The sequence below is a fragment of the Haematobia irritans genome, chromosome 2, assembly GCF_050003625.1.
Source record: "Haematobia irritans isolate KBUSLIRL chromosome 2, ASM5000362v1, whole genome shotgun sequence".
In the NCBI taxonomy this organism is placed as follows: domain Eukaryota; kingdom Metazoa; phylum Arthropoda; class Insecta; order Diptera; family Muscidae; genus Haematobia; species Haematobia irritans.
The window spans coordinates 126,145,780-126,217,868 of record NC_134398.1 but is presented as its reverse complement, the minus strand read 5'-3'; positions in this window follow the sequence as shown (position 1 = coordinate 126,217,868).

Here is a 72,089-nt window from a genome sequence, read left to right as displayed (position 1 = left end):
TTTTGATTTGTGGGGGGTGGTCACGAATTAACCTTCTTTTCGCTCTAGGACGCATATTTAAGGAGATATGGCCAATTTAAGTTTTTCAAATTAAAAATTTAATTTTTCGAGGATTTTCATCAAAATTCTGACTTTTGGGGGGTGGTCACGAATTAACCTTATTTTCGCTCTAGGACGCATATTTAAGGAGATATGGCCAATTTAAGTTTTTCATGTGAAAAATTTGATTTTTCGAGGATTTTCATCAAAATTTTGATTTTTGGGGGGGTGGTCACGAATTAAAGTCCTTTTCGCTCTAGGACGCATATTTAAGGAGATATGGCCAATATAAGTTTTTCATACGAAAAATTTGATTTCTCGAGGATTTTCATCAAAATTTTGATTTTTGGGGGGTGGTCACGAATTAACCTTCTTTTCCTTCTAGGACGCATATTTAAGGAGATATGGCCAATTTAAGTTTTTCATATGAAAAATTTGATTTTTCGAGGATTTTCATCAAAATTTTGAATTTTGGGGGGTGGTCACGAATTAACCTTCTTTTCGCTCTAGGACGCATATTTAAGGAGATATGGCCAATTTAAGTTTTTCATATAAAAAATTTGATTTTTTGAGGATTTTCATTAAAATTTTGATTTTTTGGAGGCGGTCACGAATTAACCTTCTTTTCGCTCTAGGACGCATATTTAAGGAGATATGGGCAATTTAAGTTTTTCATATGAAAAATTTGATTTTTCGAGGATTTTCATCAAAATTTTGATTTTTTTGGGGGTGGTCAAGAATTAAAGTCCTTTTCGCTCTAGGACGCATATTTAAGGAGATATGGCCAATTTAAGTTTTTCATATGAAAAATTTAATTTTTCGAGGATTTTCATCAAAATTTTGAATTTTGGGGGGTGGTCACGAATTAACCTTCTTTTCGCTCTAGGACGCATATTTAAGGAGATATGGCCAATTTAAGTTTTTCATATGAAAGATCTGATTTTTTGAGGATTTTCATTAAAATTTTGATTTTTGGGGGGTGGTCACGAATTAACCTACTTTTCGCTCTAGGACGCATATTTAAGGAGATATGGCCAATTTAAGTTTTTCATATAAAACATTTGATTTTTTGAGGATTTTCATTAAAATTTTGATTTTTGGGGGGCGGTCACGAATTAGCCTTCTTTTCGCTCTAGGACGCATATTTGGAGATATGGCCAATTTAAGTTTTTCATATGAAAAATTTGATTTTTTGAGGATTTTCATCAAAATTTTGATTTTTTGGGATGGTCACGAATTAAAGTCCTTTTCGCTCTAGGACGCATATTTAAGGAGATATGGCCAATTTAGGTTTTTCTACGAAAATTTTGATTTCTCGAGGATTTTCATCAAAATTTTGATTTTTGGGGGGTGGTCACGAATTAACCTTCTTTTCGCTCTAGGACGCATATTTAAGGAGATATGGCCAATTTAAGTTTTTCATATGAAAAATTTGATTTTTTGAGGATTTTCATCAAAATTTTGATTTTACGAATTAAAGTCCTTTTCGCTCTAGGACGCATATTTAAGGAGATATGGCCAATTTAAGTTTTTCATATAAAAAATTTGATTTTTTGAGGATTTTCATCAAAATTTTGATTTTTTGGGGGTGGTCACGAATTAAAGTCCTTTTCGCTCTAGGACGCATATTTAAGGAGATATGGCCAATTTAGGTTTTTCTACGAAAATTTTGATTTCTCGAGGATTTTCATCAAAATTTTGATTTTTGGGGGGTGGTCACGAATTAACCTTCTTTTCGCTCTAGGACGCATATTTAAGGAGATATGGCCAATTTAAGTTTTTCATATGAAAAATTTAATTTTTCGAGGATTTTCATCAAAATTTTGATTTGTGGGGGGTGGTCACGAATTAACCTTCTTTTCGCTCTAGGACGCATATTTAAGGAGATATGGCCAATTTAAGTTTTTCATATGAAAAATTTGATTTTTTGAGGATTTTCATTAAAATTTTGATTTTTGGGGGGTAGTCACGAATTAACCTTCTTTTCGCTCTAGGACGCATATTTAAGGAGATATGGCCAATTTAAGTTTTTCATATGAAAAATTTAATTTTTCGAGGTTTTTCATCAAAATTTTGATTTTTGGGGGGTGGTCACGAATTAACCTTCTTTTCGCTCTAGGACGCATATTTAAGGAGATATGGCCAATCTAAGTTTTTCATATGAAAAATTTGATTTTTTGAGGGTTTTTATAAAAATTTTAATTTTTGGGGGGTAGTCACGAATTAACCTTCTTTTCGCTCTAGGACGCATATTTAAGGAGATATGGCCAATTTAAGTTTTTCAAAAAAAATTTGATTTTTCGAGGATTTGCATCAAAATTGTGATTTTTGGGGGGGCGGTCACGAATTAAAGTCCTTTTCGCTCTAGGACGCATATTTAAGGAGATATGGCCAATTTAAGTTTTTTATATGAAAAATTTGAGTTTTCGAGGATTTTCATCAAAATTATGAATTTTGGGGGGTGGTCACGAATTAACCTTCTTTTCGCTCTAGGACGCATATTTAAGGAGATATGGCCAATTGAAGTTTTTCATATGAAAAATTTAATTTTTCGAGGATTTTCATCAAAATTTTGATTTTTGGGGGGTGGTCACGAATTAACCTTCTTTTCGCTCTAGGACGCATCTTTAAGGAGATATGGCCAATTTAAGTTTTTCATATAAAAAATTTGATTTTTTGAGGATTTTCATCAAAATTGTGATTTTTGTGGGGGTGGTCACGAATTAAAGTCCTTTTCGCTCTAGGACGCATATTTAAGGAGATATGGCCAATTTAAGTTTTTCATATGAAAAATTTGATTTTTTGAGGATTTTCATTAAAATTTTGATTTTTGGGGGGTGGTCACGAATTAACCTTCTTTTCGCTCTAGGACGCATATTTAAGGAGATATGGCCAATTTAAGTTTTTCATATAAAAAATTTGATTTTTTGAGGATTTTCATCAAAATTGTGATTTTTGTGGGGGTGGTCACGAATTAAAGTCCTTTTCGCTCTAGGACGCACATTTAAGGAGATATGGCCAATTTAGGTTTTTCTACGAAAAATTTGATTTCTCGAGGATTTTCATCAAAATTTTGATTTGTGGGGGGTGGTCACGAATTAACCTTCTTTTCGCTCTAGGACGCATATTTAAGGAGATATGGCCAATTTAAGTTTTTCAAATTAAAAATTTAATTTTTCGAGGATTTTCATCAAAATTCTGACTTTTGGGGGGTGGTCACGAATTAACCTTATTTTCGCTCTAGGACGCATATTTAAGGAGATATGGCCAATTTAAGTTTTTCATGTGAAAAATTTGATTTTTCGAGGATTTTCATCAAAATTTTGATTTTTGGGGGGGTGGTCACGAATTAAAGTCCTTTTCGCTCTAGGACGCATATTTAAGGAGATATGGCCAATATAAGTTTTTCATACGAAAAATTTGATTTCTCGAGGATTTTCATCAAAATTTTGATTTTTGGGGGGTGGTCACGAATTAACCTTCTTTTCCTTCTAGGACGCATATTTAAGGAGATATGGCCAATTTAAGTTTTTCATATGAAAAATTTGATTTTTCGAGGATTTTCATCAAAATTTTGAATTTTGGGGGGTGGTCACGAATTAACCTTCTTTTCGCTCTAGGACGCATATTTAAGGAGATATGGCCAATTTAAGTTTTTCATATAAAAAATTTGATTTTTTGAGGATTTTCATTAAAATTTTGATTTTTTGGAGGCGGTCACGAATTAACCTTCTTTTCGCTCTAGGACGCATATTTAAGGAGATATGGGCAATTTAAGTTTTTCATATGAAAAATTTGATTTTTCGAGGATTTTCATCAAAATTTTGATTTTTTTGGGGGTGGTCAAGAATTAAAGTCCTTTTCGCTCTAGGACGCATATTTAAGGAGATATGGCCAATTTAAGTTTTTCATATGAAAAATTTAATTTTTCGAGGATTTTCATCAAAATTTTGAATTTTGGGGGGTGGTCACGAATTAACCTTCTTTTCGCTCTAGGACGCATATTTAAGGAGATATGGCCAATTTAAGTTTTTCATATGAAAGATCTGATTTTTTGAGGATTTTCATTAAAATTTTGATTTTTGGGGGGTGGTCACGAATTAACCTACTTTTCGCTCTAGGACGCATATTTAAGGAGATATGGCCAATTTAAGTTTTTCATATAAAACATTTGATTTTTTGAGGATTTTCATTAAAATTTTGATTTTTGGGGGGCGGTCACGAATTAACCTTCTTTTCGCTCTAGGACGCATATTTGGAGATATGGCCAATTTAAGTTTTTCATATGAAAAATTTGATTTTTTGAGGATTTTCATCAAAATTTTGATTTTTTGGGATGGTCACGAATTAAAGTCCTTTTCGCTCTAGGACGCATATTGAAGGAGATATGGCCAATTTAAGTTTTTCATATAAAAAATTTGATTTTTTGAGGATTTTCATCAAAATTTTGATTTTTTGGGGGTGGTCGCGAATTAACCTTCTTTTCGCTTTAGGACGCATATTTAAGGAGATATGGCCAATTTAGGTTTTTCTACGAAAAATTTGATTTCTCGAGGATTTTCATCAAAATTTTGATTTGTGGGGGGTGGTCACGAATTAACCTTCTTTTCGCTCTAGGACGCATATTTAAGGAGATATGGCCAATTTAAGTTTTTCATATGAAAAATTTAATTGTTCGAGGATTTTCATCAAAATTTTGAATTTTGGGGGGTGGTCACGAATTAACCTTCTTTTCGCTCTAGGACGCATATTTAAGGAGATATGGCCAATTTAAGTTTTTCATAAAAAATTTTTGATTTTTTGAGAATTTTCATAAAAATTTTGATTTTTTGGGGGTGGTCACGAATTAAAGTCCTTTTCGCTCTAGGACGCATATTTAAGGAGATATGGCCAATTTAAGTTTTTCATATGAAAAATTTGATTTTTCGAGGATTTTCATCAAAATTTTGAATTTTGGGGGGTGGTCACGAATTAACCTTCTTTTCGCTCTAGGACGCATATTTAAGGAGATTTGGCCAATTTAAGTTTTTCATATGAAAAATTTGATTTTTCGAGGATTTTCATCAAAATTTTGAATTTTGGGGGGTGGTCACGAATTAACCTTCTTTTCGCTCTAGGACGCATATTTAAGGAGATATGGCCAATTTAAGTTTTTCATAAAAAAAATTTTGATTTTTTGAGGATTTTCATCAAAATTTTGATTTTTGGGGGGTGGTCACGAATTAACCTTCTTTTCGCTCTAGGACGCATATTTAAGGAGATATGGCCAATTTAAGTTTTTCATATGAAAAATTTGATTTTTCGAGGATTTTCATCAAAATTGTGATTTTTGTGGGGGTGGTCACGAATTAAATTCCTTTTCGCTCTAGGACGCATATTTAAGGAGATATGGCCAATTTACGTTTTTCATATGAAAAATTTGATTTTTTGAGGATTTTCATTAAAATTTTGATTTTTGGGGGGTGGTCACGAATTAACCTTCTTTTCGCTCTAGGACGCATATTTAAGGAGATATGGCCAATTTAAGTTTTTCATATGAAAAATTTGATTTTTTGAGGATTTTCATTAAAATTTTGATTTTTGGGGGGTGGTCACGAATTAACCTTCTTTTCGCTCTAGGACGCATATTTAAGGAGATATGGCCAATTTAAGTTTTTCATATAAAAAATTTGATTTTTTGAGGATTTTCATCAAAATTGTGATTTTTGTGGGGGTGGTCACGAATTAAAGTCCTTTTCGCTCTAGGACGCATATTTAAGGAGATATGGCCAATTTAAGTTTTTCATATAAAAAATTTGATTTTTTTGAGGATTTTCATCAAAATATTGATTTTTGGGGGGTGGTCACGAATTAACCTTCTTTTCGCTCTAGGACGCATATTTAAGGAGATATGGCCAATTTAAGTTTTTCATATAAAAAAATTGATTTTTCGAGGATTTTCATCAAAATTTTGATTTTTGGGGGGTGGTCACGAATTAACCTTCTTTTCGCTCTAGGACGCATATTTAAGGAGATATGGCCAATTTAAGTTTTTCATATAAAAAATTTAATTTTTCGAGGATTTTCATCAAAATTTTGATTGTTTGGGGGTGGTCACGAATTAAAGTCCTTTTCGCTCTAGGACGCATATTTAAGGAGATATGGCCAATTTAAGTTTTTCATATGAAAAATTTGATTTTTTGCGGATTTTCATTAAAATTTTGATTTTTGGGGGGTAGTCACGAATTAACCTTCTTTTCGCTCTAGGACGCATATTTAAGGAGATATGGCCAATTTAAGTTTTTCATATAAAAAATTTGATTTTTTGAGGATTTTCATTAAAATTTTGATTTTTGGGGGGCGGTCACGAATTAACCTTCTTTTCGCTCTAGGACGCATATTTAAGGAGACATGGCCAATTTAAGTTTTTCATATGAAAAATTTGATTTTTTGAGGATTTTCACTAAAATTTTGATTTTTGGGGGGTGGTCACGAATTAACCTTCTTTTCGCTCTAGGACGCATATTTAAGGAGATATGGCCAATTTAAGTTTTTCATATGAAAAATTTGATTTTTTGAGGATTTTCATTAAAATTTTGATTTTTGTGGGGGTGGTCACGAATTAAAGTCCTTTTCGCTCTAGGACGCATGTTTAAGGAGATATGGCCAATTTAGGTTTTTCTACGAAAATTTTGATTTCTCGAGGATTTTCATCAAAATTTTGATTTGTGGGGGGTGGTCACGAATTAACCTTCTTTTCGCTCTAGGACGCATATTTAAGGAGATATGGCCAATTTAAGTTTTTCATATGAAAAATTTGATTTTTTGAGGATTTTCATTAAAATTTTGATTTTTGGGGGGTGGTCACGAATTAACCTTCTTTTCGCTCTAGGACGCATATTTAAGGAGACATGGCCAATTTAAGTTTTTCATATGAAAAATTTGATTTTTTGAGGATTTTCATTAAAATTTTGATTTTTGTGGGGGTGGTCACGAATTAAAGTCCTTTTCGCTCTAGGACGCATGTTTAAGGAGATATTGCCAATTTAAGTTTTTCATATGAAAAATTTGATTTTTTGAGGATTTTCATTAAAATTTTGATTTGTGGGGGGTGGTCACGAATTAACCTTCTTTTCGCTCTAGGACGCATATTTAAGGAGATATGGCCAATTTAAGTTTTTCATATGAAAAATTTGATTTTTTGAGGATTTTCATTAAAATTTTGATTTTTGTGGGGGTGGTCACGAATTAAAGTCCTTTTCGCTCTAGGACGCATGTTTAAGGAGATATGGCCAATTTAAGTTTTTCATATGAAAAATTTGATTTTTTGAGGATTTTCATTAAAATTTTGATTTTTGGGGGGTGGTCACGAATTAACCTTCTTTTCGCTCTAGGACGCATATTTAAGGAGATATGGCCAATTTAAGTTTTTCATATAAAAAATTTGATTTTTTTGAGGATTTTCATCAAAATTTTGATTTTTTGGGGGTGGTCACGAATTAAAGTCCTTTTCGCTCTAGGACGCATATTTAAGGAGATATGGCCAATTTAAGTTTTTCATATGAAAAATTTGATTTTTTGCGGATTTTCATTAAAATTTTGATTTTTGGGGGGTAGTCACGAATTAACCTTCTTTTCGCTCTAGGACGCATATTTAAGGAGATATGGCCAATTTAAGTTTTTCATATAAAAAATTTGATTTTTTGAGGATTTTCATTAAAATTTTGATTTTTGGGGGGCGGTCACGAATTAACCTTCTTTTCGCTCTAGGACGCATATTTAAGGAGATATGGCCAATTTAAGTTTTTCATATGAAAAATTTGATTTTTTGAGGATTTTCATCAAAATTTTGATTTTTTGGGGGGTGGTCACGAATTAATCTTCTTTTCGCTCTAGGACGCATATTTAAGGAGATATGGCCAATTTAAGTTGTTCATATAAAAAATTTGATTTTTTGAGGATTTTCATCAAAATTTTGATTTTTTGGGGGTGGTCACGAATTAAAGTCCTTTTCGCTCTAGTACGCATTTTGATTTTTTGGGGGTGGTCACGAATTAAAGTCCTTTTCGCTCTAGGACGCATATTTAAGGAGATATTGCCAATTTAGGTTTTTCTACGAAAATTTTGATTTCTCGAGGATTTTCATCAAAATTTTGATTTTTGGGGGGTGGTCACGAATTAACCTTCTTTTCGCTCTAGGACGCATATTTAAGGAGATATGGCCAATTTAAGTTTTTCATATAAAAAATTTGATTTTTTTGAGGATTTTCATCAAATTTTTGATTTTTGGGGGGTGGTCACGAATTAACCTTCTTTTCGCTCTAGGACGCATATTTAAGGAGATAAGGCCAATTTAAGTTTTTCATATGAAAAATTTGATTTTTTGAGGATTTTCATTAAAATTTTGATTTTTGGGGCGTAGTCACGAATTAACCTTCTTTTCGCTCTAGGACGCATATTTAAGGAGATATGGCCAATTTAAGTTTTTCATATGAAAAATTTAATTTTTCGAGGATTTTCATCAAAATTGTGATTTTTGGGGGGCGGTCACGAATTAAAGTCCTTTTCGCTCTAGGACGCATATTTAAGGAGATATGGCCAATTTAAGTTTTTCATATGAAAAATTTGAGTTTTCGAGGATTTTCATCAAAATTATGAATTTTGGGGGGTGGTCACGAATTAACCTTCTTTTCGCTCTAGGACGCATATTTAAGGAGATATGGCCAATTTAAGTTTTTCATATGAAAAATTTAATTTTTCGAGGATTTTCATCAAAATTTTGATTTTTGGGGGGTGGTCACGAATTAACCTTCTTTTCGCTCTAGGACGCATATTTAAGGAGATATGGCCAATTTAAGTTTTTCATATGAAAAATTTGATTTCTCGAGGATTTTCATCAAAATTTTGATATTTGGGGGGTGGTCACGAATTAACCTTCTTTTCGCTCTAGGACGCATATTTAAGGAGATATGGCCAATTTAAGTTTTTCATATGAAAAATTTGATTTTTTGAGGATTTTCATTAAAATTTTGATTTTTGGGGGGTGGTCACGAATTAACCTTCTCTTCGCTCTAGGACGCATATTTAAGGAGATATGGCCAATTTAAGTTTTTCATATGAAAAATTTGATTTTTTGAGGATTTTCATTAAAATTTTGATTTTTGGGGCGTAGTCACGAATTAACCTTCTTTTCGCTCTAGGACGCATATTTAAGGAGATATGGCCAATTTAAGTTTTTCATATGAAAAATTTAATTTTTCGAGGATTGTCATCAAAATTTTGATTTTTGGGGGGTGGTCACGAATTAACCTTCTTTTCGCTCTAGGACGCATCTTTAAGGAGATATGGCCAATTTAAGTTTTTCATATAAAAAATTTGATTTTTCGAGGATTTTCATCAAAATTTTGATTTTTTGGGGGTGGTCACGAATTAAAGTCCTTTTCGCTCTAGGACGCATATTTAAGGAGATATGGCCAATTTAGGTTTTTCTACGAAAAATTTGATTTCTCGAGGATTTTCATCAAAATTTTGATTTTTGGGGGGTGGTCACGAATTAACCTTCTTTTCGCTCTAGGACGCATATTTAAGGAGATATGGCCAATTTAAGTTTTTCATATAAAAAATTTCATTTTTTTGAGGATTTTCATCAAAATATTGATTTTTGGGGGGTGGTCACGAATTAACCTTCTTTTCGCTCTAGGACGCATATTTTAGGAGATATGGCCAATTTAAGTTTTTCATATAAAAAATTTGATTTTTCGAGGATTTTCATCAAAATTTTGATTTTTTGGGGGTGGTCACGAATTAAAGTCCTTTTCGCTCTAGGACGCATATTTAAGGAGATATGGCCAATTGAAGTTTTTCATATGAAAAATTTAATTTTTCGAGGATTTTCATCAAAATTTTGATTTTTGGGGGGTGGTCACGAATTAACCTTCTTTTCGCTCTAGGACGCATATTTAAGGAGATATGGCCAATTTAAGTTTTTCATATGAAAAATTTGATTTCTCGAGGATTTTCATCAAAATTTTGATATTTGGGGGGTGGTCACGAATTAACCTTCTTTTCGCTCTAGGACGCATATTTAAGGAGATATGGCCAATTTAAGTTTTTCATATGAAAAATTTGATTTTTTGAGGATTTTCATTAAAATTTTGATTTTTGGGGGGTGGTCACGAATTAACCTTCTCTTCGCTCTAGGACGCATATTTAAGGAGATATGGCCAATTTAAGTTTTTCATATGAAAAATTTGATTTTTTGAGGATTTTCATTAAAATTTTGATTTTTGGGGCGTAGTCACGAATTAACCTTCTTTTCGCTCTAGGACGCATATTTAAGGAGATATGGCCAATTTAAGTTTTTCATATGAAAAATTTAATTTTTCGAGGATTGTCATCAAAATTTTGATTTTTGGGGGGTGGTCACGAATTAACCTTCTTTTCGCTCTAGGACGCATCTTTAAGGAGATATGGCCAATTTAAGTTTTTCATATAAAAAATTTGATTTTTCGAGGATTTTCATCAAAATTTTGATTTTTTGGGGGTGGTCACGAATTAAAGTCCTTTTCGCTCTAGGACGCATATTTAAGGAGATATGGCCAATTTAGGTTTTTCTACGAAAAATTTGATTTCTCGAGGATTTTCATCAAAATTTTGATTTTTGGGGGGTGGTCACGAATTAACCTTCTTTTCGCTCTAGGACGCATATTTAAGGAGATATGGCCAATTTAAGTTTTTCATATAAAAAATTTCATTTTTTTGAGGATTTTCATCAAAATATTGATTTTTGGGGGGTGGTCACGAATTAACCTTCTTTTCGCTCTAGGACGCATATTTTAGGAGATATGGCCAATTTAAGTTTTTCATATAAAAAATTTGATTTTTCGAGGATTTTCATCAAAATTTTGATTTTTTGGGGGTGGTCACGAATTAAAGTCCTTTTCGCTCTAGGACGCATATTTAAGGAGATATGGCCAATTTAAGTTTTTCATATGAAAAATTTGATTTTTCGAGGATTTTCATCAAAATTTTGAATTTTGGGGGGTGGTCACGAATTAACCTTCTTTTCGCTCTAGGACGCATATTTAAGGAGATATGGCCAATTTAAGTTTTTCATATGAAAAATTTGATTTCTCGAGGATTTTCATCAAAATTTTGATATTTGGGGGGTGGTCACGAATTAACCTTCTTTTCGCTCTAGGACGCATATTTAAGGAGATATGGCCAATTTAAGTTTTTCATATGAAAAATTTGATTTTTTGAGGATTTTCATTAAAATTTTGATTTTTGGGGGGTGGTCACGAATTAACCTTCTTTTCGCTCTAGGACGCATATTTAAGGAGATATGGCCAATTTAAGTTTTTCATATGAAAAATTTGATTTTTTGAGGATTTTCATTAAAATTTTGATTTTTGGGGCGTAGTCACGAATTAACCTTCTTTTCGCTCTAGGACGCATATTTAAGGAGATATGGCCAATTTAAGTTTTTCATATGAAAAATTTGATTTTTTGAGGATTTTCATCAAAATTGTGATTTTTGTGGGGGTGGTCACGAATTAAAGTCCTTTTCGCTCTAGGACGCATATTTAAGGAGATATGGCCAATTTAAGTTTTTCATATGAAAAATTTGATTTTTTGAGGATTTTCATTAAAATTTTGATTTTTGGGGGGTGGTCACGAATTAACCTTCTTTTCGCTCTAGGACGCATATTTAAGGAGATATGGCCAATTTAAGTTTTTCATATAAAAAATTTCATTTTTTTGAGGATTTTCATCAAAATATTGATTTTTGGGGGGTGGTCACGAATTAACCTTCTTTTCGCTCTAGGACGCATATTTTAGGAGATATGGCCAATTTAAGTTTTTCATATAAAAAATTTGATTTTTCGAGGATTTTCATCAAAATTTTGATTTTTTGGGGGTGGTCACGAATTAAAGTCCTTTTCGCTCTAGGACGCATATTTAAGGAGATATGGCCAATTTAAGTTTTTCATATGAAAAATTTGATTTTTCGAGGATTTTCATCAAAATTTTGAATTTTGGGGGGTGGTCACGAATTAACCTTCTTTTCGCTCTAGGACGCATATTTAAGGAGATATGGCCAATTTAAGTTTTTCATATGAAAAATTTGATTTCTCGAGGATTTTCATCAAAATTTTGATATTTGGGAGGTGGTCACGAATTAACCTTCTTTTCGCTCTAGGACGCATATTTAAGGAGATATGGCCAATTTAAGTTTTTCATATGAAAAATTTGATTTTTTGAGGATTTTCATTAAAATTTTGATTTTTGGGGGGTGGTCACGAATTAACCTTCTCTTCGCTCTAGGACGCATATTTAAGGAGATATGGCCAATTTAAGTTTTTCATATGAAAAATTTGATTTTTTGAGGATTTTCATTAAAATTTTGATTTTTGGGGCGTAGTCACGAATTAACCTTCTTTTCGCTCTAGGACGCATATTTAAGGAGATATGGCCAATTTAAGTTTTTCATATGAAAAATTTGATTTTTTGAGGATTTTCATCAAAATTGTGATTTTTGTGGGGGTGGTCACGAATTAAAGTCCTTTTCGCTCTAGGACGCATATTTAAGGAGATATGGCCAATTTAAGTTTTTCATATGAAAAATTTGATTTTTTGAGGATTTTCATTAAAATTTTGATTTTTGGGGGGTGGTCACGAATTAACCTTCTTTTCGCTCTAGGACGCATATTTAAGGAGATATGGCCAATTTAAGTTTTTCATTAAAAAATTTAATTTTTCGAGGATTTTCATCAAAATTTTGATTTTTTGGGGGTGGTCACGAATTAAAGTCCTTTTCGCTCTAGGACGCATATTTAAGGGATATGGCCAATTTAGGTTTTTCTACGAAAAATTTGATTTCTCGAGGATTTTCATCAAAATATTGATTTTTGGGGGGTGGTCACGAATTAACTTTCTTTTCGCTCTAGGACGCATATTTAAGGAGATATGGCCAATTTAAGTTTTTCATATGAAAAATTTGATTTTTTGCGGATTTTCATTAAAATTTTGATTTTTGGGGGGTAGTCACGAATTAACCTTCTTTTCGCTCTAGGGCGCATATTTAAGGAGATATGGCCAATTTAAGTTTTTCATATGAAAAATTTAATTTTTCGAGGATTTTCATCAAAATTTTGATTTTTGGGGGGTGCTCACGAATTAACCTTCTTTTCGCTCTAGGACGCATATTTAAGGAGATATGGCCAATTTAAGTTTTTCATATGAAAAATTTGATTTTTTGAGGATTTTCATTAAAATTTTGATTTTTGGGGGGTAGTCACGAATTAACCTTCTTTTCGCTCTAGGACGCATATTTAAGGAGATATGGCCAATTTAAGTTTTTCATAAAAAATTTGATTTTTCGAGGATTTTCATCAAAATTGTGATTTTGGCGGGCGGTCACGAATTAAAGTCCTTTTCGCTCTAGGACGCATATTTAAGGAGATATGGCCAATTTAAGTTTTTCATATGAAAAATTTGAGTTTTCGAGGATTTTCATCAAAATTATGAATTTTGGGGGGTGGTCACGAATTAACCTTCTTTTCGCTCTAGGACCCATATTTAAGGAGATATGGCCAATTGAAGTTTTTCATATGAAAAATTTAATTTTTCGAGGATTTTCATCAAAATTTTGATTTTTGGGGGGTGGTCACGAATTAACCTTCTTTTCGCTCTAGGACGCATCTTTAAGGAGATATGGCCAATTTAAGTTTTTCATATAAAAAATTTGATTTTTCGAGGATTTTCATCAAAATTTTGATTTTTTTGGGGGTGGTCACGAATTAAAGTCCTTTTCGCTCTAGGACGCATATTTAAGGAGATATGGCCAATTTAGGTTTTTCTACGAAAAATTTGATTTCTCGAGGATTTTCATCAAAATTTTGATTTTTGGGGGGTGGTCACGAATTAACCTTCTTTTCGCTCTAGGACGCATATTTAAGGAGATATGGCCAATTTAAGTTTTTCATATAAAAAATTTCATTTTTTTGAGGATTTTCATCAAAATATTGATTTTTGGGGGGTGGTCACGAATTAACCTTCTTTTCGCTCTAGGACGCATATTTTAGGAGATATGGCCAATTTAAGTTTTTCATATAAAAAATTTGATTTTTCGAGGATTTTCATCAAAATTTTGATTTTTTGGGGGTGGTCACGAATTAAAGTCCTTTTCGCTCTAGGACGCATATTTAAGGAGATATGGCCAATTTAAGTTTTTCATATGAAAAATTTGATTTTTCGAGGATTTTCATCAAAATTTTGAATTTTGGGGGGTGGTCACGAATTAACCTTCTTTTCGCTCTAGGACGCATATTTAAGGAGATATGGCCAATTTAAGTTTTTCATATGAAAAATTTGATTTCTCGAGGATTTTCATCAAAATTTTGATATTTGGGGGGTGGTCACGAATTAACCTTCTTTTCGCTCTAGGACGCATATTTAAGGAGATATGGCCAATTTAAGTTTTTCATATGAAAAATTTGATTTTTTGAGGATTTTCATTAAAATTTTGATTTTTGGGGGGTGGTCACGAATTAACCTTCTTTTCGCTCTAGGACGCATATTTAAGGAGATATGGCCAATTTAAGTTTTTCATATGAAAAATTTGATTTTTTGAGGATTTTCATTAAAATTTTGATTTTTGGGGCGTAGTCACGAATTAACCTTTAACTGGGTACGTGGTGGTAAAATTTACAACCTCGAACACTCGTTTACATGTATTTTAAAAAAGACGTGTGAAATAAAGTATATGTTAATCATTGAAAGAACATATAATATTTCGAAATATTGTTTTATTTTCGTTAAATACAATGTTTACTAATCAACAAATATAATAATGATACAAAAAAACCATTTTTTTACAGAAAAAATATTAATGTAAAAGAGGGGGTAAATTTACCACACGTCGCAAATTACGCAAAAAAATTTCACCTCACCGGTTAAAGGTTAAACTTCTTTTCGCTCTAGGACGCATATTTAAGGAGATATGGCCAATTTAAGTTTTTCATATAAAAAATTTCATTTTTTTGAGGATTTTCATCAAAATATTGATTTTTGGGGGTGGTCACGAATTAACCTTCTTTTCGCTCTAGGACGCATATTTTAGGAGATATGGCCAATTTAAGTTTTTCATATAAAAAATTTGATTTTTCGAGGATTTTCATCAAAATTTTGATTTTTTGGGGGTGGTCACGAATTAAAGTCCTTTTCGCTCTAGGACGCATATTTAAGGAGATATGGCCAATTTAGGTTTTTCTACGAAAATTTTGATTTCTCGAGGATTTTCATCAAAATTTTGATTTTTGGGGGGTGGTCACGAATTAACCTTCTTTTCGCTCTAGGACGCATATTTAAGGAGATATGGCCAATTAAAGTTTTTCATATGAAAAATTTGATTTTTTGAGGATTTTCATTAAAATTTTGATTTTTGGGGGGTAGTCACGAATTAACCTTCTTTTCGCTCTAGGGCGCATATTTAAGGAGATATGGCCAATTTAAGTTTTTCATATGAAAAATTTAATTTTTCGAGGATTTTCATCAAAATTTTGATTTTTGGGGGGTGCTCACGAATTAACCTTCTTTTCGCTCTAGGACGCATATTTAAGGAGATATGGCCAATTTAAGTTTTTCATATGAAAAATTTGATTTTTTGAGGATTTTCATTAAAATTTTGATTTTTGGGGGGTAGTCACGAATTAACCTTCTTTTCGCTCTAGGACGCATATTTAAGGAGATATGGCCAATTTAAGTTTTTCATAAAAAATTTGATTTTTCGAGGATTTTCATCAAAATTGTGATTTTGGGGGGCGGTCACGAATTAAAGTCCTTTTCGCTCTAGGACGCATATTTAAGGAGATATGGCCAATTTAAGTTTTTCATATGAAAAATTTGAGTTTTCGAGGATTTTCATCAAAATTATGAATTTTGGGGGGTGGTCACGAATTAACCTTCTTTTCGCTCTAGGACCCATATTTAAGGAGATATGGCCAATTGAAGTTTTTCATATGAAAAATTTAATTTTTCGAGGATTTTCATCAAAATTTTGATTTTTGGGGGGTGGTCACGAATTAACCTTCTTTTCGCTCTAGGACGCATCTTTAAGGAGATATGGCCAATTTAAGTTTTTCATATAAAAAATTTGATTTTTCGAGGATTTTCATCAAAATTTTGATTTTTTTGGGGGTGGTCACGAATTAAAGTCCTTTTCGCTCTAGGACGCATATTTAAGGAGATATGGCCAATTTAGGTTTTTCTACGAAAAATTTGATTTCTCGAGGATTTTCATCAAAATTTTGATTTTTGGGGGGTGGTCACGAATTAACCTTCTTTTCGCTCTAGGACGCATATTTAAGGAGATATGGCCAATTTAAGTTTTTCATATAAAAAATTTCATTTTTTTGAGGATTTTCATCAAAATATTGATTTTTGGGGGGTGGTCACGAATTAACCTTCTTTTCGCTCTAGGACGCATATTTTAGGAGATATGGCCAATTTAAGTTTTTCATATAAAAAATTTGATTTTTCGAGGATTTTCATCAAAATTTTGATTTTTTGGGGGTGGTCACGAATTAAAGTCCTTTTCGCTCTAGGACGCATATTTAAGGAGATATGGCCAATTTAAGTTTTTCATATGAAAAATTTGATTTTTCGAGGATTTTCATCAAAATTTTGAATTTTGGGGGGTGGTCACGAATTAACCTTCTTTTCGCTCTAGGACGCATATTTAAGGAGATATGGCCAATTTAAGTTTTTCATATGAAAAATTTGATTTCTCGAGGATTTTCATCAAAATTTTGATATTTGGGGGGTGGTCACGAATTAACCTTCTTTTCGCTCTAGGACGCATATTTAAGGAGATATGGCCAATTTAAGTTTTTCATATGAAAAATTTGATTTTTTGAGGATTTTCATTAAAATTTTGATTTTTGGGGGGTGGTCACGAATTAACCTTCTTTTCGCTCTAGGACGCATATTTAAGGAGATATGGCCAATTTAAGTTTTTCATATGAAAAATTTGATTTTTTGAGGATTTTCATTAAAATTTTGATTTTTGGGGCGTAGTCACGAATTAACCTTTAACTGGGTACGTGGTGGTAAAATTTACAACCTCGAACACTCGTTTACATGTATTTTAAAAAAGACGTGTGAAATAAAGTATATGTTAATCATTGAAAGAACATATAATATTTCGAAATATTGTTTTATTTTCGTTAAATACAATGTTTACTAATCAACAAATATAATAATGATACAAAAAAACCATTTTTTTACAGAAAAAATATTAATGTAAAAGAGGGGGTAAATTTACCACACGTCGCAAATTACGCAAAAAAATTTCACCTCACCGGTTAAAGGTTAACCTTCTTTTCGCTCTAGGACGCATATTTAAGGAGATATGGCCAATTTAAGTTTTTCATATAAAAAATTTCATTTTTTTGAGGATTTTCATCAAAATATTGATTTTTGGGGGTGGTCACGAATTAACCTTCTTTTCGCTCTAGGACGCATATTTTAGGAGATATGGCCAATTTAAGTTTTTCATATAAAAAATTTGATTTTTCGAGGATTTTCATCAAAATTTTGATTTTTTGGGGGTGGTCACGTATTAAAGTCCTTTTCGCTCTAGGACGCATATTTAAGGAGATATGGCCAATTTAAGTTTTTCATATGAAAAATTTGATTTTTCGAGGATTTTCATCAAAATTTTGAATTTTGGGGGTGGTCACGAATTAACCTTCTTTTCGCTCTAGGACGCATATTTAAGGAGATATGGCCAATTTAAGTTTTTCATATGAAAAATTTGATTTTTTGAGGATTTTCATTAAAATTTTGATTTTTGGGGGGTGGTCACGAATTAACCTTCTCTTCGCTCTAGGACGCATATTTAAGGAGATATGGCCAATTTAAGTTTTTCATATGAAAAATTTGATTTTTTGAGGATTTTCATTAAAATTTTGATTTTTGGGGCGAATTAACCTTCTTTTCGCTCTAGGACGCATATTTAAGGAGATATGGCCAATTTAAGTTTTTCATATGAAAAATTTGATTTTTTGAGGATTTTCATCAAAATTGTGATTTTTGTGGGGGTGGTCACGAATTAAAGTCCTTTTCGCTCTAGGACGCATATTTAAGGAGATATGGCCAATTTAAGTTTTTCATATAAAAAAATTGATTTTTTGAGGATTTTCATCAAAATTGTGATTTTTGTGGGGGTGGTCACGAATTAAAGTCCTTTTCGCTCTAGGACGCATATTTAAGGAGATATGGCCAATATAAGTTTTTCATATAAAAAATTTGATTTTTTTGAGGATTTTCATCAAAATATTGATTTTTGGGGGGTGGTCACGAATTAACCTTCTTTTCGCTCTAGGACGCATATTTAAGGAGATATGCCCAATTTAAGTTTTTCATATAAAAAATTTGATTTTTCGAGGATTTTCATAAAAATTTTGATTTTTGGGGGGTGGTCACGAATTAACCTTCTTTTCGCTCTAGGACGCATATTTAAGGAGATATGGCCAATTTAAGTTTTTCATTAAAAAATTTAATTTTTCGAGGATTTTCATCAAAATTTTGATTTTTTGGGGGTGGTCACGAATTAAAGTCCTTTTCGCTCTAGGACGCATATTTAAGGAGATATGGCCAATTTAGGTTTTTCTACGAAAAATTTGATTTCTCGAGGATTTTCATCAAAATATTGATTTTTGGGGGGTAGTCACGAATTAACCTTCTTTTCGCTCTAGGACGCATATTTAAGGAGATATGGCCAATTTAAGTTTTTCATATCAAAAATTTAATTTTTCGAGGATTTTCATTAAAATTTTGATTTTTGGGGCGTAGTCACGAATTAACCTTCTTTTCGCTCTAGGACGCATATTTAAGGAGATATGGCCAATTTAAGTTTTTCATATGAAAAATTTGATTTTGTGAGGATTTTCATCAAAATTGTGATTTTTGTGGGGGTGGTCACGAATTAAAGTCCTTTTCGCTCTAGGACGCATATTTAAGGAGATATGGCCAATTTAAGTTTTTCATATGAAAAATGAAAAACTTAAATTGGCTCTAGGACGCATATTTAAGGAGATATGGCCAATTTAAGTTTTTCATATAAAAAATTTGATTTTTCGAGGATTTTCATCAAAATTTTGATTTTTTGGGGGTGGTCACGAATTAAAGTCCTTTTCGCTCTAGAACGCATATTTAAGGAGATATGGCCAATTTAAGTTTTTCATATGAAAAATTTGATTTTTCGAGGATTTTCATCAAAATTTTGAATTTTGGGGGGTGGTCACGAATTAACCTTCTTTTCGCTCTAGGACGCATATTTAAGGAGATATGGCCAATTTAAGTTTTTCATATGAAAAATTTGATTTCTCGAGGATTTTCATCAAAATTTTGATATTTGGGGGGTGGTCACGAATTAACCTTTTTTTCGCTCTAGGACGCATATTTAAGGAGATATGGCCAATTTAAGTTTTTCATATGAAAAATTTGATTTTTTGAGGATTTTCATTAAAATTTTGATTTTTGGGGGGTGGTCACGAATTAACCTTCTCTTCGCTCTAGGACGCATATTTAAGGAGATATGGCCAATTTAAGTTTTTCATATGAAAAATTTGATTTTTTGAGGATTTTCATTAAAATTTTGATTTTTGGGGCGTAGTCACGAATTAACCTTCTTTTCGCTCTAGGACGCATATTTAAGGAGATATGGCCAATTTAAGTTTTTCATATGAAAAATTTGATTTTTTGAGGATTTTCATCAAAATTGTGATTTTTGTGGGGGTGGTCACGAATTAAAGTCCTTTTCGCTCTAGGACGCATATTTAAGGAGATATGGCCAATTTAAGTTTTTCATATAAAAAATTTGATTTTTTTGAGGATTTTCATCAAAATATTGATTTTTGGGGGGTGGTCACGAATTAACCTTCTTTTCGCTCTAGGACGCATATTTAAGGAGATATGCCCAATTTAAGTTTTTCATATAAAAAATTTGATTTTTCGAGGATTTTCATCAAAATTTTGATTTTTGGGGGGTGGTCACGAATTAACCTTCTTTTCGCTCTAGGACGCATATTTAAGGAGATATGGCCAATTTAAGTTTTTCATTAAAAAATTTAATTTTTCGAGGATTTTCATCAAAATTTTGATTTTTTGGGGGTGGTCACGAATTAAAGTCCTTTTCGCTCTAGGACGCATATTTAAGGAGATATGGCCAATTTAGGTTTTTCTACGAAAAATTTGATTTCTCGAGGATTTTCATCAAAATATTGATTTTTGGGGGGTAGTCACGAATTAACCTTCTTTTCGCTCTAGGACGCATATTTAAGGAGATATGGCCAATTTAAGTTTTTCATATCAAAAATTTAATTTTTCGAGGATTTTCATTAAAATTTTGATTTTTGGGGCGTAGTCACGAATTGACCTTCTTTTCGCTCTAGGACGCATATTTAAGGAGATATGGCCAATTTAAGTTTTTCATATGAAAAATTTGATTTTGTGAGGATTTTCATCAAAATTGTGATTTTTGTGGGGGTGGTCACGAATTAAAGTCCTTTTCGCTCTAGGACGCATATTTAAGGAGATATGGCCAATTTAAGTTTTTCATATGAAAAATTTGATTTTTTGAGGATTTTCATTAAAATTTTGATTTTTGGGGGGTGGTCACGAATTAACCTTCTTTTCGCTCTAGGACGCATATTTAAGGAGATATGGCCAATTTAAGTTTTTCATATGAAAAATTTGATTTTTTGAGGATTTTCATTAAAATTTTGATTTTTGGGGCGTAGTCACGAATTAACCTTCTTTTCGCTCTAGGACGCATATTTAAGGAGATATGGCCAATTTAAGTTTTTCATATGAAAAATTTGATTTTTTGAGGATTTTCATCAAAATTGTGATTTTTGTGGGGGTGGTCACGAATTAAAGTCCTTTTCGCTCTAGGACGCATATTTAAGGAGATATGGCCAATTTAAGTTTTTCATATGAAAAATTTGATTTTTTGAGGATTTTCATTAAAAATTTGATTTTTTGGGGGTGGTCACGAATTAACCTTCTTTTCGCTCTAGGACGCATATTTAAGGAGATATGGCCAATTTAAGTTTTTCATATAAAAAATTTGATTTTTTTGAAGATTTTCATCAAAATATTGATTTTTGGGGGGTGGTCACGAATTAACCTTCTTTTCGCTCTAGGACGCATATTTAAGGAGATATGGCCAATTTAAGTTTTTCATATAAAAAATTTGATTTTTTTGAGGATTTTCATCAAAATATTGATTTTTGGAGGGTGGTCACGAATTAACCTTATTTTCGCTCTAGGACGCATATTTAAGGAGATATGCCCAATTTAAGTTTTTCATATGAAAAATTTGATTTTTTGAGGATTTTCATTAAAATTTTGATTTTTCGGGGGTGGTCACGAATTAACCTTCTTTTCGCTCTAGGACGCATATTTAAGGAGATATGGCCAATTTAAGTTTTTCATATGAAAAATTTGATTTTTTGAGGATTTTCATTAAAATTTTGATTTTTGGGGGGTAGTCACGAATTAACCTTCTTTTCGCTCTAGGACGCATATTTAAGGAGATATGGCCAATTTAAGTTTTTCATATAAAAAATTTGATTTTTTTGAGGATTTTCATCAAAATATTGATTTTTGGAGGGTGGTCACGAATTAACCTTATTTTCGCTCTAGGACGCATATTTAAGGAGATATGCCCAATTTAAGTTTTTCATATAAAAATTTTGATTTTTCGAGGATTTTCATCAAAATTTTGATTTTTGGGGGGCGGTCACGAATTAACCTTCTTTTCGCTCTAGGACGCATATTTAAGGAGATATGGCCAATTTAAGTTTTTCATATAAAAAAATTTAATTTTTCGAGGATTTTCATCAAAATTTTGATTTTTTGGGGGTGGTCACGAATTAAAGTCCTTTTCGCTCTAGGACGCATATTTAAGGAGATATGGCCAATTTAAGTTTTTCATATAAAAAATTTGATTTTTTGCGGATTTTCATTAAAATTTTGATTTTTGGGGGGTAGTCACGAATTAACCTTCTTTTCGCTCTAGGACGCATATTTAAGGAGATATGGCCAATTTAAGTTTTTCATATAAAAAATTTGATTTTTTGCGGATTTTCATTAAAATTTTGATTTTTGGGGGGTAGTCACGAATTAACCTTCTTTTCGCTCTAGGACGCATATTTAAGGAGATATGGCCAATTTAAGTTTTTCATATAAAAAATTTGATTTTTTGAGGATTTTCATTAAAATTTTGATTTTTGGGGGGCGGTCACGAATTAACCTTCTTTTCGCTCTAGGACGCATATTTAAGGAGATATGGCCAATTTAAGTTTTTCATATGAAAAATTTGATTTTTTGAGGATTTTCATCAAAATTTTGCTTTTTGGGGGGGTGGTCACGAATTAACCTTCTTTTCGCTCTAGGACGCATATTTAAGGAGATATGGCCAATTTAAGTTTTTCATATAAAAAATTTGATTTTTTGAGGATTTTCATCAAAATTTTGATTTTTTGGGGGTGGTCACGAATTAAAGTCCTTTTCGCTCTAGGACGCATATTTAAGGAGATATGGCCAATTTAGGTTTTTCTACGAAAATTTTGATTTCTCGAGGATTTTCATCAAAATTTTGATTTTTGGGGGGTGGTCACGAATTAACCTTCTTTTCGCTCTAGGACGCATATTTAAGGAGATATGGCCAATTTAAGTTTTTCATATGAAAAATTTGATTTTTCGAGGATTTTCATCAAAATTTTGATTTTTGGGGGGTGGTCACGAATTAACCTTCTTTTCGATCTAGGACGCATATTTAAGGAGATATGGCCAATTTAAGTTTTTCATATGAAAAATTTGATTTTTCGAGGATTTTCATCAAAATTTTGATTTTTGGGGGGTGGTCACGAATTAACCTTCTTTTCGCTCTAGGACGCATATTTAAGGAGATATGGCCAATTTAAGTTTTTCATATGAAAATTTTGATTTTTCGAGGATTTTCATCAAAATTTTGATTTTTGGGGGGTGGTCACGAATTAAAGTCCTTTTCGCTCTAGGACGCATATTTAAGGAGATATGGCCAATTTAAGTTTTTCATATGAAAAATTTGATTTTTCGAGGATTTTCATCAAAATTTTGATTTTTGGGGGGTGGTCACGAATTAAAGTCCTTTTCGCTCTAGGACGCATATTTAAGGAGATATGGCCAATTTAAGTTTTTCATATAAAAAATTTGATTTTTCGAGGATTTTCATCAAAATTTTGATTTTTTGGGGGTGGTCACGAATTAAAGTCCTTTTCGCTCTAGGACGCATATTTAAGGAGATATGGCCAATTTCAGTTTTTCATACGAAAAATTTGATTTTTCGAGGATTTTCATCAAAGTTTTGATTTTTGGGGGGTGGTCACGAATTAACCTTCTTTTCGCTCTAGGACGCATATTTAAGGAGATATGGCCAATTTAAGTTTTTCATATGAAAAATTTGATTTTTTGAGAATTTTCATAAAAATTTTGATTTTTTGGGGATGGTCACGAATTAACCTTCTTTTCGCTCTAGGACGCATATTTAAGGAGATATGGCCAATTTAAGTTTTTCATATGAAAAATTTGATTTTTCGAGGATTTTCATCAAAATTTTGATTTTTGGGGGGGGGGTCACGAATTAACCTTCTTTTCGCTCTAGGACGCATATTTAAGGAGATTAATTTAAGTTTTTCATATGAAAAATTTGATTTTTCGATGATTTTCATCAAAATTTTGATTTTTGGGGGGTGGTCACGAATTAACCTTCTTTTCGATCTAGGACGCATATTTAAGGAGATATGGCCAATTTAAGTTTTTCATATAAAAAATTTGATTTTTCGAGGATTTTCATCAAAATTTTGATTTTTTGGGGGTGGTCACGAATTAAAGTCCTTTTCGCTCTAGGACGCATATTTAAGGAGATATGGCCAATTTCAGTTTTTCATACGAAAAATTTGATTTTTCGAGGATTTTCATCAAAGTTTTGATTTTTGGGGGGTGGTCACGAATTAACCTTCTTTTCGCTCTAGGACGCATATTTAAGGAGATATGGCCAATTTAAGTTTTTCATATGAAAAATTTGATTTTTTGAGAATTTTCATAAAAATTTTGATTTTTTGGGGATGGTCACGAATTAACCTTCTTTTCGCTCTAGGACGCATATTTAAGGAGATCATATCAGATAATTGTACATACGGATGATGATCAAAATAGAAAAGAATGCGAAGAAGGCGAAGATGAAGTTTTTAAAGATAAACGTTTTTGCCAAGGTGTCCCTATTAGCGATCAGAAATCTGGACACATAAACAATGTTTTAACTTCAACCCCAATCAACAACCAAAAAGAAACGCTAATTCCACCAATCTCTGATACCAACAATGCAATGCAAGTGATGATGCAAAATATAACACAAATCACAACACAACTAGGATTTATTAGCAATCAATTACAAAACCAACAATCAACACTAACGGAGATGAACCAAACTTTTGCAAATCTCACAGCTCAAGTCGTCGAATTACAAAAACAGCAGCAAGAAAGACAGAACACAATAAATAACATGGATATGAAAATAAATAAACTCGAACAAAAATTGTTAGAAAAACATATTGAAATAAACAATGTAAAAACCGAAAACATGAGTGCAATGGATATTGTGAAAAAAATAGCAACAAAAATTAATGTGGATATAACTGAAAGTGACATTGACGATGCATATCGCCCGAAAGGGAAAAATAAAGTGATTGTGGAGCTTTGCTCCCTAAGAAAGAAAAAAGAAATAATGAACCACATTACAAGACACAGAATCGAAGCAAGTGGTATAAATGAAGAGAGCAATGACAATAACAAGTACATTTATTTGAATGACGAACTCACGAGCAAAAATCGTCGATTGCTATGGTTGGCCAAAAACAAAGCGAGAGAAGTGAAGTGGAAATTCGTTTGGGTGCAAAAAGGAGAAGTACTTGCCCGTAAAATTGAGAACGATAGTGTTGTTGTTGTTAGAAATGAAGATGATATAGAAAAGATCAAATAAAGAAAAGAAAGAAAAAAAAGTAAATAAACACATACATTCATACTAAATTAATAAAAATACAAAAGCGAAACATCAAAATATCAAAACAAAAGCGAAAACTATTTAAAATCTCCACTATTTCTCTTATTATTTATACACAAATAAAATACAAAATGAACTTAATAAATGAACACAAATCAAACTACATTTTTGATAGTTTTAATCAAATTGAAAAAACTCTTTTAAAAAACACCTTTTCCTTGGTATACATGAATATACGCTCAATGCGAAAAAATTTTAACCAATTTCTTATAACCATTAACGATATATTAAGTGATATAAAAATTATAGTATTGGTAGAAACTAATATCACTGATAGTGAAATCAATTTTTATCATATTCATGGTTTTAGTTCCTTCTTTCTTAATCGGGAAGGGAGAGGCGGCGGAATCGCCATCTATATCAAAGATACGTTAAGTTGTTCAACTGAACATATGAATACAAACTATTTCGAAACAATGCAATGTAAACTAACGACAGCAAAACATCAAATTATTCTTCTGCCAATTTATCGTCCACCATGTCAGAATGTAAACCACTTTTTAACAGAGTTAGACGAAATGTTAACAAAAATAAATAAAAAACAAATGATAATTATGGTCGGGGACATTAACATAGATATAATCAAAGAGACTCCTCTAATAACAAAATATATGGACATTATGTCAAGTAATGGGCTGCAATGTGTTGTGAGAGAGATTACGAGAGAAGACTTAAGTAACAACAGTAGATCTTGTATAGATCATATGTTTGTTAGGAGAAACAAATCAATAAAAAACGTACAATCAGCTGTGATTACTACAACTCTATCGGATCACTATTCACTCTTTGGGTGTCTAGAAGATACAGACACCAAATGTGAGAATAAAGAAACTAAACGAGTCTCGGTACTAAACTCACGTAAAATTAATAATTTAATACAAGATGCAGAATGGGGTGATCTTATGGATGAAAAGTTAAATACAAATACTTTATTTTATGCTATTGTTGAAAAATTTAATGATATATACATAAAATCAAAAACAAATTATAATAAAAAAATGGAAAAGAGGACGTTAAGCCCTTGGTTAAATCATAAACTCCTTGAGTATTGTCATATACGAGATAGGCTTTATAGAAAGTGGAAACAATGTAAACGTAATAAAAATTATGAATTTGAGTATAAAAAGTTTAACAACAAACTAAATAAAATGATAAACGCGGCGAAAAATGAATATTATCTAAATGAATTTAGAAAAACTAGAAATGATACGAAGAAAACCTGGTATCTTGTCAACGGACTCATAGGCAAAAAAAATTATGATATTGATGAATCAATAAAAAAAAGTTTCAGAAATGAAGATCCCAATATGGTAGCCGAAAAATTTGGAAATCAATTTAATGAAAATGTTAATAAAATAATTCACAAATGTTACTTTAAAACACTACATGAACCTGAGTTAAGTTTGCCTAACTCAATATTTGTTTCTCATACCGATGAAAACGAAATATTAGATATTATAAACAAATTAAATCCAAACAAAGGACCAGGCGTAGACAAAATTAGAGCTAAGGATATAAAAAATAATATGTACAGTCTTGTCCCTATTATTACAACACTAATGAATATGAGTATGCATGAAGCTCTTGTTCCAAAGTTAATGAAAACATCAATAATAAGACCTGTGTATAAAAGTGGAACTAAAAATAATTATAATAACTACAGGCCTATATCGATTTTACCAGTTCTTGAAAAGGTATTGGAAGAAGTAATTATAAGGAGAGTTAGTCCATTTTTACAAAAGTACGGTATTATCAGCAAACACCAATTTGGATTTCAAAAGGGAAAAAATATTAATAAGTTGCTGGGGCATTTCTCAAACCTTATCAATAAAGGCCTAAACAGCAATATGCACAATTTAGTCCTATTTATTGATTTCAGTAAGGCGTTCGACACCCTATGCCACAAAAAGTTGCTGGAAACATTAGAAAGAATTGGAATCAGAGGTAATTGCTTAAACTGGTTCAAAAGCTATTTGGAATGTAGAACCTTCAGAGTAAAAATTGGTGATAACTTAAGCTCTGAAATGAATTTGGATTTTGGCGTACCTCAGGGGTCCAAGTTAGGACCACTCTTGTATATTATTTATACAAATGAGATGGTAAACATTCTGAGAGATAGCAATGTTTTCGCGTACGCTGATGACACGGCTATTATCGTGTCAAACAGTGATGTTGCCACCGCTACATCTGTTATGCAGAAGGAATTTAATAAAATCACCCGTTGGTGCCACGATAAAGGTTTAATAATAAACGCAAACAAGACCAAGATTATGCACATAAAACCATCATATTCACTCTACACGCCAATAAATTTAGTGTTTCACGACAATGATTGTTTGCATAACAAAAATGGAAATTTAATTGACAATTGTGGAACATCTATTGAATTAGTAAATACGTATAAATATCTTGGTATTATTGTCGACCAAAATTTCAAATGGAGACCACACATTGAGGCGTTACACAAGAAATTACAAAGTACAGCATTTGTTCTGCATCATTTAAGTAATTGCGCACCCCAGCGAGTTTTGAAACAAATATACTTTTCATTATCCGAATCTTACATCAGATATGGAATAATAGCATGGGGAAACTCCCCATATGTCAAATCAATTCAACAAATGCAGTATAGATTATTGAAAATACTCATGAAGAAACACAACAACATTTCAACGAACAACTTATTAGGCAATAGAGAAAATGAAAGCAGACATACTAGTAGAACATCATCTGATTTAAGTCATTTTATGTTTACGCAAAGGATTCTGAATGTGCAAAACATATATAAACTCTCCTTGGCCGTCGAATTTTACAACGAAAGTGAATACCTTACAAAGATAGACCATGAGCATAATACGAGAAGTAGATCACAAGGAAGATTCAAAGTTCCAACATTTTGTAACAATTTCGGAAAATCATCAGTTGCAGTACAACTTCCTACAATTTTAAACAAATTGCCAGTTGAAATTAGCAATATAAAGATAAAACATAAATTAAAAAATTGTATGAAAACACATTTTTTAGAACATCAAAATCAGTGAAAGAAAAAAATTAATAAAAAATATATTATAAAATAGTAGTAGAAATTATATTTAAATTATGAACTCATATTATTATAAGACATTCCTTTTCCTGCAGACAAGCTTGTAAAAGGCTTCGCGGGATATTGTAATGTATATAGTTTTTGAATACAGCGCTATATTATGAAATACATGTACTAATATAAATAAAATTAAATAAATTGAAAAAAAAAAAAAAAAAAAAAAAAAAAAAAAAAAATATGGCCAATTTAAGTTTTTCATATGAAAAATTTGATTTTTCGAGGATTTTCATCAAAATTTTGATTTTTGGGGGGGGGGGTCACGAATTAACCTTCTTTTCGCTCTAGGACGCATATTTAAGGAGATATGGCCAATTTAAGTTTTTCATATGAAAAATTTGATTTTTCGAGGATTTTCATCAAAATTTTGATTTTTGGGGGGTGGTCACGAATTAACCTTCTTTTCGATCTAGGACGCATATTTAAGGAGATATGGCCAATTTAAGTTTTTCATATGAAAAATTTGATTTTTCGAGGATTTTCATCAAAATTTTGATTTTTGGGGGGTGGTCACGAATTAACCTTCTTTTCGCTCTAGGACGCATATTTAAGGAGATATGGCCAATTTAAGTTTTTCATATGAAAAATTTGATTTTTCGAGGATTTTCATCAAAATTTTGATTTTTGGGGGGTGGTCACGAATTAACCTTCTTTTCGCTCTAGGACGCATATTTAAGGAGATATGGCCAATTTAAGTTTTTCATATGAAAAAATTGATTTTTTGAGGATTTTCACCAAAATTTTGATTTTTGGGGTGTGGTCACGAATTGACCTTCTTTTCGCTCTAGGACGCATATTTAAAGAGATATGGCCAATTTAAGTTTTTCATATGAAAAATTTGATTTTTCGAGGATTTTCATTAAAATTGTGATTTTTGGGGGGTGGTCACGAATTAACCTTCTTTTCGCTCTAGGACGCATAGTTAAGGAGATATGGCCAATTTAAGTTTTTCATATGAAAAATTTGATTTTTTGAGGAGTTTCATCAAAATTTAGATTTTTTGGGGGTGGTCACGAATTAAAGTCCTTTTCGCTCTAGGACGCATATTTAAGGAGATATGGCCAATTTAAGTTTTTTATACGAAAAATTTGATTTCTCGAGGATTTTCATCAAAATATTGATTTTTGGGGAGTGGTCACGAATTAACCTTCTTTTCGCTCTAGGACGCATATTTAAGGAGATATGGCCAATTTAAGTTTTTCATATGAAAAATTTGATTTTTTGAGAATTTTCATAAAAATTTTGATTTTTTGGGGATGGTAACGAATTAAAGTCCTCTTCGCTCTAGGACGCATATTTAATGAGATATGGCCAATTTAAGTTTTTCATATGAAAGATTTGATTTTTCGAGGATATTCACCAAAATTTTGAATTTTGGGGGGTGGTCACGAATTAACCTTCTTTTCGCTCTAGGACGCATATTTAAGGAGATATGGCCAATTTAAGTTTTTCATATGAAAAATTTGATTTTTTGAGAATTTTCATAAAAATTTTGATTTTTTGGGGGTGGTCACGAATTAAAGTCCTTTTCGCTCTAGGACGCATATTTAAGGAGATATGGCCAATTTAAGTTTTTCATATGAAAAATTTGATTTTTCGAGGATTTTCATCAAAATTTTGATTTTTGGGGGATGGTCACGAATTAACCTTCTTTTCGCTCTAGGACGCATATTTAAGGAGATATGGCCAATTTAAGTTTTTCAATCCCTGCATACAAGCTTAGCTTCGCGGGGTTAATATAATATAATTATTATTATATTTACTCATACACATACATGAAATTTATAAATTAATGTAACTTAAAATTGAATTAAAAATAAATAAAAAAAAAAAAAAAAAAAATGAAAAATTTGATTTTTCGAGGATTTTCATCAAAATTTTGATTTTTGGGGGGTGGTCACGAATTAAAGTCCTTTTCGCTCTAGGACGCATATTTAAGGAGATATGGCCAATTTAAGTTTTTCATATAAAAAATTTGATTTTTCGAGGATTTTCATCAGAATTTTGATTTTTTGGGGGGTGGTTACGAATTAAAGTCCTGTTCGCTCTAGGACGCATATTTAAGGAGATATGGCCAATTTAAGTTTTTCATATGAAAAATTTGATTTTTTGAGAATTTTCATAAAAATTTTGATTTTTTGGGGATGGTCACGAATTAAAGTCCTTTTCGCTCTAGGACGCATATTTAAGGAGGCCAATTTAAGTTTTTCATATGAAAAAATTGATTTTTCGAGGATTTTCATCAAAATTTTGAATTTTGGGGGGTGGTCACGAATTAACCTTCTTTTCGCTCTAGGACGCATATTTAAGGAGATATGGCCAATTTAAGTTTTTCATATGAAAAATTTGATTTTTCGAGGATTTTCATCAAAATTTTGATTTTTGGGGGGTGGTCACGAATTAACCTTCTTTTCGCTCTAGGACGCATATTTAAGGAGATATGGCCAATTTAAGTTTTTCATATGAAAAATTTGATTTTTCGAGGATTTTCATCAAAATTTTGATTTTTGGGGGGTGGTCACGAATTAAAGTCCTTTTCGCTCTAGGACGCATATTTAAGGAGATATGGCCAATTTAAGTTTTTCATATAAAAAATTTGATTTTTCGAGGATTTTCATCAAAATTTTGATTTTTTGGGGGTGGTCACGAATTAAAGTCCTTTTCGCTCTAGGACGCATATTTAAGGAGATATGGCCAATTTAAGTTTTTCATACGAAAAATTTGATTTTTCGAGGATTTTCATCAAAATTTTGATTTTTGGGGGGGGGGGGGGTCACGAATTAACCTTCTTTTCGCTCTAGGACGCATATTTAAGGAGATATGGCCAATTTAAGTTTTTCATATGAAAAATTTGATTTTTTGAGAATTTTCATAAAAATTTTTATTTTTTGGGGATGGTCACGAATTAAAGTCCTTTTCGCTCTAGGACGCATATTTAAGGAGATATGGCCAATTTAAGTTTTTCATATGAAAAATTTGATTTTTCGAGGATTTTCATCAAAATTTTGATTTTTGGGGGGGGGGGGTCACGAATTAACCTTCTTTTCGCTCTAGGACGCATATTTAAGGAGATATGGCCAATTTAAGTTTTTCATATGAAAAATTTGATTTTTCGAGGATTTTCATCAAAATTTTGATTTTTGGGGGGTGGTCACGAATTAACCTTCTTTTCGATCTAGGACGCATATTTAAGGAGATATGGCCAATTTAAGTTTTTCATATGAAAAATTTGATTTTTCGAGGATTTTCATCAAAATTTTGATTTTTGGGGGGTGGTCACGAATTAACCTTCTTTTCGCTCTAGGACGCATATTTAAGGAGATATGGCCAATTTAAGTTTTTCATATGAAAAATTTGATTTTTCGAGGATTTTCATCAAAATTTTGATTTTTGGGGGGTGGTCACGAATTAACCTTCTTTTCGCTCTAGGACGCATATTTAAGGAGATATGGCCAATTTAAGTTTTTCATATGAAAAAATTGATTTTTTGAGGATTTTCACCAAAATTTTGATTTTTGGGGTGTGGTCACGAATTGACCTTCTTTTCGCTCTAGGACGCATATTTAAAGAGATATGGCCAATTTAAGTTTTTCATATGAAAAATTTGATTTTTTGAGAATTTTCATAAAAATTTTGATTTTTTGGGGGTGGTCACGAATTAAAGTCCTTTTCGCTCTAGGACGCATATTTAAGGAGATATGGCCAATTTAAGTTTTTCATATGAAAAATTTGATTTTTCGAGGATTTTCATCAAAATTTTGATTTTTGGGGGATGGTCACGAATTAACCTTCTTTTCGCTCTAGGACGCATATTTAAGGAGATATGGCCAATTTAAGTTTTTCAATCCCTGCATACAAGCTTAGCTTCGCGGGGTTAATATAATATAATTATTATTATATTTACTCATACACATACATGAAATTTATAAATTAATGTAACTTAAAATTGAATTAAAAATAAATAAAAAAAAAAAAAAAAAAAAATATGAAAAATTTGATTTTTCGAGGATTTTCATCAAAATTTTGATTTTTGGGGGGTGGTCACGAATTAAAGTCCTTTTCGCTCTAGGACGCATATTTAAGGAGATATGGCCAATTTAAGTTTTTCATATAAAAAATTTGATTTTTCGAGGATTTTCATCAGAATTTTGATTTTTTGGGGGGTGGTTACGAATTAAAGTCCTTTTCGCTCTAGGACGCATATTTAAGGAGATATGGCCAATTTAAGTTTTTCATATGAAAAATTTGATTTTTTGAGAATTTTCATAAAAATTTTGATTTTTTGGGGATGGTCACGAATTAAAGTCCTTTTCGCTCTAGGACGCATATTTAAGGAGGCCAATTTAAGTTTTTCATATGAAAAAATTGATTTTTCGAGGATTTTCATCAAAATTTTGAATTTTGGGGGGTGGTCACGAATTAACCTTCTTTTCGCTCTAGGACGCATATTTAAGGAGATATGGCCAATTTAAGTTTTTCATATGAAAAATTTGATTTTTCGAGGATTTTCATCAAAATTTTGATTTTTGGGGGGTGGTCACGAATTAACCTTCTTTTCGCTCTAGGACGCATATTTAAGGAGATATGGCCAATTTAAGTTTTTCATATGAAAAATTTGATTTTTCGAGGATTTTCATCAAAATTTTGATTTTTGGGGGGTGGTCACGAATTAAAGTCCTTTTCGCTCTAGGACGCATATTTAAGGAGATATGGCCAATTTAAGTTTTTCATATAAAAAATTTGATTTTTCGAGGATTTTCATCAAAATTTTGATTTTTTGGGGGTGGTCACGAATTAAAGTCCTTTTCGCTCTAGGACGCATATTTAAGGAGATATGGCCAATTTAAGTTTTTCATACGAAAAATTTGATTTTTCGAGGATTTTCATCAAAGTTTTGATTTTTGGGGGGTGGTCACGAATTAACCTTCTTTTCGCTCTAGGACGCATATTTAAGGAGATATGGCCAATTTAAGTTTTTCATATGAAAAATTTGATTTTTTGAGAATTTTCATAAAAATTTTGATTTTTTGGGGATGGTCACGAATTAAAGTCCTTTTTCGCTCTAGGACGCATATTTAAGGAGATATGGCCAATTTAAGTTTTTCATATGAAAAATTTGATTTTTCGAGGATTTTCATCAAAATTTTGATTTTTGGGGGGGGGGGGTCACGAATTAACCTTCTTTTCGCTCTAGGACGCATATTTAAGGAGATATGGCCAATTTAAGTTTTTCATATGAAAAATTTGATTTTTCGAGGATTTTCATCAAAATTTTGATTTTTGGGGGGTGGTCACGAATTAACCTTCTTTTCGCTCTAGGACGCATATTTAAGGAGATATGGCCAATTTAAGTTTTTCATATGAAAAAATTGATTTTTTGAGGATTTTCACCAAAATTTTGATTTTTGGGGTGTGGTCACGAATTGACCTTCTTTTCGCTCTAGGACGCATATTTAAAGAGATATGGCCAATTTAAGTTTTTCATATGAAAAATTTGATTTTTCGAGGATTTTCATTAAAATTGTGATTTTTGGGGGGTGGTCACGAATTAACCTTCTTTTCGCTCTAGGACGCATAGTTAAGGAGATATGGCCAATTTAAGTTTTTCATATGAAAAATTTGATTTTTCGAGGAGTTTCATCAAAATTTTGATTTTTTGGGGGTGGTCACGAATTAAAGTCCTTTTCGCTCTAGGACGCATATTTAAGGAGATATGGCCAATTTAAGTTTTTTATACGAAAAATTTGATTTCTCGAGGATTTTCATCAAAATATTGATTTTTGGGGAGTGGTCACGAATTAACCTTCTTTTCGCTCTAGGACGCATATTTAAGGAGATATGGCCAATTTAAGTTTTTCATATGAAAAAATTTGATTTTTTGAGAATTTTCATAAAAATTTTGATTTTTTGGGGATGGTAACGAATTAAAGTCCTCTTCGCTCTAGGACGCATATTTAATGAGATATGGCCAATTTAAGTTTTTCATATGAAAGATTTGATTTTTCGAGGATATTCACCAAAATTTTGAATTTTGGGGGGTGGTCACGAATTAACCTTCTTTTCGGTCTAGGACGCATATTTAAGGAGATATGGCCAATTTAAGTTTTTCATATGAAAAATTTGATTTTTTGAGAATTTTCATAAAAATTTTGATTTTTTGGGGGTGGTCACGAATTAAAGTCCTTTTCGCTCTTGGACGCATATTTAAGGAGATATGGCCAATTTAAGTTTTTCATATGAAAAATTTGATTTTTCTAGGATTTTCATCAAAATTTTGATTTTTGGGGGATGGTCACGAATTAACCTTCTTTTCGCTCTAGGACGCATATTTAAGGAGATATGGCCAATTTAAGTTTTTCATATGAAAAATTTGATTTTTTGAGAATTTTCATAAAAATTTTGATTTTTTGGGGGTGGTCACGAATTAAAGTCCTTTTCGCTCTAGGACGCATATTTAAGGAGATATGGCCAATTTAAGTTTTTCATATGAAAAATTTGATTTTTTGAGAATTTTCATAAAAATTTTGATTTTTTGGGGGTGGTCACGAATTAAAGTCCTTTTCGCTCTAGGACGCATAGTTAAGGAGATATGGCCAATTTAAGTTTTTCATATGAAAAATTTGATTTTTTGAGAATTTTCATAAAAATTTTGATTTTTGGGGGGTGGTCACGAATTAAAGTCCTTTTCGCTCTAGGACGCATATTTAAGGAGATATGGCCAATTTAAGTTTTTCATATGAAAAATTTGATTTTTTGAGAATTTTCATAAAAATTTTGATTTTTTGGGGATGGTCACGAATTAAAGTCCTTTTCGCTCTAGGACGCATATTTAAGGAGATATGGCCAATTTAAGTTTTTCATATGAAAAATTTGATTTTTCGAGGAGTTTCATCAAAATTTTGATTTTGGGGGGGGGGGGGGGGGGGGGGGTCACGAATTAACCTTCTTTTCGCTCTAGGACGCATATTTAAGGAGATATGGCCAATTTAAGTTTTTCATGTGAAAAATTTTATTTTTTGAGGATTTTCATCAAAATTTTGATTTTTGGGGGGTGGTCACGAATTAACCTTCTTTTCGCTCTAGGACGCATATTTAAGGAGATATGGGCAATTTAAGTTTTTCATACGAAAAATTTGATTTTTCGAGGATTTTCATCAAAATTTTTATTTTTTGGGGGTGGTCACGAATTAAAGTCCGTTTCGCACTAGGACGCATATTTAAGGAGATATGGCCAATTTAAGTTTTTCATATGAAAAATTTGATTTCTCGAGGATTTTCATCAAAATTTTGATTTTTGGGGGGTGGTCACGAATTAAAGTCCTTTTCGCTCTAGGACGCATATTTAAGGAGATATGGCCAATTTAAGTTTTTCATATGAAAAATTTGATTTCTCGAGGATTTTCATCAAAATTTTGATTTTTGGGGGGTGGTCACGAATTAACCTTCTTTTCGCTCTAGGACGCATATTTAAGGAGATATGGCCAATTTAAGTTTTTCATGTGAAAAATTTTATTTTTTGAGGATTTTCATCAAAATTTTGATTTTTGGGGGGTGGTCACGAATTAACCTTCTTTTCGCTCTAGGACGCATATTTAAGGAGATATGGGCAATTTAAGTTTTTCATATGAAAAATTTGATTTTTCGAGGATTTTCATCAAAATTTTGATTTTTGGGGGTGGTCACGAATTAAAGTCCGTTTCGCACTAGGACGCATATTTAAGGAGATATGGCCAATTTAAGTTTTTCATATGAAAAATTTGATTTTTCGAGGATTTTCATCAAAATTTTGATTTTTTGGGGGTGGTCACGAATAAAAGTCCTTTTCGCTCTAGGACGCATATTTAAGGAGATATGGGCAATTTAAGTTTTTCATACGAAAAATTTGATTTTTCGAGGATTTTCATCAAAATTTTGATTTTTTGGGGTGGTCACGAATTAACCTTCTTTTCGCTCTAGGACGCATATTTAAGGAGATATGGCCAATTTAAGTTTTTCATATGAAAAATTTGATTTTTCGAGTATTTTCATCAAAATTTTGATTTTTGGGGGGTGGTCACGAATTAACCTTCTTTTCGCTCTAGGACGCATATTTAAGGAGATATGGCCAATTTAAGTTTTTCATATGAAAAAATTGATTTTTCGAGGATTTTCATCAAAATTTTCATTTTTTGGGGGCGGTCACGAATTAAAGTCCTTTTCGCACTAGGACGCATATTTAAGGAGATATGGCCAATTTAAGTTTTTCATATGAAAAATGTGATTTTTCGAGGATTTTCATCAAAATTTTGATGGGGGTGGTCACGAATTAACCTTCTTTTCGCTCTAGGACGCATAGTTAAGGAGATATGGCCAATTTAAGTTTTTCATACGAAAAATTTGATTTTTCGAGGATTTTCATCAAAATTTTGATTTTTTGGGGGTGGTCACGAATTAAAGTCCTTTTCGCTCTAGGACGCATATTTAAGGAGATATGGCCAATTTAAGTTTTTCATATGAAAAATTTGATTTTTCGAGGATTTTCATCAAAATTTTGATTTTTTGGGGGTGGTCACGAATTAAAGTCCTTTTCGCTCTAGGACGCATATTTAAGGAGATATGGCCAATTTAAGTTTTTCATACGAAAAATTTGATTTTTCGAGGATTTTCATCAAAATTTTGATTTTTTGGGGGTGGTCACGAATTAAAGTCCTTTTCGCACTAGGACGCATATTTAAGGAGATATGGCCAATTTAAGTTTTTCATATGAAAAATGTGATTTTTCGAGGATTTTCATCAAAATTTTGATTTTTGGGGGGTGGTCACGAATTAACCTTCTTTTCGCTCTAGAACGCATAGTTAAGGAGATATGGCCAATTTAAGTTTTTCATATGAAAAATTTTATTTCTCGCGGATTTTCATCAAAATTTTGATTTTTGGGGGGTGGTCACGAATTAACCTCTTTTCGCTCTAGGACGCAAATTTAAGGAGATATGGCCAATTTAAGTTTTTCATATAAAAAATGTGATTTTTCGAGGATTTTCATCAAAATTTTGATTTTTGGGGGGTGGTCACGAATTAACCTTCTTTTCGATCTAGGACGCATATTTAAGGAGATATGGCCAATTTAAGTTTTTCATATGAAAAATTTGATTTTTCGAGGATTTTCATCAAAATTTTGATTTTTGGGGGGTGGTCACGAATTAACCTTCTTTTCGCTCTAGGACGCATATTTAAGGAGATATGGCCAATTTAAGTTTTTCTATGAAAAAATTGATTTTTCGAGGATTTTCACCAAAATTTTGATTTTTGGGGTGTGGTCACGAATTAACCTTCTTTTCGCTCTAGGACGCATATTTAAGGAGATATGGCCAATTTAAGTTTTTCATATGAAAAATTTGATTTTTCGAGGATTTTCATTAAAATTTTGATTTTTGGGGGGTGGTCACGAATTAACCATCTTTTCGCTCTAGGACGCATATGTAAGGAGATATGGCCAATTTAAGTTTTTCATACGAAAAATTTGATTTTTCGAGGATTTTCATCAAAATTTTGATTTTTTGGGGGTGGTCACGAATTAAAGTCCTTTTCGCTCTAGGACGCATATTTAAGGAGATATGGCCAATTTAAGTTTTTCATATGAAAAATTTGATTTCTCGAGGATTTTCATCAAAATTTTGAATTTTGGGGGGTGGTCACGAATTAACCTTCTTTTCGCTCTAGGACGCATATGTAAGGAGATATGGCCAATTTAAGTTTTTCATACGAAAAATTTGATTTTTCGAGGATTTTCATCAAAATTTTGATTTTTTGGGGGTGGTCACGAATTAAAGTCCTTTTCGCTCTAGGACGCATATTTAAGGAGATATGGCCAATTTAAGTTTTTCATATGAAAAATTTGATTTCTCGAGGATTTTCATCAAAATTTTGAATTTTGGGGGGTGGTCACGAATTAACCTTCTTTTCGCTCTAGGACGCATATTTAAGGAGATATGGCCAATTTAAGTTTTTCATATGAAAAATTTGATTTTTCGAGGATTTTCATCAAAATTTTGATTTTTGGGGTGTGGTCACGAATTAACCTTCTTTTCGCTCTAGGACGCATATTTAAGGAGATATGGCCAATTTAAGTTTTTCATATGAAAAATTTGATTTTTCGAAGATTTTCATCAAAATTTTGATTTTTGGGGGGTGGTCACGAATTAAAGTCCTTTTCGCTCTAGGACGCATATTTAAGGAGATATGGCCAATTTAAGTTTTTCATATAAAAAATTTGATTTTTCGAGGATTTTCATCAAAATTTTGATTTTTTGGGGGTGGTCACGAATTAAAGTCCTTTTCGCTCTAGGACGCATATTTAAGGAGATATGGGCAATTTAAGTTTTTCATACGAAAAATTTGATTTTTCGAGGATTTTCATCAAAATTTTGATTTTTTGGGGGTGGTCACGAATTAAAGTCCTTTTCGCACTAGGACGCATATTTAAGGAGATATGGCCAATTTAAGTTTTTCATATGAAAAATGTGATTTTTCGAGGATTTTCACCAAAATTTTGATTTTTGGGGGGTGGTCACGAATTAACCTTCTTTTCGCTCTAGGACGCATATTTAAGGAGATATGGCCAATTTAAGTTTTTCATATGAAAAATTTGATTTTTCGAGGATTTTCATCAAAATTTTGATTTTTGGGGGGTGGTCACGAATTAACCTTCTTTTCGATCTAGGACGCATATTTAAGGAGATATGGCCAATTTAAGTTTTTCATATGAAAAATTTGATTTTTCGAGGATTTTCATCAAAATTTTTATTTTTGGGGGGTGGTCACGAATTAACCTTCTTTTCGCTCTAGGACGCATATTTAAGGAGATATGGCCAATTTAAGTTTTTCATATGAAAAATTTGATTTTTCGAGGATTTTCATCAAAATTTTGATTTTTGGGGGGTGGTCACGAATTAACCTTCTTTTCGCTCTAGGACGTATATTTAAGGAGATATGGCCAATTTAAGTTTTTCATATGAAAAAATTGATTTTTTGAGGATTTTCACCAAAATTTTGATTTTTGGGGTGTGGTCACGAATTGACCTTCTTTTCGCTCTAGGACGCATATTTAAAGAGATATGGCCAATTTAAGTTTTTCATATGAAAAATTTGATTTTTCGAGGATTTTCATTAAAATTGTGATTTTTGGGGGGTGGTCACGAATTAACCTTCTTTTCGCTCTAGGACGCATAGTTAAGGAGATATGGCCAATTTAAGTTTTTCATATGAAAAATTTGATTTTTCGAGGAGTTTCATCAAAATTTTGATTTTTTGGGGGTGGTCACGAATTAAAGTCCTTTTCGCTCTAGGACGCATATTTAAGGAGATATGGCCAATTTAAGTTTTTTATACGAAAAATTTGATTTCTCGAGGATTTTCATCAAAATATTGATTTTTGGGGAGTGGTCACGAATTAACCTTCTTTTCGCTCTAGGACGCATATTTAAGGAGATATGGCCAATTTAAGTTTTTCATATGAAAAATTTGATTTTTCGAGGATTTTCATCAAAATTTTGATTTTTTGGGGGTGGTCACGAATTAAAGTCCTTTTCGCTCTAGGACGCATATTTAAGGAGATATGGCCAATTTAAGTTTTTCATACGAAAAATTTGATTTTTCGAGGATTTTCATCAAAATTTTGATTTTTTGGGGGTGGTCACGAATTAAAGTCCTTTTCGCACTAGGACGCATATTTAAGGAGATATGGCCAATTTAAGTTTTTCATATGAAAAATGTGATTTTTCGAGGATTTTCATCAAAATTTTGATTTTTGGGGGGTGGTCACGAATTAACCTTCTTTTCGCTCTAGAACGCATAGTTAAGGAGATATGGCCAATTTAAGTTTTTCATATGAAAAATTTTATTTCTCGCGGATTTTCATCAAAATTTTGATTTTTGGGGGGTGGTCACGAATTAACCTTCTTTTCGCTCTAGGACGCAAATTTAAGGAGATATGGCCAATTTAAGTTTTTCATATAAAAAATGTGATTTTTCGAGGATTTTCATCAAAATTTTGATTTTTGGGGGGTGGTCACGAATTAACCTTCTTTTCGATCTAGGACGCATATTTAAGGAGATATGGCCAATTTAAGTTTTTCATATGAAAAATTTGATTTTTCGAGGATTTTCATCAAAATTTTGATTTTTGGGGGGTGGTCACGAATTAACCTTCTTTTCGCTCTAGGACGCATATTTAAGGAGATATGGCCAATTTAAGTTTTTCTATGAAAAAATTGATTTTTCGAGGATTTTCACCAAAATTTTGATTTTTGGGGTGTGGTCACGAATTAACCTTCTTTTCGCTCTAGGACGCATATTTAAGGAGATATGGCCAATTTAAGTTTTTCATACGAAAAATTTGATTTTTCGAGGATTTTCATTAAAATTTTGATTTTTGGGGGGTGGTCACGAATTAACCATCTTTTCGCTCTAGGACGCATAGTTAAGGAGATATGGCCAATTTAAGTTTTTCATATGAAAATTGATTTTTCGAGGATTTTCATCAAAATTTCGATTTTTTGGGGGTGGTCACGAATTAACCTTCTTTTCGCTCTAGGACGCATATGTAAGGAGATATGGCCAATTTAAGTTTTTCATACGAAAAATTTGATTTTTCGAGGATTTTCATCAAAATTTTGATTTTTTGGGGGTGGTCACGAATTAAAGTCCTTTTCGCTCTAGGACGCATATTTAAGGAGATATGGCCAATTTAAGTTTTTCATATGAAAAATTTGATTTCTCGAGGATTTTCATCAAAATTTTGAATTTTGGGGGGTGGTCACGAATTAACCTTCTTTTCGCTCTAGGACGCATATTTAAGGAGATATGGCCAATTTAAGTTTTTCATATGAAAAATTTGATTTTTCGAGGATTTTCATCAAAATTTTGATTTTTGGGGTGTGGTCACGAATTAACCTTCTTTTCGCTCTAGGACGCATATTTAAGGAGATATGGCCAATTTAAGTTTTTCATATGAAAAATTTGATTTTTCGAAGATTTTCATCAAAATTTTGATTTTTGGGGGGTGGTCACGAATTAAAGTCCTTTTCGCTCTAGGACGCATATTTAAGGAGATATGGCCAATTTAAGTTTTTCATATAAAAAATTTGATTTTTCGAGGATTTTCATCAAAATTTTGATTTTTTGGGGGTGGTCACGAATTAAAGTCCTTTTCGCTCTAGGACGCATATTTAAGGAGATATGGGCAATTTAAGTTTTTCATACGAAAAATTTGATTTTTCGAGGATTTTCATCAAAATTTTGATTTTTTGGGGGTGGTCACGAATTAAAGTCCTTTTCGCACTAGGACGCATATTTAAGGAGATATGGCCAATTTAAGTTTTTCATATGAAAAATGTGATTTTTCGAGGATTTTCACCAAAATTTGATTTTTGATTTTTCGAGGATTTTCATCAAAATTTTGATTTTTGGGGGGTGGTCACGAATTAACCTTCTTTTCGATCTAGGACGCATATTTAAGGAGATATGGCCAATTTAAGTTTTTCATATGAAAAATTTGATTTTTCGAGGATTTTCATCAAAATTTTGATTTTTGGGGGGTGGTCACGAATTAACCTTCTTTTCGCTCTAGGACGCATATTTAAGGAGATATGGCCAATTTAAGTTTTTCATATGAAAAATTTGATTTTTCGAGGATTTTCATCAAAATTTTGATTTTTGGGGGGTGGTCACGAATTAACCTTCTTTTCGCTCTAGGACGTATATTTAAGGAGATATGGCCAATTTAAGTTTTTCATATGAAAAAATTGATTTTTTGAGGATTTTCACCAAAATTTTGATTTTTGGGGTGTGGTCACGAATTGACCTTCTTTTCGCTCTAGGACGCATATTTAAAGAGATATGGCCAATTTAAGTTTTTCATATGAAAAATTTGATTTTTCGAGGATTTTCATTAAAATTGTGATTTTTGGGGGGTGGTCACGAATTAACCTTCTTTTCGCTCTAGGACGCATAGTTAAGGAGATATGGCCAATTTAAGTTTTTCATATGAAAAATTTGATTTTTCGAGGAGTTTCATCAAAATTTTGATTTTTTGGGGGTGGTCACGAATTAAAGTCCTTTTCGCTCTAGGACGCATATTTAAGGAGATATGGCCAATTTAAGTTTTTTATACGAAAAATTTGATTTCTCGAGGATTTTCATCAAAATATTGATTTTTGGGGAGTGGTCACGAATTAACCTTCTTTTCGCTCTAGGACGCATATTTAAGGAGATATGGCCAATTTAAGTTTTTCATATGAAAAATTTGATTTTTTGAGAATTTTCATAAAAATTTTGAATTTTTTGGGATGGTAACGAATTAAAGTCCTCTTCGCTCTAGGACGCATATTTAATGAGATATGGCCAATTTAAGTTTTTCATATGAAAGATTTGATTTTTCGAGGATATTCATCAAAATTTTGAATTTTGGGGGGTGGTCACGAATTAACCTTCTTTTCGCTCTAGGACGCATATTTAAGGAGATATGGCCAATTTAAGTTTTTCATATGAAAAATTTGATTTTTTGAGAATTTTCATAAAAATTTTGATTTTTTGGGGGTGGTCACGAATTAACCTTCTTTTCGCTCTAGGACGCATATTTAAGGAGATATGGCCAATTTAAGTTTTTCATATGAAAAATTTGATTTTTCGAGGATTTTCATCAAAATTTTGTTTTTTGGGGGGGGGGGGGTCACGAATTAACCTTATTTTCGCTCTAGGACGCATATTTAAGGAGATATGGCCAATTTAAGTTTTTCATGTGAAAAATTTTATTTTTTGAGGATTTTCATCAAAATTTTGATTTTTGGGGGGTGGTCACGAATTAACCTTCTTTTCGCTCTAGGACGCATATTTAAGGAGATATGGCCAATTTAAGTTTTTCATATGAAAAATTTGATTTTTCGAGGATTTTCATCAAAATTTTGATTTTTGGGGGGGGGGGGGTCACGAATTAACCTTCTTTTCGCTCTAGGACGCATATTTAAGGAGATATGGCCAATTTAAGTTTTTCATGTGAAAAATTTGATTTTTCGAGGATTTTCATCAAAATTTTGATTTTTTGGGGGTGGTCACGAATTAAAGTCCGTTTCGCACTAGGACGCATATTTAAGGAGATATGGCCAATTTAAGTTTTTCATATGAAAAATTTGATTTCTCGAGGATTTTCATCAAAATTTTGATTTTTGGGGGGTGGTCACGAATTAAAGTCCTTTTCGCTCTAGGACGCATATTTAAGGAGATATGGCCAATTTAAGTTTTTCATATGAAAAATTTGATTTTTCGAGTATTTTCATCAAAATTTTGATTTTTGGGGGGGGGTGGTCACGAATTAACCTTCTTTTCGCTCTAGGACGCATATTTAAGGAGATATGGCCAATTTAAGTTTTTCATGTGAAAAATTTTATTTTTTGAGGATTTTCATCAAAATTTTGATTTTTTGGGGGTGGTCACGAATTAAAGTCCTTTTCGCACTAGGACGCATATTTAAGGAGATATGGCCAATTTAAGTTTTTCATATGAAAAATGTGATTTTTCGAGGATTTTCATCAAAATTTTGATGGGGGGTGGTCACGAATTAACCTTCTTTTCGCTCTAGGACGCATAGTTAAGGAGATATGGCCAATTTAAGTTTGTCATACGAAAAATTTGATTTTTCGAGGATTTTCATCAAAATTTTGATTTTTTGGGGGTGGTCACGAATTAAAGTCCTTTTCGCTCTAGGACGCATATTTAAGGAGATATGGCCAATTTAAGTTTTTCATATGAAAAATTGGATTTTTCGAGGATTTTCATCAAAATTTTGATTTTTGGGGTGTGGTCACGAATTAACCTTCTTTTCGCTCTAGGACGCATATTTAAGGAGATATGGCCAATTTAAGTTTTTCATATGAAAAATTTGATTTTTCGAGGATTTTCATCAAAATTTTGATTTTTTGGGGGTGGTCACGAATTAAAGTCCTTTTCGCTCTAGGACGCATATTTAAGGAGATATGGCCAATTTAAGTTTTTCATACGAAAAATTTGATTTTTCGAGGATTTTCATCAAAATCTTGATTTTTTGGGGGTGGTCACGAATTAAAGTCCTTTTCGCACTAGGACGCATATTTAAGGAGATATGGCCAATTTAAGTGTTTCATATGAAAAATGTGATTTTTCGAGGATTTTCATCAAAATTTTGATTTTTGGGGGGTGGTCACGAATTAACCTTCTTTTCGCTCTAGAACGCATAGTTAAGGAGATATGGCCAATTTAAGTTTTTCATATGAAAAATTTTATTTCTCGCGGATTTTCATCAAAATTTTGATTTTTGGGGAGTGGTCACGAATTAACCTTCTTTTCGCTCTAGGACGCAAATTTAAGGAGATATGGCCAATTTAAGTTTTTCATATAAAAAATGTGATTTTTCGAGGATTTTCATCAAAATTTTGATTTTTGGGGGGTGGTCACGAATTAACCTTCTTTTCGATCTAGGACGCATATTTAAGGAGATATGGCCAATTTAAGTTTTTCATATGAAAAATTTGATTTTTCGAGGATTTTCATCAAAATTTTGATTTTTGGGGGGTGGTCACGAATTAACCTTCTTTTCGCTCTAGGACGCATATTTAAGGAGATATGGCCAATTTAAGTTTTTCATATGAAAAAATTGATTTTTTTAGGATTTTCACCAAAATTTTGATTTTTGGCGTGTGGTCACGAATTGACCTTCTTTTCGCTCTAGGACGCATATTTAAGGAGATATGGCCAATTTAAGTTTTTCATATGAAAAATTTGATTTTTCGAGGATTTTCATTAAAATTGTGATTTTTGGGGGGTGGTCACGAATTAACCTTCTTTTCGCTCTAGGACGCATAGTTAAGGAGATATGGCCAATTTAAGTTTTTCATATGAAAAATTTGATTTTTCGAGGAGTTTCATCAAAATTTTGATTTTTTGGGGGTGGTCACGAATTAAAGTCCTTTTCGCTCTAGGACGCATATTTAAGGAGATATGGCCAATTTAAGTTTTTTATACGAAAAATTTGATTTCTCGAGGATTTTCATCAAAATATTGATTTTTGGGGAGTGGTCACGAATTAACCTTCTTTTCGCTCTAGGACGCATATTTAAGGAGATATGGCCAATTTAAGTTTTTCATATGAAAAATTTGATTTTTTGAGAATTTTCATAAAAATTTTGATTTTTTGGGGATGGTCACGAAGTAAAGTCCTCTTCGCTCTAGGACGCATATCTAATGAGATATGGCCAATTTAAGTTTTTCATATGAAAAATTTGATTTTTCGAGGATATTCATCAAAATTTTGAATTTTGGGGGGTGGTCACGAATTAACCTTCTTTTCGCTCTAGGACGCATATTTAAGGAGATATGGCCAATTTAAGTTTTTCATATGAAAAATTTGATTTTTTGAGAATTTTCATAAAAATTTTGATTTTTTGGGGGTGGTCACGAATTAAAGTCCTTTTCGTTCTAGGACGCATATTTAAGGAGATATGGTCAATTTAAGTTTTTCATATGAAAAATTTGATTTTTCGAGGATTTTCATCAAAATTTTGATTTTTGGGGGGTGGTCACGAATTAACCTTCTTTTCGCTCTAGGACGCATATTTAAGGAGATATGGCCAATTTAAGTTTATCAATCCCTGCATACAAGCTTAGCTTCGCGGGGTTAATATAATATAATTATTATTATATTTACTCATACACATACATGAAATTTATAAATTAATGTAACTTAAAATTGAATTAAAAATAAATAGAAAAAAAAAAAATATGAAAAATTTGATTTTTCGAGGATTTTCATCAAAATTTTGATTTTTTGGGGGTGGTCACGAATTAAAGTCCTTTTCGCTCTAGGACGCATATTTAAAGAGATATGGCCAATTTAAGTTTTTCATACGAAAAATTTGATTTTTCGAGGATTTTCATCAAAGTTTTGATTTTTGGGGGGTGGTCACGAATTAACCTTCTTTTCGCTCTAGGACGCATATTTAAGGAGATATGGCCAATTTAAGCGTTTCATATGAAAAATTTGATTTTTTGAGAATTTTCATAAAAATTTTGATTTTTTGGGGATGGTCACGAATTAAAGTCCTTTTCGCTCTAGGACGCATATTTAAGGAGATATGGCCAATTTAAGTTTTTCATATGAAAAATTTGATTTTTCGAGGATTTTCATCAAAATTTTGATTTTTGGGGGGGGTCACGAATTAACCTTCTTTTCGCTCTAGGACGCATATTTAAGGAGATATGGCCAATTTAAGTTTTTCATGTGAAAAATTTTATTTTTTTAGGATTTTCATCAAAATTTTGATTTTTGGGGGGTGGTCACGAATTAACCTTCTTTTCGCTCTAGGACGCATATTTAAGGAGATATGGGCAATTTAAGTTTTTCATACGAAAAATTTGATTTTTCGAGGATTTTCATCAAAATTTTGATTTTTTGGGGGTGGTCACGAATTAAAGTCCGTTTCGCACTAGGACGCATATTTAAGGAGATATGGCCAATTTAAGTTTTTCATATGAAAAATTTGATTTCTCGAGGATTTTCATCAAAATTTTGATTTTTGGGGGGTGGTCACGAATTAAAGTCCTTTTCGCTCTAGGACGCATATTTAAGGAGATATGGCCAATTTAAGTTTTTCATATGAAAAATTTGATTTCTCGAGGATTTTCATCAAAATTTTGATTTTTGGGGGGGTGGTCACGAATTAACCTTCTTTTCGCTCTAGGACGCATATTTAAGGAGATATGGCCAATTTAAGTTTTTCATGTGAAAAATTTTATTTTTTGAGGATTTTCATCAAAATTTTGATTTTTGGGGGGTGGTCACGAATTAACCTTCTTTTCGCTCTAGGACGCATATTTAAGGAGATATGGGCAATTTAAGTTTTTCATACGAAAAATTTGATTTTTCGAGGATTTTCATCAAAATTTTGATTTTTTGGGGGTGGTCACGAATTAAAGTCCGTTTCGCACTAGGACGCATATTTAAGGAGATATGGCCAATTTAAGTTTTTCATATGAAAAATTTGATTTTTCGAGGATTTTCATCAAAATTTTGATTTTTTGGGGGTGGTCACGAATTAAAGTCCTTTTCGCTCTAGGACGCATATTTAAGGAGATATGGGCAATTTAAGTTTTTCATACGAAAAATTTGATTTGTCGAGGATTTTCATCAAAATTTTGATTTTTTGGGGGTGGTCACGAATTAAAGTCCTTTTCGCACTAGGACGCATATTTAAGGAGATATTAAGTTTTTCATATGAAAAATTTTATTTCTCGCGGATTTTCATCAAAATTTTGATTTTTGGGGGGTGGTCACGAATTAACCTTCTTTTCGCTCTAGGACGCAAATTTAAGGAGATGTGGCCAATTTAAGTTTTTCATATAAAAAATTTGATTTTTCGAGGATTTTCATCAAAATTTTGATTTTTTGGGGGTGGTCACGAATTAAAGTCCTTTTCGCTCTAGGACGCATATTTAAGGAGATATGGCCAATTTAAGTTTTTCATATGAAAAATTTGATTTTTCGAGGATTTTCATCAAAATTTTGATGGGGGGTGGTCACGAATTAACCTTCTTTTCGCTCTAGGACGCATATTTAAGGAGATATGGCCAATTTAAGTTTTTCATATGAAAAATTTGATTTTTCGAGGATTTTCATTAAAATTTTGATTTTTGGGGGGTGGTCACGAATTAACCTTCTTTTCGCTCTAGGACGCATAGTTAAGGAGATATGGCCAATTTAAGTTTTTCATATGAAAAATTTGATTTTTCGAGGATTTTCATCAAAATTTTGATTTTTTGGGGGTGGTCACGAATTAAAGTCCTTTTCGCTCTAGGACGCATATTTAAGGAGATATGGCCAATTTAAGTTTTTCATACGAAAAATTTGATTTCTCGAGGATTTTCATCAAAATTTTGATTTTTGGGGGGTGGTCACGATTAACCTTCTTTTCTCTCTAGGACGCATATTTAAGGAGATATGGCCAATTTAAGTTTTTCATATGAAAAATTTGATTTTTCGAGGATTTTCATCAAAATTTTGATGGGGGGTGGTCACGAATTAACCTTCTTTTCGCTCTAGGACGCATAGTTAAGGAGATATGGCCAATTTAAATTTTTCATATGAAAAATGTGATTTTTCGAGGATTTTCACCAAAATTTTGATTTTTGGGGGGTGGTCACGAATTAACCTTCTTTTCGCTCTAGGACGCATATTTAAGGAGATATGGCCAATTTAAGTTTTTCATATAAAAAATTTGATTTTTCGAGGATTTTCATCAAAATTTTGATTTTTTGGGGGTGGTCACGAATTAAAGTCCTTTTCGCTCTAGGACGCATATTTAAGGAGATATGGCCAATTTAAGTTTTTCATATGAAAAATGTGATTTTTCGAGGATTTTCATCAAAATTTTGATTTTTGGGGGGTGGTCACGAATTAACCTTCTTTTCGCTCTAGGACGCAAATTTAAGGAGATGTGGCCAATTTAAGTTTTTCATATAAAAAATTTGATTTTTCGAGGATTTTCATCAAAATTTTGATTTTTTGGGGGTGGTCACGAATTAAAGTCCTTTTCGCTCTAGGACGCATATTTAAGGAGATATGGCCAATTTAAGTTTTTCATATGAAAAATTTGATTTTGCGAGGATTTTCATCAAAATTTTGATGGGGGGTGGTCACGAATTAACCTTCTTTTCGCTCTAGGACGCATATTTAAGGAGATATGGCCAATTTAAGTTTTTCATATGAAAAATTTGATTTTTCGAGGATTTTCATTAAAATTTTGATTTTTGGGGGGTGGTCACGAATTAACCTTCTTTTCGCTCTAGGACGCATAGTTAAGGAGATATGGCCAATTTAAGTTTTTCATATGAAAAATTTGATTTTTCGAGGATTTTCATCAAAATTTTGATTTTTTGGGGGTGGCCACGAATTAAAGTCCTTTTCGCTCTAGGACGCATATTTAAGGAGATATGGCCAATTTAAGTTTTTCATACGAAAAATTTGATTTCTCGAGGATTTTCATCAAAATTTTGATTTTTGGGGGGTGGTCACGATTAACCTTCTTTTCTCTCTAGGACGCATATTTAAGGAGATATGGCCAATTTAAGTTTTTCATATGAAAAATTTGATTTTTCGAGGATTTTCATCAAAATTTTGATGGGGGGTGGTCACGAATTAACCTTCTTTTCGCTCTAGGACGCATAGTTAAGGAGATATGGCCAATTTAAGTTTTTCATATGAAAAATGTGATTTTTCGAGGATTTTCACCAAAATTTTGATTTTTGGGGGGTGGTCACGAATTAACCTTCTTTTCGCTCTAGGACGCATATTTAAGGAGATATGGCCAATTTAAGTTTTTCATATAAAAAATTTGATTTTTCGAGGATTTTCATCAAAATTTTGATTTTTTGGGGGTGGTCACGAATTAAAGTCCTTTTCGCTCTAGGACGCATATTTAAGGAGATATGGCCAATTTAAGTTTTTCATATGAAAAATGTGATTTCTCGAGGATTTTCATCAAAATTTTGATTTTTGGGGGGTGGTCACGAATTAACCTTCTTTCCGCTCTAGGACGCATATTTAAGGAGATATGACCAATTTAAGTTTTTCATATGAAAAATTTGATTTCTCGAGGATTTTCATCAAAATTTTGATTTTTGGGGTGTGGTCACGAATTAACCTTCTTTTCGCTCTAGGACGCATATTTAAGGAGATATGGCCAATTTAAGTTTTTCATATGAAAAAATTGATTTTTCGAGGATTTTCACCAAAATTTTGATTTTTGGGGTGTGGTCACGAATTAACCTTCTTTTCGCTCTAGGACGCATATTTAAGGAGATATGACCAATTTAAGTTTTTCATATGAAAAATTTGATTTTTCGAGGATTTTCATCAAAATTTTGATTTTTGGGGGGTGGTCACGAATTAACCTTCTTTTCGCTCTAGGACGCATATTTAAGGAGATATGGCCAATTTAAGTTTTTCATATGAAAAAATTGATTTTTCGAGGATTTTCACCAAAATTTTGATTTTTTGGGGGTGGTCACGAATTAAAGTCCTTTTCGCTCTAGGACGCATATTTAAGGAGATATGGGCAATTTAAGTTTTTCATACGAAAGATTTGATTTTTCGAGGATTTTCATCAAAATTTTGATTTTTGGGGGGTGGTCACGATTAACCTTCTTTTCGCTCTAGAACGCATATTTAAGGAGATATGGCCAATTTAAGTTTTTCATATGAAAAATTTGATTTTTCGAGGATTTTCATCAAAATTTTGATGGGGGGTGGTCACGAATTAACCCTCTTTTCGCTCTAGGACGCATATTTAAGGAGATATGGCCAATTTAAGTTTTTCATATGAAAAATTTGATTTTTCGAGGATTTTCATCAAAATTTTGATTTTTGGGGGGGGGGGGGTTACGAATTAACCTTCTTTTCGCTCTAGGACGCATATTTAAGGAAATATGGCCAATTTAAGTTTTTCATGTGAAAAATTTTATTTTTTGAGGATTTTCATCAAAATTTTGATTTTTGGGGGGTGGTCACGAATTAACCTTCTTTTCGCTCTAGGACGCATATTTAAGGAGATATGGCCAATTTAAGTTTTTCATATGAAAAATTTGATTTTTCGAGGATTTTCATCAAAATTTTGATTTTGGGGGGGGGGGGGGGGGGGTCACGAATTAACCTTCTTTTCGCTCTAGGACGCATATTTAAGGAGATATGGCCAATTTAAGTTTTTCATGTGAAAAATTTTATTTTTTGAGGATTTTCATCAAAATTTTGATTTTTGGGGGGTGGTCACGAATTAACCTTCTTTTCGCTCTAGGACGCATATTTAAGGAGATATGGGCAATTTAAGTTTTTCATACGAAAAATTTGATTTTTCGAGGATTTTCATCAAAATTTTGATTTTTTGGGGGTGGTCACGAATTAAAGTCCGTTTCGCACTAGGACGCATATTTAAGTAGATATGGCCAATTTAAGTTTTTCATATGAAAAATTTGATTTCTCGAGGATTTTCATCAAAATTTTGATTTTTGGGGGGTGGTCACGAATTAAAGTCCGTTTCGCACTAGGACGCATATTTAAGGAGATATGGCCAATTTAAGTTTTTCATATGAAAAATTTGATTTTTCGAGGATTTTCATCAAAATTTTGATTTTTGGGGGGTGGTCACGAATTAACCTTCTTTTCGCTCTAGAACGCATAGTTAAGGAGATATGGCCAATTTAAGTTTTTCATATGAAAAATTTTATTTCTCGCGGATTTTCATCAAAATTTTGATTTTTGGGGGGTGGTCACGAATTAACCTTCTTTTCGCTCTAGGACGCAAATTTAAGGAGATATGGCCAATTTAAGTTTTTCATATAAAAAATGTGATTTTTCGAGGATTTTCATCAAAATTTTGATTTTTGGGGGGTGGTCACGAATTAACCTTCTTTTCGATCTAGGACGCATATTTAAGGAGATATGGCCAATTTAAGTTTTTCATATGAAAAATTTGATTTTTCGAGGATTTTCATCAAAATTTTGATTTTTGGGGGGTGGTCACGAATTAACCTTCTTTTCGCTCTAGGACGCATAGTTAAGGAGATATGGCCAATTTAAGTTTTTCATATGAAAAAATTGATTTTTTTAGGATTTTCATCAAAATTTTGATTTTTGGGGTGTGGTCACGAATTAACCTTCTTTTCGCTCTAGGACGCATATTTAAGGAGATATGGCCAATTTAAGTTTTTCATATAAAAAATGTGATTTTTCGAGGATTTTCATCAAAATTTTGATTTTTGGGGGGTGGTCGCGAATTAACCTTCTTTTCGCTCTAGGACGCAAATTTAAGGAGATATGGCCAATTTAAGTTTTTCATATAAAAAATGTGATTTTTCGAGGATTTTCATCAAAATTTTGATTTTTGGGGGGTGGTCACGAATTAACCTTCTTTTCGATCTAGGACGCATATTTAAGGAGATATGGCCAATTTAAGTTTTTCATATGAAAAATTTGATTTTTCGAGGATTTTCATCAAAATTTTGATTTTTGGGGGGTGGTCACGAATTAACCTTCTTTTCGCTCTAGGACGCAAATTTAAGGAGATATGGCCAATTTAAGTTTTTCATATGAAAAAATTTATTTTTTTAGGATTTTCACCAAAATTTTGATTTTTGGCGTGTGGTCACGAATTGACCTTCTTTTCGCTCTAGGACGCATATTTAAGGAGATATGGCCAATTTAAGTTTTTCATATGAAAAATTTGATTTTTCGAGGATTTTCACTAAAATTGTGATTTTTGGGGGGTGGTCACGAATTAACCTTCTTTTCGCTCTAGGACGCATAGTTAAGGAGATATGGCCAATTTAAGTTTTTCATATGAAAAATTTGATTTTTCGAGGAGTTTCATCAAAATTTTGATTTTTTGGGGGTGGTCACGAATTAAAGTCCTTTTCGCTCTAGGACGCATATTTAAGGAGATATGGCCAAATTAAATTTTTTATACGAAAAATTTGATTTCTCGAGGATTTTCATCAAAATATTGATTTTTGGGGAGTGGTCACGAATTAACCTTCTTTTCGCTCTAGGACGCATATTTAAGGAGATATGGCCAATTTAAGTTTTTCATGTGAAAAATTTGATTTTTTGAGAATTTTCATAAAAATTTTGATTTTTTGGGGATGGTCACGAATTAAAGTCCTCTTCGCTCTAGGACGCATATCTAATGAGATATGGCCAATTTAAGTTTTTCATATGAAAAATTTGATTTTTCGAGGATATTCATCAAAATTTTGAATTTTGGGGGGTGGTCACGAATTAACCTTCTTTTCGCTCTAGGACGCATATTTAAGGAGATATGGCCAATTTAAGTTTTTCATATGAAAAATTTGATTTTTTGAGAATTTTCATAAAAATTTTGATTTTTTGGGGGTGGTCACGAATTAAAGTCCTTTTCGCTCTAGGACGCATATTTAAGGAGATATGGTCAATTTAAGTTTTTCATATGAAAACTTTGATTTTTCGAGGATTTTCATCAAAATTTTGATTTTTGGGGGGTGGTCACGAATTAACCTTCTTTTCGCTCTACGACGCATATTTAAGGAGATATGGCCAATTTAAGTTTTTCAATCCCTGCATACAAGCTTAGCTTCGCGGGGTTAATATAATATAATTATTATTATATTTACTCATACACATACATGAAATTTATAAATTAATGTAACTTAAAATTGAATTAAAAATAAATAAAAAAAAAAAAAAATATGAAAAATTTGATTTTTCGAGGATTTTCATCAAAATTTTGATTTTTTGGGGGTGGTCACGAATTAAAGTCCTTTTCGCTCTAGGACGCATATTTAAAGAGATATGGCCAATTTAAGTTTTTCATACGAAAAATTTGATTTTTCGAGGATTTTCATCTAAGTTTTGATTTTTGGGGGGTGGTCACGAATTAACCTTCTTTTCGCTCTAGGACGCATATTTAAGGAGATATGGCCAATTTAAGTGTTTCATATGAAAAATTTGATTTTTTGAGAATTTTCATAAAAATTTTGATTTTTTGGGGATGGTCACGAATTAAAGTCCTTTTCGCTCTAGGACGCATATTTAAGGAGATATGGCCAATTTAAGTTTTTCATATGAAAAATTTGATTTTTCGAGGATTTTCATCAAAATTTTGATTTTTGGGGGGGGGGTCACGAATTAACCTTCTTTTCGCTCTAGGACGCATATTTAAGGAGATATGGCCAATTTAAGTTTTTCATGTGAAAAATTTTATTTTTTGAGGATTTTCATCTAAGTTTTGATTTTTGGGGGGTGGTCACGAATTAACCTTCTTTTCGCTCTAGGACGCATATTTAAGGAGATATGGCCAATTTAAGTGTTTCATATGAAAAATTTGATTTTTCGAGGATTTTCATCAAAATTTTGATTTTTGGGGGGTGGTCACGAATTAAAGTCCTTTTCGCTCTAGGACGCATATTTAAGGAGATATGGCCAATTTAAGTCTTTCATATGAAAAATTTGATTTCTCGAGGATTTTCATCAAAATTTTGATTTTTGGGGGGGTGGTCACGAATTAACCTTCTTTTCGCTCTAGGACGCATATTTAAGGAGATATGGCCAATTTAAGTTTTTCATGTGAAAAATTTTATTTTTTGAGGATTTTCATCAAAATTTTGATTTTTGGGGGGTGGTCACGAATTAACCTTCTTTTCGCTCTAGGACGCATATTTAAGGAGATATGGGCAATTTAAGTTTTTCATACGAAAAATTTGATTTTTCGAGGATTTTCATCAAAATTTTGATTTTTTGGGGGTGGTCACGAATTAAAGTCCGTTTCGCACTAGGACGCATATTTAAGGAGATATGGCCAATTTAAGTTTTTCATATGACAAATGTGATTTTTCGAGGATTTTCATCAAAATTTTGATTTTTGGGGGGTGGTCACGAATTAACCTTCTTTTCGCTCTAGAACGCATAGTTAAGGAGATATGGCCAATTTAAGTTTTTCATATGAAAAATTTTATTTCTCGCGGATTTTCATCAAAAGTTTGATTTTTGGGGGGTGGTCACGAATTAACCTTCTTTTCGCTCTAGGACGCAAATTTAAGGAGATGTGGCCAATTTAAGTTTTTCATATAAAAAATTTGATTTTTCGAGGATTTTCATCAAAATTTTGATTTTTTGGGGGTGGTCACGAATTAAAGTCCTTTTCGCTCTAGGACGCATATTTAAGGAGATATGGCCAATTTAAGTTTTTCATATGAAAAATTTGATTTTTCGAGGATTTTCATCAAAATTTTGATGGGGGGTGGTCACGAATTAACCTTCTTTTCGCTCTAGGACGCATATTTAAGGAGATATGGCCAATTTAAGTTTTTCATATGAAAAATTTGATTTTCATTAAAATTTTGATTTTTGGGGGGTGGTCACGAATTAACCTTCTTTTCGCTCTAGGACGCATATTTAAGGAGATATGGCCAATTTAAGTTTTTCATATGAAAAATTTGATTTTTCGAGGATTTTCATCAAAATTTTGATGGGGGGTGGTCACGAATTAACCTTCTTTTCGCTCTAGGACGCATATTTAAGGAGATATGTCCAATTTAAGTTTTTCATATGAAAAATTTGATTTTTCGAGGATTTTCATCAAAATTTTGATTTTTTGGGGGTGGCCACGAATTAAAGTCCTTTTCGCTCTAGGACGCATATTTAAGGAGATATGGCCAATTTAAGTTTTTCATACGAAAAATTTGATTTCTCGAGGATTTTCATCAAAATTTTGATTTTTGGGGGGTGGTCACGATTAACCTTCTTTTCTCTCTAGGACGCATATTTAAGGAGATATGGCCAATTTAAGTTTTTCATATGAAAAATTTGATTTTTCGAGGATTTTCATCAAAATTTTGATGGGGGGTGGTCACGAATTAACCTTCTTTTCGCTCTAGGACGCATAGTTAAGGAGATATGGCCAATTTAAGTTTTTCATATGAAAAATGTGATTTTTCGAGGATTTTTACCAAAATTTTGATTTTTGGGGGGTGGTCACGAATTAACCTTCTTTTCGCTCTAGGACGCATATTTAAGGAGATATGGCCAATTTAAGTTTTTCATATAAAAAATTTGATTTTTCGAGGATTTTCATCAAAATTTTGATTTTTTGGGGGTGGTCACGAATTAAAGTCCTTTTCGCTCTAGGACGCATATTTAAGGAGATATGGCCAATTTAAGTTTTTCATATGAAAAATTTGATTTCTCGAGGATTTTCATCAAAATTTTGATTTTTGGGGGGTGGTCACGAATTAACCTTCTTTCCGCTCTAGGACGCATATTTAAGGAGATATGACCAATTTAAGTTTTTCATATGAAAAATTTGATTTTTCGAGGATTTTCATCAAAATTTTGATTTTTGGGGGGTGGTCACGAATTAACCTTCTTTTCGCTCTAGGACGCATATTTAAGGAGATATGGCCAATTTAAGTTTTTCATATGAAAAAATTGATTTTTCGAGGATTTTCACCAAAATTTTGATTTTTGGGGTGTGGTCACGAATTAACCTTCTTTTCGCTCTAGGACGCATATTTAAGGAGATATGACCAATTTAAGTTTTTCATATGAAAAATTTGATTTTTCGAGGATTTTCATCAAAATTTTGATTTTTGGTCTAGGACGCATATTTAAGGAGTATGGCCAATTTAAGTTTTTCATATGAAAAAATTGATTTTTCGAGGATTTTCACCAAAATTTTGATTTTTTGGGGGTGGTCACGAATTAAAGTCCTTTTCGCTCTAGGACGCATATTTAAGGAGATATGGGCAATTTAAGTTTTTCATACGAAAGATTTGATTTTTCGAGGATTTTCATCAAAATTTTGATTTTTGGGGGGTGGTCACGATTAACCTTCTTTTCGCTCTAGAACGCATATTTAAGGAGATATGGCCAATTTAAGTTTTTCATATGAAAAATTTGATTTTTCGAGGATTTTCATCAAAATTTTGATGGGCGGTGGTCACGAATTAACCCTCTTTTCGCTCTAGGACGCATAGTTAAGGAGATATGACCAATTTAAGTTTTTCATATGAAAAATGTGATTTTTCGAGGATTTTCACCAAAATTTTGATTTTTGGGGGGTGGTCACGAATTAACCTTCTTTTCGCTCTAGGACGCATATTAAAGGAGATATGGCCAATTTAAGTTTTTCATACGAAAAATTTGATTTTTCGAGGATTTTCATCAAAATTTTGATTTTTTGGGGGTGGTCACGAATTAAAGTCCTTTTCGCTCTAGGACGCATATTTAAGGAGATATGGCCAATTTAAGTTTTTCATATGAAAAATTTGATTTCTCGAGGATTTTCATCAAAATATTGATTTTTGGGGGGTGGTCACGAATTAACCTTCTTTTCGCTCTAGGACGCATATTTAAGGAGATATGGCCAATTTAAGTTTTTCATATGAAAAATTTGATTTTTTGAGGATTTTCATCAAAATTTTGATTTTTGGGGGGTGGTCACGAATTAACCTTCTTTTCGCTCTAGGACGCATATTTAAGGAGATATGGCCAATTTAAGTTTTTCATATGAAAAATTTGATTTTTCGAGGATTTTCATCAAAATTTTGATTTTTGGGGGGTGGTCACGAATTAAAGTCCTTTTCGCTCTAGGACGCATATTTAAGGAGATATGGCCAATTTAAGTTTTTCATATGAAAAATTTGATTTCTCGAGGATTTTCATCAAAATTTTGATTTTTGGGGGGTGTTCACGAATTAACCTTCTTTTCGCTCTAGGACGCATATTTAAGGAGATATGGCCAATTTAAGTTTTTCATATGAAAAATTTGATTTTTCGAGGATTTTCATCAAAATTTTGATTTTTGGGGGGTGGTCACGAATTAAAGTCCTTTTCGCTCTAGGACGCATATTTAAGGAGATATGGCCAATTTAAGTTTTTCATATGAAAAATTTGATTTCTCGAGGATTTTCATCAAAATTTTGATTTTTGGGGGGTGTTCACGAATTAACCTTCTTTTCGCTCTAGGACGCATATTTAAGGAGATATGGCAATTTTGATTTTTTGGGGGTGGTCACGAATTAAAGTCCTTTTCGCACTAGGACGCATATTTAAGGAGATATGGCCAATTTAAGTTTTTCATATGAAAAATTTGATTTTTCGAGGATTTTCATCAAAATTTTGATTTTTTGGGGGTGGTCACGAATTAAAGTCCTTTTCGCTCTAGGACGCATATTTAAGGAGATATGGCCAATTTAAGTTTTTCATATGAAAAATTTGATTTCTCGAGGATTTTCATCAAAATTTTGATTTTTGGGGGGTGTTCACGAATTAACCTTCTTTTCGCTCTAGGACGCATATTTAAGGAGATATGGCCAATTTAAGTTTTTCATATGAAAAATTTGATTTTTCGAGGATTTTCATCAAAATTTTGATTTTTTGGGGGTGGTCACGAATTAAAGTCCTTTTCGCACTAGGACGCATATTTAAGGAGATATGGCCAATTTAAGTTTTTCATATGAAAAATTTGATTTTTCGAGGATTTTCATCAAAATTTTGATTTTTGGGGGGTGGTCACGAATTAAAGTCCTTTTCGCTCTAGGACGCATATTTAAGGAGATATGGCCAATTTAAGTTTTTCATATGAAAAATTTGATTTCTCGAGGATTTTCATCAAAATTTTGATTTTTGGGGGGTGGTCACGAATTAAAGTCCTTTTCGCTCTAGGACGCATATTTAAGGAGATATGGCCAATTTAAGTTTTTCATATGAAAAATTTGATTTCTCGAGGATTTTCATCAAAATTTTGATTTTTGGGGGGGTGGTCACGAATTAACCTTCTTTTCGCTCTAGGACGCATATTTAAGGAGATATGGCCAATTTAAGTTTTTCATATGAAAAATTTGATTTTTCGAGGATTTTCATCAAAATTTTGATTTTTTGGGGGTGGCCACGAATTAAAGTCCTTTTCGCTCTAGGACGCATATTTAAGGAGATATGGCCAATTTAAGTTTTTCATACGAAAAATTTGATTTCTCGAGGATTTTCATCAAAATTTTGATTTTTGGGGGGTGGTCACGATTAACCTTCTTTTCGCTCTAGGACGCATAGTTAAGGAGATATGGCCAATTTAAGTTTTTCATATGAAAAATGTGATTTTTCGAGGATTTTCACCAAAATTTTGATTTTTGGGGGGTGGTCACGAATTAACCTTCTTTTCGCTCTAGGACGCATATTTAAGGAGATATGGCCAATTTAAGTTTTTCATATAAAAAATTTGATTTTTCGAGGATTTTCATCAAAATTTTGATTTTTTGGGGGTGGTCACGAATTAAAGTCCTTTTCGCTCTAGGACGCATATTTAAGGAGATATGGCCAATTTAAGTTTTTCATATGAAAAATTTGATTTCTCGAGGATTTTCATCAAAATTTTGATTTTTGGGGGGTGGTCACGAATTAACCTTCTTTCCGCTCTAGGACGCATATTTAAGGAGATATGACCAATTTAAGTTTTTCATATGAAAAATTTGATTTTTCGAGGATTTTCATCAAAATTTTGATTTTTGGGGGGTGGTCACGAATTAACCTTCTTTTCGCTCTAGGACGCATATTTAAGGAGATATGGCCAATTTAAGATTTTCATATGAAAAAATTGATTTTCGAGGATTTTCACCAAAATTTTGATTTTTGGGGTGTGGTCACGAATTAACCTTCTTTTCGCTCTAGGACGCATATTTAAGGAGATATGATCAATTTAAGTTTTTCATATGAAAAATTTGATTTTTCGAGGATTTTCATCAAAATTTTGATTTTTGGGGGGTGGTCACGAATTAACCTTCTTTTCGCTCTAGGACGCATATTTAAGGAGATATGGCCAATTTAAGTTTTTCATATGAAAAAATTGATTTTTCGAGGATTTTCACCAAAATTTTGATTTTTTGGGGGTGGTCACGAATTAAAGTCCTTTTCGCTCTAGGACGCATATTTAAGGAGATATGGGCAATTTAAGTTTTTCATACGAAAGATTTGATTTTTCGAGGATTTTCATCAAAATTTTGATTTTTGGGGGGTGGTCACGATTAACCTTCTTTTCGCTCTAGAACGCATATTTAAGGAGATATGGCCAATTTAAGTTTTTCATATGAAAAATTTGATTTTTCGAGGATTTTCATCAAAATTTTGATGGGGGGTGGTCACGAATTAACCCTCTTTTCGCTCTAGGACGCATAGTTAAGGAGATATGACCAATTTAAGTTTTTCATATGAAAAATGTGATTTTTCGAGGATTTTCACCAAAATTTTGATTTTTGGGGGGTGGTCACGAATTAACCTTCTTTTCGCTCTAGGACGCATATTTAAGGAGATATGGCCAATTTAAGTTTTTCATATGAAAAATTTGATTTTTTGAGGATTTTCATCAAAATTTTGATTTTTGGGGGGTGGTCACGAATTAACCTTCTTTTCGCTCTAGGACGCATATTTAAGGAGATATGTCCAATTTAAGTTTTTCATATGAAAAATTTGATTTTTCGAGGATTTTCATCAAAATTTTGATTTTTGGGGGGTGGTCACGAATTAAAGTCCTTTTCGCTCTAGGACGCATATTTAAGGAGATATGGCCAATTTAAGTTTTTCATATGAAAAATTTGATTTCTCGAGGATTTTCATCAAAATTTTGATGGGGGGTGTTCACGAATTAACCTTCTTTTCGCTCTAGGACGCATATTTAAGGAGATATGGCCAATTTAAGTTTTTCATATGAAAAATTTGATTTTTCGAGGATGTTCATCAAAATTTTGATTTTTGGGGGGTGGTCACGAATTAAAGTCCTTTTCGCTCTAGGACGCATATTTAAGGAGATATGGCCAATTTAAGTTTTTCATATGAAAAATTTGATTTCTCGAGGATTTTCATCAAAATTTTGATTTTTGGGGGGTGTTCACGAATTAACCTTCTTTTCGCTCTAGGACGCATATTTAAGGAGATATGGCCAATTTAAGTTTTTCATATGAAAAATTTGATTTTTCGAGGATTTTCATCAAAATTTTGATTTTTTGGGGGTGGTCACGAATTAAAGTCCTTTTCGCACTAGGACGCATATTTAAGGAGATATGGCCAATTTAAGTTTTTCATATGAAAAATTTGATTTTTCGAGGATTTTCATCAAAATTTTGATTTTTGGGGGGTGGTCACGAATTAAAGTCCTTTTCGCTCTAGGACGCATATTTAAGGAGATATGGCCAATTTAAGTTTTTCATATGAAAAATTTGATTTCTCGAGGATTTTCATCAAAAGTTTGATTTTTGGGGGGTGTTCACGAATTAACCTTCTTTTCGCTCTAGGACGCATATTTAAGGAGATATGGCCAATTTAAGTTTTTCATATGAAAAATTTGATTTTTCGAGGATTTTCATCAAAATTTTGATTTTTTGGGGGTGGTCACGAATTAAAGTCCTTTTCGCACTAGGACGCATATTTAAGGAGATATGGCCAATTTAAGTTTTTCATATGAAAAATTTGATTTTTCGAGGATTTTCATCAAAATTTTGATTTTTGGGGGGTGGTCACGAATTAAAGTCCTTTTCGCTCTAGGACGCATATTTAAGGAGATATGGCCAATTTAAGTTTTTCATATGAAAAATTTGATTTCTCGAGGATTTTCATCAAAATTTTGATTTTTGGGGGGTGGCCCCGAATTAAAGTCCTTTTCGCTCTAGGACGCATATTTAAGGAGATATGGCCAATTTAAGTTTTTCATATGAAAAATTTGATTTTTCGAGGATTTTCATCAAAATTTTGATTTTTGGGGGGGGTGGTCACGAATTAACCTTCTTTTCGCTCTAGGACGCATATTTAAGGAGATATGGCCAATTTAAGTTTTTCATGTGAAAAATTTTATTTTTTGAGGATTTTCATCAAAATTTTGATTTTTGGGGGGTGGTCACGAATTAACCTTCTTTTCGCTCTAGGACGCATATTTAAGGAGATATGGGCAATTTAAGTTTTTCATAAGAAAAATTTGATTTTTCGAGGATTTTCATCAAAATTTTGATTTTTTGGGGGTGGTCACGAATTAAAGTCCGTTTCGCACTAGGACGCATATTTAAGGAGATATGGCCAATTTAAGTTTTTCATATGAAAAATTTGATTTTTCGAGGATTTTCATCAAAATTTTGATTTTTTGGGGGTGGTCACGAATTAAAGTCCTTTTCGCTCTAGGACGCATATTTAAGGAGATATGGGCAATTTAAGTTTTTCATACGAAAAATTTGATTTTTCGAGGATTTTCATCAAAATTATGATTTTTTGGGGGTGGTCACGAATTAAAGTCCTTTTCGCACTAGGACGCATATTTAAGGAGATATGGCCAATTTAAGTTTTTCATATGAAAAATGTGATTTTTCGAGGATTTTCATCAAAATTTTGATGGGGGGTGGTCACGAATTAACCTTCTTTTCGCTCTAGGACGCATAGTTAAGGAGATATGGCCAATTTAAGTTTTTCATACGAAAAATTTGATTTTTCGAGGATTTTCATCAAAATTTTGATTTTTTGGGGGTGGTCACGAATTAAAGTCCTTTTCGCTCTAGGACGCATATTTAAGGAGATATGGCCAATTTAAGTTTTTCATATGAAAAATTGGATTTTTCGAGGATTTTCATCAAAATTTTGATTTTTGGGGTGTGGTCACGAATTAACCTTCTTTTCGCTCTAGGACGCATATTTAAGGAGATATGGCCAATTTAAGTTTTTCATATGAAAAATTTGATTTTTCGAGGATTTTCATCAAAATTTTGATTTTTTGGGGGTGGTCACGAATTAAAGTCCTTTTCGCTCTAGGACGCATATTTAAGGAGATATGGGCAATTTAAGTTTTTCATACGAAAAATTTGATTTTTCGAGGATTTTCATCAAAATTTTGATTTTTTGGGGGTGGTCACGAATTAAAGTCCTTTTCGCACTAGGACGCATATTTAAGGAGATATGGCCAATTTAAGTTTTTCATATGAAAAATGTGATTTTTCGAGGATTTTCATCAAAATTTTGATTTTTGGGGGGTGGTCACGAATTAACCTTCTTTTCGCTCTAGAACGCATAGTTAAGGAGATATGGCCAATTTAAGTTTTTCATATGAAAAATTTTATTTCTCGCGGATTTTCATCAAAATTTTGATTTTTGGGGGGTGGTCACGAATTAACCTTCTTTTCGCTCTAGGACGCAAATTTAAGGAGATATGGCCAATTTAAGTTTTTCATATAAAAAATGTGATTTTTCGAGGATTTTCATCAAAATTTTGATTTTTGGGGGGTGGTCACGAATTAACCTTCTTTTCGATCTAGGACGCATATTTAAGGAGATATGGCCAATTTAAGTTTTTCATATGAAAAATTTGATTTTTCGAGGATTTTCATCAAAATTTTGATTTTTGGGGGGTGGTCACGAATTAACCTTCTTTTCGCTCTAGGACGCATATTTAAGGAGATATGGCCAATTTAAGTTTTTCATATGAAAAAATTGATTTTTTTAGGATTTTCACCAAAATTTTGATTTTTGGCGTGTGGTCACGAATTGACCTTCTTTTCGCTCTAGGACGCATATTTAAGGAGATATGGCCAATTTAAGTTTTTCATATGAAAAATTTGATTTTTCGAGGATTTTCATTAAAATTGTGATTTTTGGGGGGTGGTCACGAATTAACCTTCTTTTCGCTCTAGGACGCATAGTTAAGGAGATATGGCCAATTTAAGTTTTTCATATGAAAAATTTGATTTTTCGAGGAGTTTCATCAAAATTTTGATTTTTTGGGGGTGGTCACGAATTAAAGTCCTTTTCGCTCTAGGACGCATATTTAAGGAGATGGCCAATTTAAGTTTTTTATACGAAAAATTTGATTTCTCGAGGATTTTCATCAAAATATTGATTTTTGGGGAGTGGTCACGAATTAACCTTCTTTTCGCTCTAGGACGCATATTTAAGGAGATATGGCCAATTTAAGTTTTTCATATGAAAAATTTGATTTTTTGAGAATTTTCATAAAAATTTTGATTTTTTGGGGATGGTCACGAATTAAAGTCCTCTTCGCTCTAGGACGCATATCTAATGAGATATGGCCAATTTAAGTTTTTCATATGAAAAATTTGATTTTTCGAGGATATTCATCAAAATTTTGAATTTTGGGGGGTGGTCACGAATTAACCTTCTTTTCGCTCTAGGACGCATATTTAAGGAGATATGGCCAATTTAAGTTTTTCATATGAAAAATTTGATTTTTTGAGAATTTTCATAAAAATTTTGATTTTTTGGGGGTGGTCACGAATTAAAGTCCTTTTCGCTCTAGGACGCATATTTAAGGAGATATGGTCAATTTAAGTTTTTCATATGAAAAATTTGATTTTTCGAGGATTTTCATCAAAATTTTGATTTTTGGGGGGTGGTCACGAATTAACCTTCTTTTCGCTCTAGGACGCATATTTAAGGAGATATGGCCAATTTAAGTTTTTCATATGAAAAATTTGATTTTTTGAGAATTTTCATAAAAATTTTGATTTTTTGGGGGTGGTCACGAATTAAAGTCCTTTTCGCTCTAGGACGCATATTTAAGGAGATATGGTCAATTTAAGTTTTTCATATGAAAAATTTGATTTTTCGAGGATTTTCATCAAAATTTTGATTTTTGGGGGGTGGTCACGAATTAACCTTCTTTTCGCTCTAGGACGCAAATTTAAGGAGATGTGGCCAATTTAAGTTTTTCATATAAAAAATTTGATTTTTCGAGGATTTCCATCAAAATTTTGATTTTTTGGGGGTGGTCACGAATTAAAGTCCTTTTCGCTCTAGGACGCATATTTAAGGAGATATGGCCAATTTAAGTTTTTCATATGAAAAATTTGATTTTTCGAGGATTTTCATCAAAATTTTGATGGGGGGTGGTCACGAATTAACCTTCTTTTCGCTCTAGGACGCATATTTAAGGAGATATGGCCAATTTAAGTTTTTCATATGAAAAATTTGATTTTTCGAGGATTTTCATTAAAATTTTGATTTTTGGGGGGTGGTCACGAATTAACCTTCTTTTCGCTCTAGGACGCATAGTTAAGGAGATATGGCCAATTTAAGTTTTTCATATGAAAAATTTGATTTTTCGAGGATTTTCATGAAAATTTTGATTTTTGGGGTGTGGTCACGAATTAACCTTCTTTTCGCTCTAGGACGCATATTTAAGGAGATATGACCAATTTAAGTTTTTCATATGAAAAATTTGATTTTTCGAGGATTTTCATCAAAATTTTGATTTTTGGGGGTGGTCACGAATTAACCTTCTTTTCGCTCTAGGACGCATATTTAAGGAGATATGGCCAATTTAAGTTTTTCATATGAAAAAATTGATTTTTCGAGGATTTTCACCAAAATTTTGATTTTTTGGGGGTGGTCACCAATTAAAGTCCTTTTCGCTCTAGGACGCATATTTAAGGAGATATGGGCAATTTAAGTTTTTCATACGAAAGATTTGATTTTTCGAGGATTTTCATCAAAATTTTGATTTTTGGGGGGTGGTCACGATTAACCTTCTTTTCGCTCTAGAACGCATATTTAAGGAGATATGGCCAATTTAAGTTTTTCATATGAAAAATTTGATTTTTCGAGGATTTTCATCAAAATTTTGATTTTTTGGGGGTGGTCACGAATTAAAGTCCTTTTCGCACTAGGACGCATATTTAAGGAGATATGGCCAATTTAAGTTTTTCATATGAAAAATGTGATTTTTCGAGGATTTTCACCAAAATTTTGATTTTTGGGGGGTGGTCACGAATTAAAGTCCTTTTCGCTCTAGGACGCATATTTAAGGAGATATGGCCAATTTAAGTTTTTCATACGAAAAATTTGATTTTTCGAGGATTTTCATCAAAATTTTGATTTTTGGGGTGTGGTCACGAATTAACCTTCTTTTCGCTCTAGGACGCATATTTAAGGAGATATGGCCAATTTAAGTTTTTCATACGAAAAATTTGATTTTTCGAGAATTTTCATAAAAATTTTGATTTTTTGGGGGTGGTCACGAATTAAAGTCCTTTTCGCTCTAGGACGCATATTTAAGGAGATATGGCCAATTTAAGTTTTTCATATGAAAAATTTGATTTTTCGAGGATTTTCATCAAAATTTTGATTTTTGGGGTGTGGTCACGAATTAACCTTCTTTTCGCTCTAGGACGCATATTTAAGGAGATATGACCAATTTAAGTTTTTCATATGAAAAATGTGATTTTTCGAGGATTTTCACCAAAATTTTGATTTTTGGGGGGTGGTCACGAATTAACCTTCTTTTCGCTCTAGGACGCATATTTAAGGAGATATGGCCAATTTAAGTTTTTCATACGAAAAATTTGATTTTTCGAGGATTTTCATCAAAATTTTGATTTTTTGGGGGTGGTCACGAATTAAAGTCCTTTTCGCTCTAGGACGCATATTTAAGGAAATATGGCCAATTTAAGTTTTTCATATGAAAAATTTGATTTCTCGAGGATTTTCATCAAAATATTGATTTTTGGGGGGTGGTCACGAATTAACCTTCTTTTCGCTCTAGGACGCATATTTAAGGAGATATGGCCAATTTAAGTTTTTCATATGAAAAATTTGATTTTTTGAGGATTTTCATCAAAATTTTGATTTTTGGGGGGTGGTCACGAATTAACCTTCTTTTCGCTCTAGGACGCATATTTAAGGAGATATGGCCAATTTAAGTTTTTCATATGAACAATGTGATTTTTCGAGGATTTTCATCAAAATTTTGATTTTTGGGGGGTGGTCACGAATTAAAGTCCTTTTCGCTCTAGGACGCATATTTAAGGAGATATGGCCAATTTAAGTTTTTCATATGAAAAATTTGATTTTTCGAGGATTTTCATCAAAATTTTGATTTTTGGGGGGTGTTCACGAATTTTTGATTTTTTGGGGGTGGTCACGAATTAAAGTCCTTTTCGCACTAGGACGCATATTTAAGGAGATATGGCCAATTTAAGTTTTTCATATGAAAAATGTGATTTTTAGAGGATTTTCATCAAAATTTTGATTTTTGGGAGGTTGGTCACGAATTAACCTTCTTTTCGCTCTAGGACGCATAGTTAAGGATATATGGCCAATTTAAGTTTTTCATATGAAAAATTTTATTTCTCGAGGATTTTCATCAAAATTTTGATTTTTGGGGGGTGGTCACGAATTAACCTTCTTTTCGCTCTAGGACGCATATTTTAGGAGATATGGCCAATTTAAGTTTTTCATGAGAAAAATTTGATTTTTTGAGAATTTTCATCAAAATTTTGATTTTTGGGGGGTGGTCACGAATTAACCTTCTTTTCGCTCTAGGACGCATATTTAAGGAGATATGGCCAATTTAAGTTTTTCATATAAAAAATTTGATTTTTCGAGGATTTTCATCAAAATTTTGATTTTTTGGGGGTGGTCACGAATTAAAGTCCTTTTCGCTCTAGGACGCATATTTAAGGAGATATGGGCAATTTAAGTTTTTCATACGAAAAATTTGATTTTTCGAGGATTTTCATCAAAATTTTGATTTTTGGGGGGTGGTCACGATTAACCTTCTTTTCGCTCTAGGACGCATATTTAAGGAGATATGGCCAATTTAAGTTTTTCATATGAAAAATTTGATTTTTCGAGGATTTTCATCAAAATTTTGATGGGGGTGGTCACGAATTAACCTTCTTTTCGCTCTAGGACGCATAGTTAAGGAGATATGGCCAATTTAAGTTTTTCATATGAAAAATGTGATTTTTCGAGGATTTTCACCAAAATTTTGATTTTTGAGGGGTGGTCACGAATTAACCTTCTTTTCGCTCTAGGACGCATATTTAAGGAGATATGGCCAATTTAAGTTTTTCATACGAAAAATTTAATTTTTCGAGGATTTTCATCAAAATTTTGATTTTTTGGGGGTGGTCACGAATTAAAGTCCTTTTCGCTCTAGGACGCATATTTAAGGAGATATGGCCAATTTAAGTTTTTCATGTGAAAAATTTGATTTCTCGAGGATTTTCATCAAAATTTTGATTTTTGGGGGGTGGTCACGAATTAACCTTCTTTTCGCTCTAGGACGCATATTTAAGGAGATATGGCCAATTTAAGTTTTTCATATGAAAAATTTGATTTTTCGAGGATTTTCATCAAAATTTTGATTTTTGGGGGGTGGTCACGAATTAACCTTCTTTTCGCTCTAGGACGCATATTTAAGGAGATATGGCCAATTTAAGTTTTCATCAAAATTTTGATTTTTTGGGGGTGGTCACGAATTAAAGTCCTTTTCGCTCTAGGACGCATATTTAAGGAGATATGGCCAATTTAAGTTTTTCATACGAAAAATTTGATTTTTCGAGGATTTTCATCAAAATATTACGAATTAACCTTCTTTTCGCTCTAGGACGCATATTTAAGGAGATATGGCCAATTTAAGTTTTTCATATGAAAAATTTGATTTTTCGAGGATTTTCATCAAAATTTTGAATTTTGGGGGGTGGTCACGAATTAACCTTCTTTTCGCTCTAGGACGCATATTGAAGGAGATATGGCCAATTTAAGTTTTTCATATGAAAAATTTGATTTTTCGAGGATTTTCATCAAAATTTTGATTTTTGGGGGGTGGTCACGAATTAACCTTCTTTTCGCTCTAGGACGCATATTTAAGGAGATATGGCCAATTTAAGTTTTTCATATGAAAAATTTGATTTTTCGAGGATTTTCATCAAAATTTTAATTTTTGGGGGGTGGTCACGAATTAAAGTCCTTTTCGCTCTAGGACGCATATTTAAGGAGATATGGCCAATTTAAGTTTTTCATATAAAAAATTTGATTTTTCGAGGATTTTCATCAAAATTTTGATTTTTTGGGGGTGGTCACGAATTAAAGTCCTTTTCGCACTAGGACGCATATTTAAGGAGATATGGCCAATTTAAGTTTTTCATATGAAAAATTTGATTTTTCGAGGATTTTCATCAAAATTTTGATTTTTGGGGGGTGGTCACGAATTAAAGTCCTTTTCGCTCTAGGACGCATATTTAAGGAGATATGGCCAATTTAAGTTTTTCATATAAAAAATTTGATTTTTCTAGGATTTTCATCAAAATTTTGATTTTTTGGGGGTGGTAACGAATTAAAGTCCTTTTCGCTCTAGGACGCATATTTAAGGAGATATGGGCAATTTAAGTTTTTCATACGAAAAATTTGATTTTTCGAGGATTTTCATCAAAATTTTGATTTTTTGGGGGTGGTCACGAATTAAAGTCCTTTTCGCACTAGGACGCATATTTAAGGAGATATGGCCAATTTAAGTTTTTCATATGAAAAATTTGATTTTTCGAGGATTTTCATCAAAATTTTGATTTTTGGGGGGTGGTCACGAATTAACCTTCTTTTCGCTCTAGGACGCATATTTAAGGAGATATGGCCAATTTAAGTTTTTCATGAGAAAAATTTGATTTTTTGAGAATTTTCATCAAAATTTTGATTTTTGGGGGGTGGTCACGAATTAACCTTCTTTTCGCTCTAGGACGCATATTTAAGGAGATATGGCCAATTTAAGTTTTTCATATAAAAAATTTGATTTTTCGAGGATTTTCATCAAAATTTTGATTTTTTGGGGGTGGTCACGAATTAAAGTCCTTTTCGCTCTAGGACGCATATTTAAGGAGATATGGGCAATTTAAGTTTTTCATACGAAAAATTTGATTTTTCGAGGATTTTCATCAAAATTTTGATTTTTTTGGGGGGTGGTCACGAATTAAAGTCCTTTTCGCACTAGGACGCATATTTAAGGAGATATGGCCAATTTAAGTTTTTCATATGAAAAATTTGATTTTTCGAGGATTTTCATCAAAATTTTGATTTTTGGGGGGTGGTCACGAATTAACCTTCTTTTCGCTCTAGGACGCATATTTAAGGAGATATGGCCAATTTAAGTTTTTCATATGAAAAAATTGATTTTTCGAGGATTTTCTCCAAAATTTTGATTTTTGGGGTGTGGTCACGAATTAACCTTCTTTTCGCTCTAGGACGCATATTTAAGGAGATATGGCCAATTTAAGTTTTTCATATGAAAAAATTGATTTTTCGAGGATTTTCATCAAAATTTTGATTTTTTGGGGGTGGTCACGAATTGAAGTCCTTTTCGCTCTAGGACGCATATTTAAGGAGATATGGCCAATTTAAATTTTTCATACGAAAAATTTGATTTCTCGAGGATTTTCATCAAAATATTGATTTTTGGGGGGTGGTCACGAATTAATCTTCTTTTCGCTCTAGGACGCATATTTAAGGAGATATGGCCAATTTAAGTTTTTCATATAAAAAATTTGATTTTTCGAGGATTTTCATCAAAATTTTGATTTTTTGGGGGTGGTCACGAATTAAAGTCCTTTTCGCTCTAGGACGCATATTTAAGGAGATATGGCCAATTTAAGTTTTTCATATGAAAAATGTGATTTTTCGAGGATTTTCATCAAAATTTTGATTTTTTGGGGGTGGTCACGAATTAAAGTCCTTTTCGCACTAGGACGCATATTTAAGGAGATATGGCCAATTTAAGTTTTTCATATGAAAAATTTGATTTTTCGAGGATTTTCATCAAAATTTTGATTTTTGGGAGGTTGGTCACGAATTAACCTTCTTTTCGCTCTAGGACGCATAGTTAAGGAGATATGGCCAATTTAAGTTTTTCATACGAAAAATTTGATTTTTCGAGGATTTTCATCAAAATTTTGATTTTTTGGGGGTGGTCACGAATTAAAGTCCTTTTCGCTCTAGGACGCATATTTAAGGAGATATGGCCAATTTAAGTTTTTCATATGAAAAATTGGATTTTGCGAGGATTTTCATCAAAATTTTGATTTTTGGGGTGTGGTCACGAATTAACCTTCTTTTCGCTCTAGGACGCATATTTAAGGAGATATGGCCAATTTAAGTTTTTCATATGAAAAATTTGATTTTTCGAGGATTTTCATTAAAATTTTGATTTTTGGAGGGTGGTCACGAATTAAAGTCCTTTTCGCACTAGGACGCATATTTAAGGAGATATGGCCAATTTAAGTTTTTCATACGAAAAATTTGATTTTTCGAGGATTTTCATCAAAATTTTGATTTTTTGGGGGTGGTCACGAATTAAAGTCCTTTTCGCACTAGGACGCATATTTAAGGAGATATGGCCAATTTAAGTTTTTCATATGAAAAATTTGATTTTTCGAGGATTTTCATCAAAATTTTGATTTTTGGGAGGTTGGTCACGAATTAACCTTCTTTTCGCTCTAGGACGCATAGTTAAGGATATATGGCCAATTTAAGTTTTTCATATGAAAAATTTTATTTCTCGAGGATTTTCATCAAAATTTTGATTTTTGGGGGGTGGTCACGAATTAACCTTCTTTTCGCTCTAGGACGCATATTTAAGGAGATATGGCCAATTTAAGTTTTTCATGAGAAAAATTTGATTTTTTGAGAATTTTCATCAAAATTTTGATTTTTGGGGGGTGGTCACGAATTAACCTTCTTTTCGCTCTAGGACGCATAGTTAAGGAGATATGGCCAATTTAAGTTTTTCATATGAAAAATTTGATTTTTCGAGGATTTTCATCAAAATTTTGATTTTTTGGGGGTGGTCACGAATTAAAGTCCTTTTCGCTCTAGGACGCATATTTAAGGAGATATGGCCAATTTAAGTTTTTCATACGAAAAATTTGATTTCTCGAGGATTTTCATCAAAATTTTGATTTTTGGGGGGTGGTCACGATTAACCTTCTTTTCGCTCTAGGACGCATATTTAAGGAGATATGGCCAATTTAAGTTTTTCATATGAAAAATTTGATTTTTCGAGGATTTTCATCAAAATTTTGATGGGGGGTGGTCACGAATTAACCTTCTTTTCGCTCTAGGACGCATATTTAAGGAGATATGGCCAATTTAAGTTTTTCATATGAAAAAATTTATTTTTCGAGGATTTTCACCAAAATTTTGATTTTTGGGGGGTGGTCACGAATTAACCTTCTTTTCGCTCTAGGACGCATATTTAAGGAGATATGACCAATTTAAGTTTTTCATATGAAAAATTTGATTTTTCGAGGATTTTCATCAAAATTTTGATTTTTGGGGGGTGGTCACGAATTAACCTTCTTTTCGCTCTAGGACGCATAGTTAAGGAGATATGGCCAATTTAAATTTTTCCTATGAAAAATTTGATTTTTCGAGGATTTTCATCAAAATTTTGATTTTTGGGG